Genomic DNA, 72,089 nt, shown 5'->3' on the forward strand with positions numbered 1-72,089 from the left:
TATTAGAGGCGAAACCAGCAGTTGCCTGTTCGCCACTCGCCGACCGTCATCGAGACTTCCCTCGAGCGGATCTGAAAAACGCCACCCGACTGCCAGAGACCGACAACGAAACGTGGATCGGCCACTCGCCCGCTCGCGAGCTTTTGGAGCATGCCCGCTCCCGCAGCCACCGCAGTCCCACGCGGAAGCTCTGCATCAGCGCGGACGGACGGACGGACGGACGGACGGACGATCTGGCGCGGCGTTCGGTCGATCGCCGCAGGACTGCTTATTTCCACCCCCGGCGATCCCTCCCTCCTCCCTTGGGTGGACACGCGCAACGACCAACGCAACAAGCGTTGTTCCACCCGCCCCACCCACCCCCACTCACGGGAGTTTGCATCGGGGTTTTGCCCGTCCCGGGCCATAACGATCCGGTTCAAGTTCGTTAATTTTCTGTCGCTGCGCGCGATCCGCTCGCTCTCTCTCTCTCTCTCCGGTTTGCGCGAGAGCGCACCGCGACGGAGGCTTCGTACGGCGCTCGCCGCTCCACTTTTTTCCTCCGAGTTGGTGAGGGGGTTTCAAACGTCGCCGATCGATTCTCACGGGCGCGTGGGGGTGGGGATACGCCACGAGGGGATATCGCGAGCGGCGCCACTGTAAGCATCGAGTTTTAAATCAAAGAGGCGGCGAGGAAGCCCGCTGCAAGTCTTGCTGGGCCCATCGGGCAGCGAACGAGACGGAGAGAGTGAATGTGTTCTTTTTGAATTGGGCTGGATGAGAACGTGAAAATGCGGAATTGGCCAGAGGCTTTGCCGAAGGCTCGGGGTGGGGGGGGGGGGGAGGGCAAGGCTGTCTTAATGATACGGATTTTCTATTCTCCTCCCCCTTTAATTTAAAACCCAACGGAAATAAATTAAATCGAATTCCAAAGTGTGTTGGCGGGGGAGCTGCGTCTCTCTCCATAAGGCAGTCCTCCTGGGTCACAACTCAAAGAGTCCACAACCCAATATCCTGCACTCCCCCCCCACCCCCGGCACCACCACTGTTGACTTCTCCCAATGACAAGAGGAGCTGCTGCCACCACCAACGCCTGCTGGACACGGAGTTGGATTTGTGCCCGCGATCGTTTTTTCTTGAATCCAGTTCTCACGAGTTAAATGAGATCCCAATTACCCCTCCCCTCACACCTTACACACCCACCCCCCCCTCCACCATCGTGTCCACCCAGAATCACAGAAGCGAGATTCGTGCGAGCTCAAGTGTCCGACAAGTGAAATTCCACTCTGCCATGTCCCCCTCCACGCCGATGACACCTCCATACAGCGATTCCTCCACTTACGAACATTCGACTTACGAACTTTCAACAATACGAACAAACCTGGCCATAGGGTCCAGTTGCCCGTTCGGACCGAGAGTCGCAAGTTCAACTGCCGCGCAATAGATGGCGGTGGTGCCATCTACGTCAGCAGAACGTTAAGAACCAGTGGCATCTACATCTGCACAACGTGAAGAACCAGTGGCATCTACATCTGCAGAACGTGAAGAACCAGTGGCATCTACATCTACAGAACGTGAAGAACCAGTGGCATCTACATCTGCAGAACGTAAAGAACCAGTGGCATCTACATCTGCAGAACGTGAAGAACCAGTGGCATCTACATCTGCAGAACGTGAGGAACCAGTGGCATCTACATCTGCCGAACGTGAAGAACCAGTGGCATCTACATCTGCAGAACGTGAAGAACCAGTGACATCTACATCTGCACAATGTGAAGAACCAGTGGCATCTACATCTGCAGAACGTGAAGAACCAGTGGCATCTACATCTGCACAACGTGAAGAACCAGTGGCATCTACATCTGCAGAACGTGAAGAACCAGTGGCATCTACATCTGCAGAACGTGAAGAACCAGTGGCATCTACATCTGCAGAACGTGAAGAACCAGTGGCATCTACATCTGCAGAACGTGAAGAACCAGTGGCGTCTACATCTGCAGAACGTGAAGAACCAGTGGCATCTACATCTTCAGAACGTGAAGAACCAGTGGCATCTACATCTGCACAACGTGAAGAACCAGTGGCATCTACATCTGCAGAACGTGAAGAACCAGTGGCATCTACATCTGCAGAACGTGAAGAACCAGTGGCATCTACATCTGCAGAACGTGAAGAACCAGTGGCGTCTACATCTGCAGAACGTGAAGAACCAGTGGCATCTACATCTTCAGAACGTGAAGAACCAGTGGCATCTACATCTGCACAACGTGAAGAACCAGTGGCATCTACATCTGCAGAACGTGAAGAACCAGTGGCATCTACATCTGCAGAACGTGAAGAACCAGTGGCGTCTACATCTGCAGAACGTGAAGAACCAGTGGCATCTACATCTGCATAACGTGAAGAACCAGTGGCGTCTACATCTGCAGAACGTGAAGAACCAGTGGCATCTACATCTTCAGAACGTGAAGAACCAGTGGCATCTACACCTGCAGAACGTGAAGAACCAGTGGCATCTACATCTGCAGAATGTGAAGAACCAGTGGCATTTACATCTGCAGAACGTGAAGAACCAGTGGCATCTACATCTACAGAACCTGAAGAACCAGTGGCATCTACATCTGCAGAACGTGAAGAACCAGTGGCATCTACATCTGCAGAACGTGAAGAACCAGTGGCATCTACATCTGCACAACGTGAAGAACCAGCGACATCTACATCTGCAGAACGTGAAGAAGCAGCGACGTATACATCTGCAGAACGTGAAGAACCAGTGGCATCTACATCTGCAGAACGTGAAGAACCAGTGGCGTCTACATCTGCAGAACGTGAAGAACCAGTGGCATCTACATCTGCATAACGTGAAGAACCAGTGGCGTCCACATCTGCAGAACGTGAAGAACCAGTGGCATCTACATCTTCAGAACGTGAAGAAACAGTGGCATCTACACCTGCAGAACGTGAAGAACCAGTGGCATCTACATCTGCAGAACGTGAAGAACCAGTGGCATTTACATCTGCAGAACGTGAAGAACCAGTGGCATCTACTTCTGCAGAACGTGAAGAACCAGTGGCATCTACATCTGCAGAACGTGAAGAACCAGTGGCATCTACATCTGCAGAACATGAAGAACCAGTGGCATCTACATCTGCAGAACGTGAAGAACCAGTGGCATCTACATCTGCAGAACGTGAAGAACCAGTGGCATCTACATCTGCAAAACGTGAAGAACCAATTGCATCTACATCTACAGAACCTGAAGAACCAGTGGCATCTACATCTGCAGAACGTGAAGAACCAGTGGCATCTACATCTGCAGAACGTGAAGAACCAGTGGCATCTACATCTGCAGAACGTGAAGAACCAGTGGCACCTACATCTGCAGAACGTGAAGAACCAGTGGCATCTACATCTGCAGAACGTGAAGAACCAATGGCATCGACATCTACAGAACCTGAAGAACCAGTGGCATCTACATCTGCAGAACGTGAAGAACCAGTGGCATCTACATCTGCAGCATTTGAAGAACCAGTGGCATCTACATCTGCACAACGTGAAGAACCAGTGGCATCTACATCTGCACAACATGAAGAACCAGTGGCATCTACATCTGCACAACGTGAAGAACCAGTGGCATCTACATCTGCACAACGTGAAGAACCAGTGGCATCTACATCTGCACAACGTGAAGAACCAGTGGCATCTACATCTGCACAACGTGAAGAACCAGCGACATCTACATCTGCAGAATGTGAAGAACCAGTTGGGACTTACGAAGAAATCTATTTAAGAACAGACCTCTGGAACCAAACTTGTTCGTCCCTGTATAACGGAGGAATTCGGAGGTTAGGGTTGACAGTTGGAAGCGTGCCCAGGTCATGGCCACGATGCTACTGCTGCTACCTTCCCGCTCGCCCGTCTCTCCTCATCGTACCTCTCGGCCGTCCTCGCTCTCCCCGCTGCGTGTGCGAGAGCGGGCCAATGCTACGTAGTGACGACGCGTCACAAGCCGACATTGATAATCACCGTTATAAAAACACACGCGTCGGCCTCAAGACGAGAGACAGCCGCCGCCATCGCCGCCATCGCCGCCGCCACCAAAGTGAGTTTGATTTTGATTAAAACGGTCCCGAGTTCCACAGAAGCGAACGAAACGCAACTTGGCCGTGCCGCCTCTTACTAAAAAAAAATATTAAAATACTTTGAGGTAAATCAACAGTGGTCGTCCCTAAAAGATTATAAACTGCTTCCCCCCCCCCGCCCCCCCCCCATCATAGCAAAGCGGAATGTCCACATATTGATTGGGGGCTGCCAACCAGATTGAAAAGTCACTGCTTTAAAACTGCTCTATCTTGCGTGTTTGGTTTGTTGTCCTTCCCCGCCCTACGCACCTCCAATTAGCACAGCTGGCGACGTACGGTGCGATAGAAGTTCCAACATACACACAAAAACTCTCATTTCTCTACAACTGCTTGTTGTGTGTTAGTTTGTTTTCTGTCTCCCCCCCCCCCATGCACCTCCGGCGAGCACGGCTGGCTATGTACGGTGCGAAAGAAGCTCCAACTTACACACACAATCTCAATTCTCTACAACTGCTTGTTGTGTGTGTGTGTTAGTCTGTTGTACTACCACCCCCCCCACCGCGCACCACCGATGAGCACGGCCGTGACGGAAGTTCACACGCGCGCACACGAACAGAGATACGACTGCCCGTTCGTTGGCTTTCGGCATCGCCCAGACGTTACCGACGATGCCTCCTTCTCCCCCCCTCTGCCCCACGATGGGACACTCAACAAGCCCCCTGTGGTCGTCTTTTGATCTTCACGGACTTATAAAAACGAAGTGGAGTTGAGTCCTTTTTTTTTTTTTTACACTGTAGACCAAACCCGGATGTATATATAACGTCTCATAGTCGGCACCAGGTGTATTGTCAAAAAAACGTGCACAGGTTTGCCGTAATGAAGTTCAGCACGGCAATATCGCTCGATAGATGTCGGTTACAAATCAATTACTGCCACACAAATCAATGGCATATCTCAGACTGTACCTACGAGGTCAGACACGGACAAGGTGGCAATCCCTAGTTAAGTGGTGGGTGAGCGGGCGAATAAGTGGGTGAATATGTAAGTCCATGAGCCAGTCGGGTGGGTGGGTTGGTAAATGGGTGAGTTAATGAGTGGGTGGGTGAGTTGCTGAATGTTTGAGAAATGGAGTGGGTGGATGGGGTGTTGAATGGGTGAGTGAACTAAATGGGTGGGTGGGTAACGGTTGCCAACCTTCCCAACAAGACAAATCTCCCGGACGTATTTCTCAACCAAGCACTCTGTCCACCATCGAAACCGTGCAGTCTACGACGACACCGTTCGATACAATTCCACCACCGCCAGATCTCGGTACAAATCAATTCCTGCCAAACGAACATCGATGCCCAATGCCTGGACTCTCCCGAGGGTAGGTGAGTAAAAAAAAATACCCCCATGGGTCAAACCCAGACAAAGGTGGCAGCCCCATACACTCGTCAAGTCCCCCAACACACGGCGGCTTTACCCACGATACACTCCTCCACCCGCCCCGACTGCACCACCGCCGTGCGACTTCCTCTGCCGTGTGACCTCCCCCGCCCTTGAACACCGCCACCGCCATCACCACAGCAGCAACAGCAGCGGCGGCGGCGCCGGCTTCACGCGGAAGTCTCCCGACTGCGGGCGCAGCAGAAACTTGTGCAACTTGGGGTCGAGGAAGGAACACCAATGCCAAGCTCCCGGACTCTCCCCAGTGGTGGGGGGAGGGGGCAGGTAAGCAGGCAAGTAGAAAAATACAAACAAACCCTCAGGTCAAACCCTGACAAAGGTGGCAACCGATAAACTTGTCAAGTCCCACACACCGCGGGCCTTACCCATGAGACACTCTCCCCCCCCCCCCGCCCCCCCGCCGTCATGTGACCTCCCCCACCCGTCGTCGGCCACACCTGCCGTGCGCCAGCCACGCCGGCCTCACACGGAGGTCTCCGACTGCAGGCGCAGCACGAACTTGTGCGACTTGGGGTCGAGGAAGGTCTCGGAGAGGGTGAAGCGCGGCGCTCGCGACACCGTCACCACGAGGCAGAGGTCGGCGCGCGCCAGCGAGAAGGCGGTGCCGTCGCGCAGCGCAGACGTCACCGGCTCGGCGCTCAGCAGGCGCCACTGCGAGCTCAGCCACTTGTCCGGCTCGTACTGCACCGTGGGGCCCGGGCTCAGGTACTTCTCCAGGAAGGCCTGCGAAAGATCCGCGCGTCGATTGCCGCCGTCATTTACTGCCATTTGTTATTAGGGTCGGCTCCCGATCGTCCGCGCGTGGAGGGACCGCGATTCCTGAGATTCTGACGCGAGTTGATAACGCGTGGATTTGTCACTATAGCGCACATTTATAATCATTAAACAGTTGCACACCATTGTTATTCTTGGAAATGTTTAGTACAAGTCACGCGGTGATTAAACCGAAATCCACGCGATCGCCTCTACAGTACAGTAGTTGCAATATCTTTACACAACAGTGGGCGCAGTTTGATTGATGTTGATTGGCGTGGCTCTGGGCTGTGCGGGACCAGGAATGTGTCATCACTGAGCACGCGCATCGATCGGTCGACCGTTAGTACACCTGTACGAGTGGGTTTCGGCACAGGTATCCGCGGAAAATGGTTATATTTGTGGATTATCCGCGATTCTCAATTATCCGCAGCAGTCCTCCCCGTGCGCGGATAATTGAGAGTCCTGCTGTCTTTTCATTGTTTTTTTCATTTTCTGAAATATTGCGACGCGGTGATCACGCGGACCCACCCACCTGGTTCCATCTGTGGGATAGAGTGTTGCCCCCTCGCACGCGTGTGTGGGGGTTATCCCCGGCTGCTCCAGTCTCCTCATGAAATCGCCCGAAAACACCTTAAACCCTTTGGATTCCGGGGCGTCCGCAAGTCGCCGAGTGCAGCGTTGGGTCGTACCGTTCAACCGCCGAATCTCGGAACGCACGCGAGCGGCTCAGCGTCAATTTTATTCAGAGAGGTCTAGCAGCGGCAGCAGCGCCATTGTTTTCAAAGACGCTGTTACACTGCGGAGAACCATAGCGGCACGGCCGCCGCCACTCTGCGATAGCCGGCGTCAGACTGGTGCCACGTGCGTCCCTCCCACCGCCGCACGGCCTTGTGGGAGCCTCGGTTACGTCTTCCGACTTGTTATTTTATTTTAGTTATTTTATTTTTCGTTTGTCTTCCGTTCCCGTGACGTACACGTAAGCGGACCATCGGTACGGAATCGTGACGGTAAAGGGTTTTAATGTCGGGGTGTGCATCGACCCCGGCACGCCACTCTACGACAGCTGGCGCCAAAATGGCCCTGTGGGAGCCTCGGTACCAATAAAGTTAACATTTTTCTCCCGATTGCGTTCCGATGATGTACAGACGTACGTCATCGGAACGGGAAAGGGGTTACCGATACCGCCGCCGTTGCACGGCATTCGCTCACTCGCGTAGGCAGAGAGGAGGACAACTCCCCCCCTCGGCCAAGCTCTGCAGTCCTCTGTATAATATGAAGGTGTTATCGAGCAATTCCCGAGTGTTTGCATGTGGGAGGAAACGGGAGCGCTCCGAGAAAACGCACGCGCGTGTGCGAGGAGGGGGAAACCCTCGATCCCATCTCGACGTAGCGGAAAGATGTTAACTGCCTCGCCCGGTATACAGGAGGTCATGGGTTCGATCCCGACCATGACGCCTGCTGTATATTTGGAGTTTGTGTTTCTCTCTCCCTCTCCCTCTCCCCGTGGTCGCGTGGATTTTTCTCCGGGTCCTCCGGTTTTTCCCTGCGCATTTATAATCAACATCAAGCGTTTAGAGCAGTTGGCTGCTATTAAACGTCCACATGATGATAAGCCACTTCATCGTTCAGCTATAATCTGTGGCCAGGTCACTTCTGAAAAAGAGCTACATAGCTCAGTGGGCCTTAACTGGTTGAATACAAATGTAAAACGTTAAAATGGAATATAAACAGAGCTAGAACTGGTGGAGTCCACATTTTTGGCGTACCGCCTCCTCCTGGCGAGCCAGGGTACGGCTCCTCCCCGACGCCCACGGGAAGGGAGTTTCACACCCCGTCCGTGTGTGATCCACCAACCCTTGCTGCTGCTGCCTCCACAGCGCTGGGTTACAGCTGCCACGTGCAGCAGCATAGCCATCACCACCACCACCGCCCGGCTAATAAATATCCCTGTGCATCCCCCCCCCTCCACCTCCCATTGCATCACCGTGACCTCTCACGCACCCCACTGTGCCCTCTCTCAACCCCTCTCCTCCCCCTATCCCTCGCCCCTCCGTGACCCACCACCCCCCACAACGTCTCAGGGGGGCGTACCCGTGCCGTCATGTCGTGCGCGATGCAGTGGGCCAGGTGCTTGAGGATGCCCTCCATGCTGTGGAAGGGCTGCTGCTTGGTGGCGCGGAGATACTTTTGCAGGGCGCGCGCCATCGAGGGGAAGATGGCCTGCGCCGCCTCCTGCGGGTCCATGGTGAGGCCCGTGCCCGCACGCTGCTCCTCCTCCTGCAGGCGCCGCACGTGCGTGAACGCCTCCTCCGCCGCCACCACCAGCCTGGGGGAGGGCGGGTGAGAGGGCGGGTGAGAGGGCGGGTGAGTGGGCGGGTGAGTGGGCGGGTGAGTGGGCGGGTGAGTGGGCGGGTGAGTGGGCTGGTGAGCGGGCTGGTGAGCTGGTGAATAGGTGGACGGGTGAGCAGGTGAGCAGGTGGGCGGGTGAACGGGTGAGTGGGCGGGTGAGAGGGCGGGTGAGTGGGCGGGTGCGTGGGCGGGTAAGCGGGCGAATAGGTGGACGGGTGAGCAGGTGAGCAGGTGGGCGGGTGAACGGGTGAGTGGGCGGGTGAACGGGTGAGTGGGCGGGTAAATAGGTGGACGGGTGAGCAGGTGAGCAGGTGGGCGGGTGAGCAGGTGGGTAGGCGAGTGGGCAAGCGGGAGAGTGAGCGGGCGGGCGAGTGAGCGGGCGGGCGAGTGAGCAGGTGGACGGGCGAGCAGGTGAGCAGGTGGGTGGGTGAATGAACGGGCGGGTGGGCAGGCGGGCGACCGAGCCAGCCAACGGGTGCGAACTTTCCAACGGGGATAAATGGGCGCAGCTCTGCGATTAACCCTCCCCCAATCTCAGAACCCAGCAACCCGAGTTCGATTCCCGCTCATGGCTAAGATCGGTAAAAAAAAAAAAATCTGATCCCGATGCTGGGCCTCCCCCGAAGGTCGAATCAACCTCAAATGGGTACCTGGTGTAGTCTAAACATCAGCCCCGTGGAAACAACATCCAGACATACCTAGAAGTAGGATCTGCGGGACCCATATTGCTAGTATAAAAATGATGAGAAAAAATATCAGAAGAGGCTTTAACCCTTTCTGGCAAGAGAGGTGTTAAGATGTTCAAACACCAAATATATAACTTTTGAAAGCCTCGCATTAATCACGCATACTTGTGGGAAAACATGCAAACAAACATGCTCTCATGATATATGCATTGTCTTTAAAACAGATTGGCCCAACACCTTAGAGATAGCTGCTCAACTCGAGCTTTGTGCTGTTCACCTTTAAGCATTCTCTGGTCTAACACTGGTGAGACAGGCCATAAAGAAGTCTCTGGTGTAGGCCAATACGTTTCAAAGACAATGCATAGCATTATTATTATTATCATCAGAGCCATGTTTGTTTTGCCACACATGTGTAGTTAATGCAGACTTGTTACCTTTCATGAAGGTATTTTAACACCTGGAACACCTTAACACCTATTTTCATTGCCATAAAGGGTAAAATATAGTTATTTTCATACTTTTCAACTGGCAAAAAATGTCCCGTAGATATAACTGTTCACCCTGAGCTGTAAATGCTGATACCTGTTCACCTTTTGGCGTTCTCCGGTCTGACACCGGTGACACTCGGACATAAAAAAGGCTGCCGTCTCTGGTGCAGGCCAATCAGTTTCAAAGACAACGCCATATATCATAACGAGCTTAACTACCCGGCTTAGCCCGAGACTTGGATTCTTGTCTTGGCTTAATACACGGCCTACGCGGAGGGTGGTCGGGTGCGTGACGTCAGCAGGCACACTGCGTGACGCTGCCGCATGCGGGTTACATCGCAGATGTGATGTCACCGCTCACTTGCCGTGCAAAAATATATCCATTATTGCGCACCCCACCCCTTCAAAATACAAAAGTCTATTTTTATGCTTTTTGCATTGTGTACAGTCTGGAAGCTACCCACGTGCCAAATTTCAAGTTTGTTGCATGTCGGGAAGTATGCACATATTCACAAATTTCCCTTTTATATTTATAGATTATTATCAGGGCATGTTTGTTTGCATGTTTTGCCACAAGTGCTGTATGTCGTTAATGCAGACTCGATGCCCTAAAGGAGGAGTGGTGGGGCAGCGGCTGTTGTGGCAAGATGTTAACTACCTCGCCTGGTATGCAGGAGGTCGCGAGTTCGATCCAGACCCCGAAACCTGCTGTAGATTTGGAGTTTTCGTGGCTCTCTCTCATCGTCAAGATGCCGAGATGTTAACCACGTCGTGGTATAATCAACACCTCCGGGCCCTCCGATATTCCCCTCCACATTTACAATCAACCACGCATTTAGAGTATTTGGCTGCTATAAATTTTCACACGACGGCGACGACAATGACGATGATAAGCCCACTTCATTGGCCTATCATTTGCAAACGGCAAGGTTGCTTCTGAAAAAGAGCTATATATGCAGTGACGTAAATGGAGTCACTATGGCGTTTAGCGCCAGCTACTGTCACAAGAGTGGAACTGTGCGTCTTGAGCTTCTCTCTGGCACCAGAGTGGGCATGGCATGGAAGCTGGCCCCTAGGGGGCATGGTTCTGGTGACGGTCAAAGAGAGGGCAAGTAGGGACGCGACGGTCTGGGTGAACTCGAGAGGGCACGTGATCGGGACAGGGTAGCGAGGGGGCCCAAATGGTGGCTTGAGGGACACGTGATGCTCAGTCGAGAACCTTCTGGTGAGATCCAGAAGGGGGTGTGGCCGAAGGTATGGGGTTGACGGGTAAGGGGTTGACGGGTAAGGGGTTGACGGGTAAGGGGTTGACGGGTAAGGGGTTGACGGGTAAGGGGTTGACGGGTATGGGGTTGACAGGTAAGGGGTTGACGGGTAAGGGGTTGACGGGTAAGGGGTTGACGGGTATGGGGTTGACGGGTAAGGGGTTGACGGGTAAGGGGTTGACGGGTAAGGGGTTGACGGGTAAGGGGTTGACGGGTAAGGGGTTGACGGGTATGGGGTTGACGGGTAAGGGGTTGACGGGTAAGGGGTTGACGGGTAAGGGGTTGACGGGTATGGGGTTGACGGGTAAGGGGTTGACGGGTATGGGGTTGACGGGTATGGGGTTGACGGGTAAGGGGTTGACGGGTATGGGGTTGACGGGTATGGGGTTGACGGGTATGGGGTTGACGGGTAAGGGGTTGACGGGTATGGGGTTGACGGGTAAGGGGTTGACGGGTATGGGGTTGACGGGTAAGAGGTTGACAGGTAAGGGGTTGACGGGTAAGGGGATCTATAGTAGCTGCGCGTGGGCCCTACCTGGTAACAATAAAACGTTGAGTGTTGTTGGTGTTGTTGTGATTGTTGTGGTTATTGTAGGTGCGAGCGTACCGCGCGCGCCGCTTGCGCATGCGTCGCTCGTTCTCCATCTCCTCGTAGTAGAGCTCGTTGTGGCCCGAGTCGCGCCTCCTCGCGGCCGCCGCGATCATCGCCCGGGACTGCCCCGCCACGTTGTTGCTCGGGTTGCCTGCGGCGCAGAGGACGACAATGACAGCGACGACGGCGTTGACGACGACGCGTTAGCGCCACAATCACACGAGAAAAAGACACCCCCCCCCAACCCCCAACCACCATGTGTCGCCTGTAACAGACTGTTGGGGCAAGTGCTGCGTGCGAGTCGCACCTATGAAGGCCGGCAAAGGCACACGAGGTGGGGCGGGTGGCCAGCACCATGCCCGGCCGCCTTTGTCTCCGCTAATGGCGGTGTTGACTACACACCGCGCCAGGCACGTATTTGAGGATAAGTCGACCTAGGGGGGGCCCAGGACCGGTCCGGATAATCGTCACCGGTGTTGGACGCGAGCGGGATTCGAACTCGGGTCGCCGGTGTCATAGCGCAGTGCCTTAACCACTACACTACTGCTCCACACACACATAAAGACAAATATACCCTGTATAGCCTGAAAAAACTATTGGGGCAAGTGTGGTTAGGATAGTGGCACCACCTATGAAGGCCGGTACAGCACACGAGGGGGTGAGGTGGCCAGCACCACGCCTGGCCGACTTTGTCTCCCCGACGGCGATGTTTACTACACACCGCACAGGGCACTAATTTGAGGCCGAGTCGACCTAGGGGAGGCCCAGGAACGGTTCGGATAATTGTCACTGGTGTTGGCCGTTAGCGGGATTCGAAATCGGTCCACCGGGTTCGTAGCGCAGCACGCTAATCGCTACACTACCACTCGCGCACACACACACAGACACAGACAGACACACACAGGCACACACAGGCACCCCCGCTTGTCCCCCACCCCCCCACCGTCTCACCGTCCACGTCGTACACCTTGAAGCCTGTGAGGTGCTTGAGGGCGCGCGACTTGGGCACCTTGAGCAACGCGGGGTTGTAGACGGAGAAGTCGCGGTAGTAGCTCTCCAGCACGCACACGCTCGCGCTCTGTATGCTGCGGACGCGGTACATGCACCGTCAGTCCTGCGATAGCGCCCGACTTTCACGACGCAAATCAGGACCGACATACATGTATATAGAACGCGATGAGCGTGTTGGGGAACGCGTTCTTTCGAAGGCGAATTGTGACGCGACGCGACGGAGCGAACAGAACCTCGCCGCGGCGCGAGTAGGAATAAGCGGCGGTCGTAACACGGCTGCCTCCGCGTAGCGTCACCACCGCACAAGGCGTTGGGGATGCTGCTGGATGCTTCTACGCACGGCGGTTCGTAACCTTTACTGCAGCCTTGGCACCCCTTCGGTTCTCAATCGTAACAAAAAAATGTACAATGGTAATAACTACATGGTTGGCTGAACAAAGTTGTTGTTTACGTTGCACGTGGCTTAATTTGTGTTTGATGATTTACTTTCTAAAAAAAAAATCTGGCCGTGTCTCGCACCCCCGGTTAAGAACCACTGGCCTGCGTTACGAATCTAACCTGTTATCGTGGACTGAGCTTTAACCCTACATTATATATTATTATTATTTATTATAACGCGATTTTTGTATCATGCGGTGTCCTTCAGGCTGGATGTTAAAACTAAAACTATTTACAGCATCTGGCCTATTGCACTGCGCACAACATGATGGCACTGGGTACGCCCCTGAGAGGTTGTGGGGGGGGGGGTCTTGGGGGGGGGGGGAGATCACGGGGGAGAGGGAAAGGAGAAGGGCAGGAGTGAGAGAGGTCACAGTGGCGTGCGTGGGAGGTCACGGTGATGCAATGGGAGAAAAGTGGTGTGGAGGTGGAGGGGGATGCACAGGGATATTTATTAGCCGGGCGGTGGTGGCGATGGTGGCTACGCTGCTGCACGTGGCAGCTGTAACCCAGCGCTGTGGAGGCGGCAGCAGCAAGGGTTGGTGGATCACACACGGATGGGGTGTGAAACTTCCTTCCCATGGGCGTCGAGGAGGAGCCGTACCCTGGCTCGCCAGGAGAAGGCGGTACGCCAAAAATGTGGACTCCACCAGTTAGCTCCGGCTCTAATTTTTATTTAACCAGTTAAGGCCCACTGAGCTATGTAACGCTTTTTCAGAAGTGACCTGGCCGCAAATGATAGCTGAGCTGCCCGACGGAAGTGGGCTTATCGTCGTCGTCCCCGCCGCCGCGTGGAAATGTTTGGCGTGACGTCGATTCTGAATGCGGAGGGATGAAAAAGCGGAGGACCCGGAGGGAAAAAATCCACACGACCACGGGGGAGAGAGACACAGATCGAATGAACGGATTGGCGGTACACCGGCAGTGCATGGAAAAAAAATATATATCCATAATAGGTTTTTTTGGGTCAGACCGCATAAATATAAATGTTGTGTCGTTAAGCCCGCCACCACCCGACACGGACAATTAGTAGGGTTTAGTGTCACGTAAACAGAACGTGGCCAAATTCGTTACCAGCGCAGCACTAACCGGTGTGTTGGAGATCAAATCTGAGTATGACATTTCGACAGTAATTACAACTAGCTTCATCAGGCGACAGACAGATTTGTAGGTTTAACGACGCATCTATATTTACGCGATCTAACCCCCAAAAAAAAAATCGATATCATGGATGATATTGGTCGCCAAAGGCTGCGTGCTAAACTATATATACAACATGTATATGTTCGCAATAATGATTTATTTTCCCGCGTTTTGCAATCCCCCGGTCAGAAAATCTTGCGCGGCTGGTGGTGGTGGTGCGTCAAAAATCAGTTTCGCGAGGACCGGCGCGTTACGCTGCACCGGCATGCCGCAAATACCTTCAAATACACAACGGGCATCGTGTCAGGGTTCCGGTGATCGGAACCCACGACCTCCCGCATGCCAGGGGCGAGAGAGGCAGTCAACATCCCCCCCCCCCCCCGGCCACCGCGGCCACCGCCTCCCCCCACCCGCCACCCCGCCACCCGCCACCGGTACCTGAGCTGCCCGAGGCTGTAGACTCGGCTCTCCCCGTCGGTCGCTCGCACCACCTTGACGGCGAACGCGGGCCGCAGCTGGCGCAGCTCGAGCAGCACAAGCGCCAGGTAGTGCAGGAAGAGGAGCGAGTCGGCGAGCGAGAGCGCGTACTGCGCGATGCCCCGGTAGTCGGGGTCGCGGCTCGCCAGGATGCGGGCGCCGAAGAAGAGCCAGAAGGCGAGCAGCAGCAGGAAGCCGAGCGCGAGCACGAGGGCGCGCAGCGCCCGCACGCGGGGCAGCGCGTGCCGGGGCCCGCGGGCGAACAGCGCCCACGTGCCCACGGCGAGCGCCAGCAGCTTGAAGGCGAGCGACAGGAAGAGGCCCTCGCAGGCGGTGCCGCACGGCTGCAGCTCGTCGCGCCACAGCGCGTGCGGGATGGCGAGGAAGGCGACGGGCGACAGCAGGGCCAGGGCCCCCAGGACGGCCGAGGCGGCGCGGCCGGCGTGGCGGCCGGCGCGGCCGCCGCGGCCCTCGGGCGCCGGGGGCTCGCGGAAGAGGGCCGCGAAGTCCTCGCGCGACGTGCTCTGCTCCGACGTGCCCGTCACCACCGTGGTTGTCTCGCCCCAGTTGTCATCCTGGAGAGACGGATGCGTGTGGGGGGGACGGGAGCGAGCGGCGGTTAGCCAACAGCTTCCTCGAGCTCCAGGGCTTCCCCCCTAGGTCGACTCGGCCTCAAATGAGCCACCCACCCCCTCGTGTGACGTGCCGGGCCTTCGTAGGTGCTGCTCGCTAACGGCACTTGCCCCAACAGTCTGTTGAGGCTATACGGGTGATCTTTGTCTGTGTGTGTGGGGGGGGGAGGGGGGGGACAGTAGTGTAGTGGTTAACGTGCTGCGCCACGAACCCGGCAACCCGAGTTCGATTCCCTGGTCACGGTTAACACCGGTGACGATTATCTGGACCTGTCCTGGGGACTCCCCTAGGTCCAGCTGGTTTAACAAGTAGGCTTTATGGATAAATCATGTTGAATTTACAGTTGAGGCCCACACTGAGCTGCTATGTAGCCTTTTTTCAAACGCGACCTGGCCACCGCAAATGAGAGAGCTCAACCAAGTGTATAGCAGCAGCCAAATGCTCTTAAGACGGAAGGACAAAACGGGAGGACCCGGGAGAAAAATCCACGCAACCACGGGGAAAGAGAGAGACACGCACGCAAACTCCAAATATACAGTAGGCGTCAGGGTCGGGATCGAATACACGACCTCCTGCATACCAGGCGAGGTAGTTAACATCTCCTAGTCACCGTGATGATGATCAGGGACACACAAACTCCAAATATATAGCAGCAGGCGCGAGGGTTGGGATGGAATCCCCGACCTCCTGCATACCAGGTGAGGTAGTTAACATCTCAGTCACCGTGATGATGATGACCAGAGACACGGAAACTCCAAATCAATAGCAGCAGGCGTCAGGGTTGTGATGGAATCCCCGACCTCCTGTATACCAGACGAGGTAGTTAACATCTCCTAGCCACGGTGATCATGATGATGAGAGAGAGACGCAAACTCCTAATATATAGCAGCACGCGTCAGGGTTGGGATGGAACTGACGACCTCCTGCATACCAGGTGAGGCAGTTAACATCTCACCACCATGGCGACCAGCCTCAAACGAGTAGAGACCCGGTTTCGATTCGTGCCCATGACTACCAACACCAGTGACGATGATATTAACTGGTACTGGGCCTCCCCCTCGGTCGAATTGGCTGAAAATGAGTACCTGGTGCAGTGTGTAGTAAACATCACCACAAGGCAAACAAAGGTGGCTGCTCGTAGTGCTGGGCACCCACCCCCTCGTGTGCCATGCTGGCCTTCGAAGGTGCTACTCGCTAACAGCCCTTGCCCCAACAGTCCTTTAAAGCTATACGGGATATCTTTGCCTTTGAAGGGGGGGGGGTAAGTGATTGAGGAAAGGGGTAGGCGGGGGGAGGGATAGTGGAGATGAGTGAGGTAGTGGAAGGAGAGGGGGAGTGTGGGGTGAGGAGAGACGGAGGAGAGTTGGCAGAGAGAGGAGAGAGAGATTGGGTAGGTGGTGCCAGTTGGCAAGCAGTGTCTGTGTTGAGGCTACTGCTGAGTGTCTGTGCTAAGGCTGCTACTGCGTCTGTGTTGAGGCTGCTACTGCGTGTCTGTGTTGAGGCTGCAAGCCTGTCTGTGTTGAGGCTACTGAGTGTCTGTGTTGAGGCTGCTGCTGCGTGTCTGTGTTGAGGCTTCTAAAGCGTGTCTGTGTTGAGGCTACTACTGCGTGTCTGTGTTGAGGCTACTACTGAGTGTCTGTGTTGAGGCTACTACTGAGTGTCTGTGTTGAGGCTACTACTGCTGCGTGTCTGTGTTGAGGCTACTACTGCTGTGTCTGTGTTGAGGCTACTACAGCTGTGTGTCTGTGTTGAGGCTACTACTGATGTGTGTCTGTGTTAAGGCTACTACTGCGTGTCTGTGTTGAGGCTACTACTGAGTGTCTGTGTTGAGGCTACTACTGAGTGTCTGTGTTGAGGCTACTACTACTGAGTGTCTGTGTTGAGGCTGCTACTGCGTGTCTGTGTTGAGGCTGCTACTGCGTGTCTGTGTTGAGGCTGACAGCCTGTCTGTGTTGAGGCTACTGAGTGTCTGTGTTGAGGCTGCTGCTGCGTGTCTGTGTTGAGGCTTTTACAGCGTGTCTGTGTTGAGGCTACTACTGCGTGTCTGTGTTGAGGCTACTACTACGTGTCTGTGTTGAGGCTACTACTGAGTGTCTGTGTTGAGGCTACTACTGCTGCGTGTCTGTGTTGAGGCTACTGCTGAGTGTCTGTGTTGAGGCTACTACTGAGTGTCTGTGTTGAGGCTTTTACAGCGTGTCTGCGTTGAGGCTACTACTACGTGTCTGTGTTGAGGCTACTACTGAGTGTCTGTGTTGAGGCTACTACTGAGTGTCTGTGTTGAGGCTACTACTGAGTGTCTGTGTTGAGGCTACAACTACGTGTCTGTGTTGAGGCTACTACTGAGTGTCTGTATTGAGGCTACTACTGAGTGTCTATGTTGAGGCTACTACTGAGTGTCTTGTGTTGAGGCTACTACTGAGTGTCTATGTTGAGGCTACTACTGAGTGTCTGTGTTGAGGCTACTACTGCCTGCCTGTGTTGAGGCTACTACTGAGTGTATGTCTGGAGGCTGCTGCGTGTGCGTGTTGAGGCTACTACTGAGTGTCTGTGTTGAGGCTACTGAGTGTCTGTGTTGAGGCAACTACTGAGTGTCTGTGTTGAGGCTACTACTGAGTGTCTGTGTTGAGGCTACTGAGTGTCTGTGTTGAGGCAACCACTGAGTGTCTGTGTTGAGGCTACTACTGAGTGTCTGTGTTGAGGCTACTGAGTGTCTGTGTTGAGGCTACTACTGAGTGTCTGTGTTGAGGCTACTGAGTGTCTGTGTTGAGGCAACTACTGAGTGTCTGTGTTGAGGCTACTACTGTGTGTCTGTGTTGAGGCTGCTACTGCGTGTCTGTGTTGAGGCTACTACTGCGTGTCTGTATTGAGGCTGCTACTGAGTGTCTGTGTTGAGGCTACTACTGAGTGTCTGTGTTGAGGCTACTACTGCGTGTCTGTATTGAGGCTGCTACTGAGTGTCTGTGTTGAGGCTACTACTGAGTGTCTGTGTTGAGGCTACTACTGCGTGTCTGTGTTGAGGCTACTATTGCCTGCCTGTGTTGAGGCTACTACTGAGTGTCTGTGTTGAGGCTGCTACTGCGTGTCTGTGTTGAGGCTACTACTGTGTGTCTGTGTTGAGGCTACTACTGAGTGTCTGTGTTGAGGCTACTACTGAGTGTCTGTGTTGAGGCAACCACTGAGTGTCTGTGTTGAGGCTACTACTGAGTGTCTGTGTTGAGGCTACTACTGAGTGTATGTCTGGAGGCTGCTGCGTGTGCGTGTTGAGGCTACTACTGCGTGTCTGTGTTGAGGCTGCTACTGCGTGTCTGTGTTGAGGCTACTACTGAGTGTCTGTGTTGAGGCTACTACTGAGTGTCTGTGTTGAGGCTACTACTGAGTGTCTGTGTTGAGGCTGCTACTGCGTGTGCGTGTTGAGGCTACTACTGAGTGTATGTCTGGAGGCTGCTGCGTGTCTGTGTTGAGGCTACTGCATGTCTGTGTTGAGGCTTACTGCGTGTCTGCGTTGAGGCTTACTGCGTGTCTGTGTTGAGGCTACTGCTGAGTGTCTGTGTTGAGGCTACTACTGAGTGTCTGTGTTGAGGCTACTACTGAGTGTCTGTGTTGAGGCTACTACTGAGTGTCTGTGTTGAGGCTACTACTGAGTGTCTGTGTTGAGGCTACTACTGAGTGTCTGTGTTGAGGCTACTACTGAGTGTCTGTGTTGAGGCTACTACTGAGTGTCCGTGTTGAGGCAACCACTGAGTGTCTGTGTCGAGGCTACTTTCAGGCTACTGCGTGTTCAGGCTACTGCACATGTGTGTGTTTCAGGCTACTGCACATGTGTGTGTTTCAGGTTACTGCACGTGTGTGTGTTTCAGGTTACTGCACGTGTGTGTTTCAGGCTACTGCACGTGTGTGTGTTGCAGGCTACTGCACATGTGTGTGTTTCAGGCTACTGCACGTGTGTGTGTTTCAGGCTACTGCACGTGTGTGTGTGTTTCAGGCTACTGCGTGTTCAGGCTACTGCACGTGTGTGTGTTTCAGGCTACTGCACGTGTGTGTGTTTCAGGTTACTGCACGTGTGTGTTTCAGGCTACTGCACGTGTGTGTGTGTGTTTCAGGCTACTGCACTTGTGTGTGTTAAAGGCTACTGCACGTTTGTGTGTTTCGGGTTACTGCACGTGTGTGTGTTTCAGGCTACTGCGTGTTCAGGCTACTGCACGTGTGCGTGTTTCAGGCTACTGCACGTGTGTGTGTCTCAGGCTACTGCACGTGTGTGTGTTTCAGGTTACTGCATGTTCAGGCTACTGCACGTGTGCGTTTCAGGCTACTGCGTGTTCAGGCCGACGCTGTGCGTTGGGCCTTGCTCGTGTGCTCCTCGAGGTGCGTGCAGGACCTGAGGTAAAATCTCGACCTGAATAACATCCTCGGCGGGACGGCTGCTGCCGTCCTTGTCGATTAGCGCCTCGGCGGCCTGGCCCCCGCTAGGCATGTGAATTGTCACAGACTTGTCCCCTCGGCCGCTGCCCTCGCGACCACGGTGCTTGTGCCGGTTCCGGTCACTGGCGGCAGGGAGGAGAGGGGGGAGCGAGGAGGGTAGATGCCACCACCGTCACGACAGCAGCACAACACACACGCAGAGCAACACAGCGACACACACGGCAACTCATCATCCTCCTCCCCATCATCATCCTCGCACCCTCATCATCCTCATCACCCACGGCAACGCTCTCTTATCGCTTGGCGACTAACACCGTGTAACTTGTGCATCTTTCACTCAACCCCTGAATCCCCACTGAATAAATGCTCGTTGTTATAACGCCACTTTCCCCACAGAGCGGCGTCCTTCAGCAACGGCAACTACTGCCGCGCTGCGGGAGAACAGGACCGTCCGTACAAACTCCCCCGGCCGGGAGCCGGCCGCCCACGTCGTTACCGTTGATGCCTGGAGCCCCGCGAGTACCCGGAGCTGTAGGAGTATCCCGAGAACTGCGACTCCGTGTCCATGGCGACCGCGTTGCCCTAGCGACCGGGCTGCCTGGCGATGGTCGCGTCCGTCGCAGGAGACGAGGGAGGCGGCGATGTTCCGACGTCGCTCGCAGCCCTGCGAACGCGGACACAGCCCACCCAACGTGAGTGCGGCTGGTTACGCGGGGCGGGACCGCACGCACGCAGCAGCAGCGGAACATCGCGCAACTCCCCCCCCACCTCCCCCTCCGACGTAAAAAATTTGCCACGACCCTCCTGTAAAAGAAGTCTTAACTCAGCGAGGCTTTCCTGGGAATTATTTTCCAAGTACAACGCGAGTAGAGTCTCGTTCTCCGACAACGCGGCAGGTAGTAGTTGCGTTCTTGAAGGACACAGCGTCATGGGAAAAAAATTGCATTATTAATAATCATTATCTATTTATAGAAAAAATAAAAAAATTGTCCGTTTGTCGCTTTGTGGCTTAAGCCCCGTCGTGAGCAAGCGACATTACTTTTTCACATCCGTAAACTTTTAATAAGTTTCATTAGCGATTTCGCGCTACATCTTTATTTATTTATTCATGACGCGTGCACGACCAACTCACGCACCTTTGGTGGGGGGGACGGCCCATGCCAAGTCGCACGCCTTCGGTGGTGTCCCCCCCACCCCGATGCGTGCAGTTACTAATATATACAGTCGCTAGATGCTACCACTATAGGCCGTAGATATTACTGCAGAGCGGCCTGGGAGATCGTGGCTGGGGGGGGGGGGGGGGGTCAGGGTTAGCAGCCCAGCCCCAGCCTGCCAAGGTGCCACCTCGGCCGGCTGGACAATCTAGGCGAGGCCGGAGGCTCTGCACGGGACTAGGCCTCACCACGCCACTCTGTCAGGTGAGTACTTTGTGCTATAGAGTCGATAAATAACTGCTATAGTCAGCATGTACTACTGTAGTGATAGCAGGTACCACCAGTCGGTATGCACTGCTGTAATCATAGCAGGTACCACCACAGTACGCACTGCTGTATAGATTTTTAAGAGTAGTTTTGAAATATTTTTTTGGCCCGGGCAACGCCGTGTATTATAAGCTAGTTATTTATATGGGGGGGTTAAGCACAGTACAGCTATAACACGCAAAATGGGTAACGCAGGGCCCAAACAAAGACCGAGGCGCATGGGTAGCGTCTAGAGCAGTGTGGTTCTCTTAACCTGGGGTGCATCATGCCAACCCCTGGAGGTGCGAGATGCCCCTTCTGGGGAGTAGCGAGACACGGCCAGATTCATTTAGAAGGTAAATCATCGAAAACACAAATTAAGCCACGCGCAGCAGCGTAAGTTACAACTTACTTTAATTCATCAAGCCCCGATGTATTTATTCACAATATACATCGTTTTAAAGATTGAGAACCAAAGGGCGGTGCAGGCTGCAGCAAAGGTTACGAACCACTGCTCTAGAAGCATCCAGCAGCCTCCCAACGACTCGTGTGGCGATGACGCTACACCGGGGAGGCAGCCGTGCTACGACCGCCGCTTATTCCTGCGGAGTTCCGCTCGCTCGATGGCCGTGTGCATACCCACTTCGCGTCCGCGCTATAAAAACAACACGTCGTCTATAATGCACCCATCCGTCGCGCTGTATCCAACGGGCGTCGTGGAAACACTCGCCGCAGAGGAGGACGGACTGTACGACGACGAAAACAAAAATAATGAACGCCCCCCCCCACCCCACTGAAATTTACATTGGAGAATGGCCCTGCAGACTTTGTGTGAACTAGTCAATTCTCCCCCACCCCCCCAAGTGGAACGTGAGAGGGGGGGGGGAGGTGGATGGGTGGGCTCTGGTTGTTTGTTGTTAAGGTTACAGGGCAGGCGAGCTCGCTGGCCCCGGGGTGGCACAAAGTTCACAGCCGCTGAATCGGCACCACCGGCTGGGATCCTGGGTTCGAGTCCAGGTGTCAACCACCGCATGGGTGCTGCGGTTGCGAGATGTTAACTACCTCGCCCGGTGTACAAGAGGTCGTGGGTTCCATCCAGACCCTGACGCCTGCTGTATGTTCAGAGTTTGCGTGTCTCTCTCCAGGTTCTTAGAATCAACAACATGCGTTTTAGAGTGTTTGACCGCTATAAATTCCCACGTGATGATGACGATGAGCCACTTCGTTGAGCTGTCATTTGTGATCGCCAGGTCGGCTCTGAAATTAAGCTACATAGCTCAGCAGGACTTACCTGGTAAAATAAACAGTAACGTGATTAAATCACCGGGATCTCAGGTGTAGCGAGTTCATTACAAAAGGCGAACAACAAAGCTCGGGGTGAGCAGCTCCATCATGGGGCCTTTTCTTGCCATTATCAAAATACAGGAATAGGTTTTACCCTTTCTGGCAATAAAACCAGAGGACGCCAAAAGGTCGAACACTGTTTGAGACTAGGCTCTAAAGAAAGCCGTCTCTGGTCTGGACTGATCCGTTTCAAAGACAATGCATCATATACTACGAGAGCATGTTTTTGTTTGCATGTTCACCACAAGCATGCGTGTTTAATGCAGACATGATTCCTTGCAAAAAGGTTTCCGTTTGGTGTTTTAACATCGTAAAGCCTCCTCTTTTAGCGCCACAAAGGCAAAAACCTATTCATACAAATACATCCAGTCTGTTCTCCTGCAACGTGGCGGTGGTAGTAGCTGCGTTCCTGAAGGACAACGAGATGCATAGCGCAGGGCCTGATCAAAGACAGAGATGCCATGTGGGTAGCGTCTAGACCAGTGTGGTTCTTCTTAATTTGGGCTGCACACAACCCCTGGGGGCACGTCCAGATTTATTTTTGAAGGTCATAGAAAAACACAAATTAAGCTACGGGCAACGTAAGGCAACAACTTACTTTGTTTCATCAAAAAACCTATGTCGTTATTAACATTGTACATTTTTTTTTGTAACGACTGAGGACCCAAGGTTGTGGGCAAGGCTGCAGTAAAGGTCACGAACCACCAGCGGAGAAGCATCCAGCAGCATCCCAACGCCTTGTGCGGTGGTGACGCTACGCCGAGGCAGCCGTGTTACGACCGTCGCCTATTCCTGCTCGCACCGCGGCGGAGTTCCGTTCGCACCGTTGCGCCGCATCACAATTCGTAATCCGCGTCATTAACAAAAAATGCGCTCCCCCACGATACGTTCACGGCGTTGTGTCCAATCCGCGTTGTGAAAACCACACGCGGCGCTATGGGAGAACACGACCGCGCGTACATCGGTGGCCGCCATCTTATGACGGAAGAAGCGGTAAAAAAAACAAAAGAAAAAAATATACAAAATCGGAAATCAAGCAGGAGATACGCTCTCACCACGGCTACTCACGGCACCCACAGAGTAATAATAACAATGGCAGCTTGTAACGCGACACCGCAGGGAAGTCGCTCACTCTCACACATGCAGAGAGAGAGAGAGAAAACGCCTCTCTAGAGATGCGAGGAGGAACCAAAGACCAGCGGGGGAAAGGCAGCCCCCAGCAGGGAGCCGGTGCCAGCAACTGCCCAAGCTCCGCAGTCCTCTACGTACCAAGGCGTTTTCGGCCAGAGCAGCCCGGACAGAAAAACCTACACGTGCGAAGAGGGAGAAACGCTATATCCCAGACAAGACGGAACGGGCACATTTTATCTATGACCGCCTTCTGGCGAGGCCAGGATTACAGATCTTCCCCGACGCCCACTGCTGGACATCTGTGGAAAAAAAAACATCTCTATAGCACGAGAGATTCTAGCGCTATAGAGATGATAGTGCTATAGAGATGCTAGTGCTATAGAGATGATAGTGCTATAGAGATGCTAGTGCTATAGAGATGCTAGTGCTATGTCCTCTTCTTCTCCCCGTGTGCAGATAATACTGACTATTAAATGTAGGGTATGGAGTAGACACTACCGACTATTATACGTAGGGTGTGTAGTAGATACTACAAACTCCATTGTATGTAGGGTGTGTAGTAGATACTGACTCTATTGTATGTAGGGTGTGTAGGTATATATGCCTACATAAGAAAAAAAATGTGGGGGGTGGTAGTGAAATTTTTGGAACCCTGTTGGATCAACTTTTTACCCCCACATCTGGGGCAGGAGCCCTCTTCCTGTAACTTAAATCTTGACTTAAAGCTTTCGTGACTGCAGGAATTCATATTCTTTGGGTCTTTCGGTAAAGCCACGTAGATAGAGAAAAAATAATCAGAGTAATAACAATATCACCCAAAGAATATGAATTGCTGTAACTTGTTGATTCAGGCCTTTTAAAAGGCTCTCTTATAATTTACTTGACGGACACGCTGGGCTTCAAAAACCCGATTACTCGAGAATAATAATCATAATGATTATGACGTTTACAATGCGCCAGATTCTACAGACGAGAGGTGTGGAGCCAAGCTCGGGGGCTGCTCGAGAGCCCTGAGACCCAGACACAGATTTGAGAGAGGCCTTCAGACGTTCCTTGAAAGCTCCAAGTGCATTCGACAGTGCGGATGTGCAGAGGGGATATGGAGAGAGAGTTACAACACCGAGGGGCCGATGGCGGTGGAGAACCGAAGTGAAGCTGCAACAGTGCAGTGTATAGTGTAGTGTACAGTATAGTGTAGTGTGTAGTGTAGTGTGTAGTTTTGTGTGTAGTGTAGTGTATAGTGTACAGTGTGGTGTAGTGTACTAGTACAGCACTAGTGTATAGTGTACAGTATAGTGTAGTGTGTAGTGTAGTGTGTAGTGTAGTGTATAGTGTACAGTGTAGTGTGTAGTGTACTACTACAGCCTAGTGTATAGTGTAGTGTAAAGTGTAGTGTATAGTGTAGTGTATAGTAGTGGCCTAGTCTCCCCCCCCCACCCCCCAAGTGGCAGACATTAGCACCTGGTCTGCAATTGGATGCGAGGCTGCCCAGTAAGCGGGGCTGGGACGATGATCTCTTCTGCTGTGCCATCTCCACCTGTGTAATCTGCGGTGACATTTTGACAATAAACCCACTAATTACAGGTATCCATTACCCTTCATACGACTACATTAACCACCCCCCACCCCACCTGGTCTTCGCACCTGATAGGCTCATAAGTGACAACATCACCACCCTCCTCTACTTAAGACCGAAACAGGAGGGGAAGATTTCTCCACGACAACTCTGACCGTCGCCTGCATGAAGCCGGTTGATGTTCTTGTTGTAATTACCGGCGAAACTTCACGGCCACCCGAATTGAAAACGGCCGTAGTGGGCTTAACTCTCCAACGCACACAACCGGTTGGTGCTGAACCAGTAACCAATTGCGACGTTTTGTTCACGTGACAAACCCTGCATTCCCAGGTCGAGGCTTCGGTCTCATGGGTGACTGAGATTTCTCCCTGTGTCGCCCCCCAGGCGACGAAACGCTCTTCCACGAGACATCAGGATGTCCGAGTCCGTGGGATCAATTTTTCAAATGCATCTAAAAAAAACGACTTATATACGCTCCGCTTATTAAACTTTTAGTTCATTCAGTAAACGGATTCTTTCAAATGTATTTATTATATAATTATTTTCATGCAGAGTGTCTGCTGCTGCTGCTGCTGCGTCCTGAACATCGCTTTGAGATCCTTGATGCACAGCCGCTATATAGATGGAATTATTATTATCATTACTAACCACGCATTTTTATATTTGTGTGATCTAACTCAAGAAAAAATCCATCTACGATGGATGATATTGGTGGCGAAAGCCTCCTCCCTCCTACTAAACTTCCACAACGTGTTAAACCGTGAATTTATATAATTTGGAAGATTTGGAGCCCCTCTCCCCACCCCGGCGACACCGGCACACAAACTGCCGACTCGCTTCTCACGGCTTCGTAGGGAATCTGTAACAACCCCGCCGTGAAGCAGATGGGCGCGTGGTATTTCTATGGTTTATACGCCACGGTGACGAGATGTTAACTACCTCGCCCGGGACACAGGAGGTCGTGGGTTCGATCCTAACTATGGCAATGCTTCTATAGTTGGAGGTGGCATCTCTCTCTCTCTCCTACCCATGGTCGCGTGGTTTGTTTTTTCTCCGGGTTCTCCCATTTTTCCCTGCACATTTAGAATCAACGTCACCGCGTTTTAGAGTAATTGGCTGCTATAAATTTCCACGTGATGACGATAAGCCACTTCGCAGAGCTATAATTTGTGGCCAGGCCGCTTCTGCAAAAGAGCTACAAAGCTCATTAGGGCCTCATCTGGTAAAATTGGTTAGTTTATCCACAAAGACAAAGTTCTCCCATATAGCTTTAAGAGGCTATTTGGGCAAGTTTCCTTAGCGAGCGCCCATATGAACGCCAGCATGGTAAATGATACAGAGGGGTAAAAGTCAGCACCACACCCGGCTGCCTTTTTCTCCCCAGTGGCGATGTTTACCACATAGCACCAGGTACTGATTTGAGGCAGAGTCGACCTAGGGGAGGACCCAGGACCAGGTCAGATAATCGTCACCGTTATTGGCCGCGAACGGGAATTCAACTCGGTTCTCGGTTCGCCAGGTTCGTACCGCAACGCGCCAACCACGACACTGCCGCTCCTCAGTTCAACCATAAGCAACAAAGCCCCACCCCCCCCCACCCCCCCCCGTGCCTAAACAGACTGTTGGGGCAAGTGCTGTTCGCGAGCAGCACCTACGAAGTCCGGAACCGCACACGAGGGGGTGGGTGGCCAGCACCACGTCCGGCAGCCTTTGTCTTAGCAGTGGCGATGCTTACGACACACACCGCACCCGGCGCTCACTTGAGGTCGAGTCGACCGGGCGGGAACCGAACCTCGGGTCGCCGGGCTCGTAGCGAAGCACGCCAACCGCCAACGCTACGGCTCCCCGGTTCATCCGCAGCACCGCCACACGATGGGTATCAAGTGGATGGGCCAAGTGAGAATTTAGGATGCCAAGGAGGCAGTTGCCCTCTGGATGAAACCGAGCCCATGGAGCTGCCCAAACAATGAAAGAACAGAAGAAAGAACAAAAAAAACGGGCAGCCCGAACGTGCGAAGGGGGGGGGAAGAGAGGCGAGGGCCACGGGGGCTCCCCGCCAGCGCTGGCACCGCGACCACTGCCCCCATTGTGAAGGCGACGGTGATTTACCTCTCTTCTTCCCGCCCAGCACCCGCAAACGCGCCATTGTCAGCAGGCCCCAAGTGGCTCGTAAGCCAAGGCGGGTGGGTGGGGGGAGGGTTGGCGATTTGGTCAGTACCACCTGGGGTATTCTAGTGTCCACCATCACGGGCAGTGTCCACCACCATGGGCAGTGTCCACCATAGGAAGTCTACATCATGGGCAGTGTCCACCATCATGGGAAGTGTCCACCATGGGAAGTCGACACCATAGGAAGTCTACACCATGGCCAATGCCCACCATGATGAGCAGTCCAATCCAGCCAGTGTCCACCACTAAATGGAAACAAGTGCTTGTACTACGAACAGACTGGGCCACTGCCACAGCAATGTGGAATTTCCACCACTGACCGAGGAGGGGGGGGGGGGCAGTTAATCGATGAAGCCAAGACGTCTGCAAGTCGCAGGGTGTGGTGTGGGCCGTCCCATTCACCGCCAAACTTCAGAACGTGCAAGCCGGTTTGCCATAAATTTTATTTAGAGAGGGGTGTAGTAGCAGCGGCGGCGGCAGCGCCGCGGTTTTTAAAAAACGCCGCGGAGAACCGGAGCGGGACGGCCGCCGCCACTGTACGGTAGCGGGCGCCAGACTGGTGCCACACGCCCCCTCCCACCACCGCTAAGCCTTGTGGGAGCCTCGGTACCTCTTCCGAATTGGAAACGTACCGGTGTAGTTCTTTTATTTCAGTTTTTCTCCCGCTCCCGTGATGCAACACGTACACACGCGGACCACTGGCATGGAACTGTACGTGTACGTACACAAAAACGGAATGGTCGGCGGGAAAGGTTTAAATACCGCGGTGTGCATCGACCGTGGCAAGCCACTCAACGACAGCTGGTTCCAGACTGGTCCCACACACGGGCGCCCTCCCACCGCCACGTGGCCTTGTGGAAGCGTCGGGGTTACGTCTCTCCGACTTAGAAGGCATTCGACTTGACAACGTACCGTTGTAGTTATTTTAATTTTTTAATTTTTTCTCCCGACTCCGTTCCGTCATCGATGACGTACGCTGCGAGCAGTGTCGCACGCAGCGCCCCGCCATCGGAACGGAAACCGACGGACAGTGCACGTACATCGGAGTGGGTCAAAATAGCGCTGGAGCGTGTTCAATAACAATTCTAAGTCTTCTCGCCGTCCGCTTTCACGGTGGACACTGAAGAGGATTCCGTGGTACGGGGAGGGAGGGAGGCAGGGAGGGAGGCGGGGAGGGAGGGAGGGAGGCGGGGAGGGAGGGAGGAAGGGAGGGGCGTGCGCTAAGATCCCGGTCAAAATTGAAAAAAATTTTAATCGTACCCGCAAATTACTCAATAACCGGGAAAACGCGCAGCAACGTCAACCCTCCCCCCCCCGCCCACCCCACATACTGCGAGAATACCGCAGGCTGTAATTTGCCTCTGAAACAGGAGCACCACCTTCCAGCCATCCTTGGCGCTATGACAAGGGATCGTGCGCAACCACAATCACAAAGGAGAGCCATTTGGTATTTTTTTTTACCTCCTCCAATGAATTCGGTACACAACAAAAAAAGAGACTCGAAGACTCGACCGTTCAGGAGCAAACGCGGCGTCAACAACGCCCGCACCGCGCAGCCAGCTTTGCCGAAAGCCTGCGCCGGACAGCTTCGGGGCGGCGTACGGGAGATCGAAACCGAGCTCGCGCTTTCCGGAGCGGCCGTCGCGTTGCGGCTCCTTGCCGCCGCGGTTTCACCCCGGACCGGCGGGCTCCGTTGGGGCGACGTTGCGGCGACGTTGCGGCGACGTTGCGGCGACGTTGCTCGCGATGCCGAGTGCAGAAATGCGCGGGGGGGGCTGCTGGCCGCAACGACGGCGAGGGGGCTATGGGGGGGGAGAGCGCTCGCCTGGTTTTGTCATTCCCCTCCGCTGCAAGAGCGCATGACTAGTGCGGCGTTTGTACGTTGAACTTCTTTCGCGCCGCACGTAGCCGACCATGTGTGTATGAATGTTCAACTTCTTTCGCTGTAGCCCGATGATGCTCGTTGTAATTGCTGGCGAAACGATTTGCTCTCCAACACACCGGTGTGCTGTACTCGTAACGAATCGGCACGTCCTGTTTACATGACAAACCTTAAAAATTTGGTGGCGGTTTGCGCGACACAATTATATTTATGCGATCTAAGCCAAACAACCTATATTATTGATGACATTGGTCGAAAACCTACATGTTAGAAACCGATCAAAAACAATAAACTATTTTTTTTATTTTACCAGATAAGGCTATGTAACGCTTTTTCATAAGCAACTTGGCCAAATATGATAGCTCAACCAAGTGGCTTATCATCGTGTGGACATTTATGGCAGCCAAATAATCTAAACGAACGTTTCTAAACGTGTTTAGTTTGCCGTCCTTCCTCCCGCACCTCCGATTAGCACGGTTGGCTACGTACGGTGCGAAAGAAGTTGAACATACGTACATGCTGGGTTCAATTGCAGGTTTTATCCACGTGCGATTAAACCGGGTTCTCAAGAGTAGCAAATTAACTACCTATACTAACAACAACTAAAGATTGTTTTTTGTAACACCAGGTAAGGCCCACAGCCGAGCGATACAGCTATTTTTCAGAAGCGACCCGGCCATCACAGATGATAGCTCATCGAAGTGGCTTAACGAGTGGAAATTTATAGCAGAAGCCAAACTAGTCTAAAACGCGTAATGTTGATTCTGAATGTGGAGGGGGGGGGGGGGGAAAATCCAAGGACCCGGATAAAAATCCACGCGACCACAGGGAGAGAGGCAAACTCCAAATATACAGCAGGCGTCAGGGTTGGGGTCGAACCCATGACCTCCTGCATACCAGGCGAGGTAGCCTGGATTAGACGTCATTTCTGTAAGCGTAGTTGCTGGACAGAGAGACACACTCTCCGGATTTGACTTTAGAACCCCGTGATGACGTTGACGCTCCGTGACTTTTTAAAAAGCATGACAAATTGGCGATCCGTTACAAATCGAATCGTCCTGCCAGCAGCCCGTCTTGTGCAAACACAACTTGTGACGTGCGTGTGCTATTAAACTGATATTCCGGTGAATGTTTCACTAATGCACATAAAGGGGTCCCATTCGTGTTGGCTGAGTCACGCGCAAAAATACAAACAGTGACAAAGATCCCCCGTGTAGCCCTTAGACTGTTGGGACAAGTGCTGTTAAGCGAGCACCGATGAAGAGCGGAACGGCACACGAGGGGGGGTGTGGGTGGCCAGCACCACGACCGGCCGCCTTTGTCTTCCCAGTGGCGTGTTCCATAGCGCAGTGTGCCAACCGTTGCACTACCGCTTCCAAGTTCATCCACAGCAACAGAGACAAAGTCCCACCCCCCGTGTAGCCAAACACAGTCCACAAGAGAGACACAATCCAATACAGCTAACTAAGACATACCATCACACATTCACTCAACACACACACACAGAAGCCAACACACACACACTCCACACAACACACACAATCCAATACAGCTAACTAAGACAAACCATCCCACGTAACCCTCCAGACACACGCAGAAGCCAACAACACCCATGCAAAAAAATTACACACACACAGTCACCCAAAAGACACAGTGCACAGTCCAAAACAGGCAGATAACCACGGCGAGGACACAGGCACAAGCGGGAACCCACACCCAGGTTGTAGTGGGGGGGGGGGGCGTCTAAAGAGGCCTCGAGAGAACGCGGCTGAGCCGAGGAGGAGTGTGTGGGGAACCGAACCCCACGTGCATTATGCGCTCGCACAATGCCGAGCCGCCTGGGCGTTAAGGAAACCTCCCTTTTATTTGCGCGGTGAAAGGGCCCCGGGGCCGACGGATGGGCTGCCTTACCCCCCCCCCATCCTGCCACCCCATCCCCCCCCCATCACCCCCCTCCATCACCTCTCCATCGGCTCGAAGCTACCCCGTGCGAGTGGGAGGTCTGGGAGCATCGCGCTTTGTTAAGCTCTCCCCGCCCTGCAACCCACCCCCCAGTCTCCCACCCGGCCACACCGCCCCCAACACTCCTATCACACCGCACCAACCCCACGCCCCACACCACACCATCCCCAGACCACACCATCCCCACCAACCACACACACCATCCCCACTAACCACCCCACACCACACCAACTCCACGCCACGTCCCACACCAACCCCACAACCCCACACCAACCCCACTCCAACCCCACACCAACCCCACTCCCCACACCAACCCCACGTCCCCCACTCCCCACACCAACCCCACTCCCCACACGAACCCCACTCCAACCCCACTCCCCACACGAACCCCACTCCAACCCCACACCAACCCCACGTTCCACACCAACCCCACGTCCCACTCCAACCCCACGTTCCACACCAACCCCACGTCCCACTCCAACCCCACACCAACCCCACGTTCCACACCAACCCCACGTTCCACACCAACCCCACGTCGCACACCAACCCCACGTCCCACACAACCCCCACACAAAACACCGAGAGAAGAGCGATTGTGTCCGGGCGACACGCACACAATGACCCACACAGGGGGCGGGGGACGACAATGACGGGAGCCAACCTCACGCACACACACCACGCAGGCACAAACGTTGGAGCATAAGCATGCATGAGCGTAGAGCCAGAGTTCTAGAGGACAACAAAGACAAAGATCCCCCGTATAGCCTTGAACAAACTGCTTAGCGAGCAGCGGCGATGAAAGCTCGCACTGCGGCGCACGAGGGGGCGGGTGGCCAGCACCAACCCCCGGCAGCCTTCGTCTCCCCAGTGGCGATGGTTTTAACAAAACCGCACCAGGTACTCATTTGAGGGCGAGTCGACCGGTGTTGGACGCGAGCGGGAATCGAACCCGGGTCGCCGGGTTTTTGGCGCAGCGGATCGCTGACCCCGTGTGGAGTACAGACAAACGCAGATTGATGTACCAGCACGCACGTGTAGGAATATGCAGGCAGGCAGGCATACACACACACACACACGCGCGCGCGCGAACAAATGCATAGGCATAGAGGAACACATGTGAGCATGCATTAAGCACACGCCGGCAGATGCCACCAAAAGCATAGAGGAACACGGAGGTGCTCACTCGCACACACGCACAGAGCCATGCATAATAATCAGTGGCTAGCATGGAGGACAACAGAAACAAAGAAAGGCACACACACACGCGCATGCACAAGCAAAAGAGGAAGAGACGAACAACAACGGCGAACACGATGATGCATGCTGGGGCATAAATATACACGCGTACAACGACCACGCGCGCACACGCACAGATGCATGCATAAGCATCGAGGAACATATGACGGTGACGATGAATGATGATAATGATTAAGATGCAAGTCATGATGATGACGATAGTGACGATGGCCAGAACTTAAAAACTCAGAGCCTTGCGACCGTGTGGACGAGTGCTCTGCACAGTGTCTGTGCCACCACAGCCGGATTTCGGCGCAACGCCCGTCAATGATGAATCAACACTCATTCCGGCAGGGAGAGAGAGGCCACCGAGGTCTGTCCGCCTTGTTACAGAGAACACCACACAGATGATGCACGCTGGAGCATAAAATAACGCGCATACAAAGAACACACACACAGATGCATGAGCATCGATGAACACATGATGGTGAGGTTGAATGATGACAATGATGACGACGACGATGATGATGACGACGATGACCAGGACTTTAAACTCGATCTGCCTTGTTACAGAGAAGCACGCGACGCCCATTCTATAGAAACACCGCAAGCGAGGCCCAAGGCCACACACCAATGCACGTCTCTCCCCCTTCGCGAATACGATTTGATTATTCGCGATTTCATTCACCGGCGTGAGGCCCGCCGACCGTGGCCACGCCACCAAAACTACGATGGGCCGTGTTGGTGAACCACCGTCGTCTGCGCCCCTCCAAAGGGAGGAAGAGCAAAGCGGTAAGAGACTCCGGAATTCCTTCTCGGTCGCGGCCCACGGAGCTCGGCGCTGGCACCTAGCTTCTGAACACTGCCCACGTGCAAGATGGTAAGGGCTACGGAGATATAGGGAGGCCCAGAGAGACCCAAGAAAAACGCATGCAGGTGAACCCCTCTTGTTAACGACCACGCCTGTTAACGACTAATCGCTTAACGACGGTCCTCCATAGAGCCCAATTTGTAGTGTAGTGTATATAGTAGTGTAGTGTATATAGTATTGTAGTGTAGTCTATATAGCAGTGCATTGTAGTCTATATAACAGTGCATTGTAGTGTATATAGCAGTGCATTGTAGTGTATAGTAGTGTAGTGTAATCTATAAAGTAGTGTAGTCTATATAGTAGTGTAGTGTAGTCTATATAGTAGTGTATTGTAGTGTAAATAGCAGCGTATTGTAGTGTATATAGTAGTGTATTGTAGTGTATATAGTATTGTAGTGTATATAGTATTGTAGTGTATATAGTATTGTAGTGTATATAGTATTGTAGTTTATATAGTAGTGTACTGTAGTCTATATAGTATTGTAGTGTATATAGCAGTGTATTGTTGTGTATATAGTAGTGTATTGTAGTGTATTGCAGTGTGTATAGTAGTGTATTGTAGTGTATTGCAGTGTGTATAGTAGTGTAGTGTATATAGGAGCCTTTAACGTGTATTTCCTATACTCGCTTAACGACCAGTTCCGTGGAACCAATTACCCTCGTTAAGAGGAGGGGGTTCTCTACTGTGTACACACTCATGACAACTATTTAAAACTATTGTTATTTTACCAGGTAAGGCCCACCGAGCGACGCAACGCTTTTTCAGAAGCGACCTGGCCACAAATGATAGCTCAACGAAGTGGCTTATCATCACGTGGACATTTATAGCAGCCAAACACCCTAAAACGCGTGACACTGATTCTAAATGTGGAGGGAAAAACCTGGAAGAAAACCCACACGACCACGGGCAGAGACATGCAAACTCCAACGATACAGCAGGCGTCAGGGTCGGGATCGAATCCACGACCTCCTGCATACCAGGCGAGGTAGTTAACATCTAGCCAGGGAGAAATAGAGACACATAGCGATACAAAATTACGTGAAATACAAGCCAAGCGTGGACAAGAAACCCAAACGGTGGACCATATCGTAAACCACTGTTCCTTCTACCGGGGAATACTCTCTGGCTAGCACACCTCAAAACACGTTGTCATGTAGCTTTTGAACATGTCGCCAGACGCAAAGGACAGAGAACCACGCAGCGCCGAATGCCGGCGGTGGGCAACCGTTGCGCACAATGCCATCGTCGCGAATCAAGACCCTCCAAAATCGAGGATCCAACCAAATGCAGCCCGCAGGGAAGCTCCCCATGCCTCCCATTCCATCCGACCTGGCCATGGCAGGCGCAATCACCCGTCCCACAAATCATCGTCGGTCGTCATCACCACGATCCGTGGGGGTAGACAGCCCCGTAGTAGCAGTCAGTGGCGTCCACTGCAACATTTTGTCATTTGTTTGTTTCCACTTTCCTCTCACTCTGTCTTGTAGTGGCAGTGTGCTCAAGCAGTGGCATCACCACGGCACCTCTGCCTGGCTGTGTGCATGTCAAGGCCACGCGGACGTGTCGAGCGGTGCCGTAGGGTTGACCGAGCGAGATGACCTCTCCCCACAACACGCTGTTATTAAGACAGTGTTCGTTCAAAGAGCTTACGACGTGTGTGTGTGTGTGATCAGTGCAGTGCTTTTGTGGTGGAATGGACCCCGGGACTTCCGATTAGGAAGGTTGGCTATGTACGGTGCAAAAGATATTCAACGTACATAAGAGGGCACGGTAAAACTCACTCGACTATACACTCATGGCTGTAAGTAACGAGGACTCGCCATTTTCGTAGGAATGGATTCCAAAGTGAGTTTAATGTACGTACGTTTAATTTATTTCGCACCATACGTAGCCAACTGTGCTAATCGGAGGTGCGGGGGGAAGGCCAACAAACTCGCACAAAGTCGTTCTAAATAAATTCGTTTTAAATCTATAAGATCTAAAAGTGCATAGTTCTAGTGACTTCCGATTATATAGGAAGAACGTTCCAGACGGCTGCAGAAGTGGATCCGAAAGAGCCGCACAATGATGCGTTTTTATTTGATGGCCAGCCAAACGCCGCCACTGCGAGGGTGACCGGAGTTCGCGTGGCCGAGGGTTTACGCTCCTTAACGAGATCGGCAAGCGAGGTATCGTGGTTCATTTGTGGCGAGCGCTTTGCGTGTGACGAGATGGAACGGCAATACCGCATGCTCAGGAAGTGGATGTCAATGTCGAGGTCCGTTAGCCACGAGGAGGGCTTCAGGCAAGAGTGGCGGCTATTCCTCCATCTCAAGGGGCGCAGGCCACAGCGAGCGATTTACCCTGTGAACCATAGTTTTGGTTGCACGGTGACAGTCTCACCGTGGATCGTCTGAAATTTCCCATTTATTAAGGAGATATGCGCATCGGCCTGCTGATCCATAATAAAGGGGTTTTTTTGGGTTAGATCGCGGAAATATATAAATGTGTCGTTAAACCCGCCACCAGCCGACAGACAATTATTAAAGTTTTGTCACGTAAACAAAACATGCCAATTAATTACCGTACTTGTACGGCACACCGGTGTGTTGGAGAGCAAATTCACAACATTAACAATCCGAGTACGACCTTCCGCCAGTAATTACGACCGGCATCATCATGCGGACAGCTGCCAGATTTGTGGAGAAATCCTCCTCCTGTTTCGTTCCTTAAATAGAGGGGATAGATGTGATCACGTCACTCGTGAGCCCTTCACGTGCGAAGGGGGGGCGGGATTCATGAATGAATTAAAATAACAATGGGCATCCATTACCGTTGATGTTCCGATGCGGTTGATGGTTACGCGCCAGTGCCATCGAGGAGGACGAGTGTCGAAGGCAGGTGGTGTGTGTGTAATGTGTTTGGATCTAGACCAAGGTGTTTTTATTCTGGATGTCCACGATGAGCCACTGTGTTCGCCAGCGTTCTTATTCTGGATCTGGGTGACATTATAAGGCGATGGTGCTTGCCAGGCAGAATGACCAGGAAACAGCGAGTCAGGCCGACTTGTCAGGAAAACAAAACAAAGTCTATCGGGGAAAACAAAGAGTTCAAGACACTTTTATTTGTATCTCTCCCCCTATGAACGCGTTCAGGGTTTTTCTGTTTCATTTGGGAGACTATATGGAGATGCTCGTTGCAAATGTAAACGATCGCCCTACTCAACGGGGCTCTCAGATGTTTACAAGCAATCTATTTTATGTGCCGCGTGTACATTTGGAATCTTGTCGAAAGACGGGAAGGGGTGGGGAGATGCTTGGCAACGTAGAGCGCACGCAAGCCGATGACATCGTACAGACTAAACAAGAACGTGTAAGCGAGCTATAGGCATGACACATCACAGCTCTGAGAGATGATGGCTGATGGGCAAGAGTAACACTGGACTGGCATGCCAAATAATATTTGGAGTTTGTGCGTCTCTCTCTCTCTCTCCCCGTGATCGCATGGATTTTTATCTGGGTCCTCCGCATTTTTTCCCGCCACGTTTAGAAACGGTCACGTGTTTGATAGTGATTGACTACAATACATTTTCACTTGATAAGCCACTTTGTTGCGCTATCATTTGTGGCCAGGTCGCTTCTGAAAAAAGGGGCTAGAGAGCTCAGTGGGCTTTACATGGCAAAATAAAAAAGTTCGTAAAAAATAATGCAAAGTTGATGATGGAATGTATGTTTAATTCCTTTAGAGCCGCAAACAGTGTCGTATGCAAATGTCGTCTCTGCTATTTGATTAAAGGATTGGTGAACGTTAACATTTTCAAAAGGGCACCACACCACTAGCCTGCTCCCCCATCACCCCCCTTCCCAAAACTCAGAAAAATAATCAATCACAACGTCCATTCTCAGCCTGATTTTTTCCAATGTATTACTGGTCTCTTAGTGCTTAGAGAAAGGCAGACTGCACGATGTACGTACGTATGCATGTTGAAATTCTTTCACACCGTACGTAGCCAACCGTGCTAATCGGAGGTGCGGGAAATAACAAATCACACAACAATAACGCAACTAAAAAACAAAGCCAAAGATAAACCATGTAGCCTTTAACAGGCTGTCGAGGCAAGTGTTATTACCGAGCACCTACGATGGCCGGCACGTACGCATATAGAACGTCTTTCGCACCGTACGGAGGCAACCGTGCTCATCGGAGGCGCAGAGCTCAGATAATACGCCACTGTTATTGGTCACGAGTGGGAATGGAACTTGGGTAAGCCGGGTTCATAGCGCAATGCACTGACCACTGCTCTACTGCTGCCCACGACAGATAATACAGCGGGGGGGAGGGGGGCATATGCGTCTAATAATCCTAAGAATACAGTGCTTGTAAACAAAGGTGATGACAATTTCAGTGTCCATATGAAATCAAATGCACCACTTGCCTAACATTCATTCGTAAGAACAAGGTCTGATTAAAAGTTAACTATTTTTTTTATTTTACCAGGTGAGGCCCGCTGAGCTGTATAGTTTTTTCATAAGCGACCTGGCTATCACAAATGACAGCTCAACGAAGTGGCCTATCACGTGGAAATGTATAGTAGCAGCCAAATAACTCTGAGTGCACGTCCCTTACGAATGTGGAGGGAAAAACCGCAGGACCCGGAGAAAAATCCACGCGATCACGGGGATAGAGAGAACAGGAAAACTCCAAATATACAGCAGGCATCTGGGCTGGGATCGAACCCACGACCTCCTGCATACCAGATGAGGTAGTTAACATCTCGTCACTGTGATGATGAGAAAGACACGCAAACTCTAAATATACAACAGGCGTCCGGGCCGGGATCGAACCCACGACCTCCTGCATACCAGACGAGGTAGTTAACATCTCCTCGCCACCGCGGTGGTATTTTAATTTTGCACACCGAACACTTACGGTTCGTCATAACTCCAGGCTAAACTGAAGAGGCCCTGAGTCAGCGGTGGAAATTACACGGTCCTTGCGACAGTCGCTCCGAACAAACGGCCCGTGGCGTCCCACTAACCGCAAAGCGGCAGCGCAGTTTATCGACCTTCTTGGGGGGATGATCACCCAAGTGGACCCCACACCCAGGTTTGAACTCTTGACCTTTTGACTTGGGAGTCAAGCACTCTGCGCGTGGGACCACAGATGCTCCCCGCACGCGCGGGCAATTGTACCGCGTTATATTCACCAACAACAGCGCGCGCATCGATTCCTCCTCTCATGTTGGGGATAAACCGCCAAGCAGGGGACGGGCCGTCTCGTCTCATCCACGCCGTTCAAACACCGCGCATGCTGCGGCGTCACGGCAAACTCACCAATTAAAAATTAGTTATCGTTTTTACTTTACCAGTTTGCACATCCCGATTGGCACGGTTGGCTATGTATGGTGCGAAAGAAGTTCAGCCCAAATGATAGCTCAAATGAAGCGGCTTAAATTATGTGGAAATTTAAAGCGGTCAAATATTCTAAAACGCACGTCGATTCTAAATGTGCAGGAAAAAAATTGGAAAACCCAGGGAAAAATCCACTCGACCACGGGGAGAAAGACGCGCAAACTCGAAACATACGGCAGGCGTCTGGTCCGGGATCGAACAAACGGCCTCCTGTATACCAGGCGAGGAAGTTAACATCTCCTAGCCACCCACCCTAGGTCACAACACCACTTCTCGTTGCGCTTTGCCCCCCCCATACACTCGTCCACTTTGGAAATCCCTCCCACAGCCTCCTTCCCACCTCCAAGTTCTTTAAATAATAACAACCTTACTCAATTCAAGCGATCTATCAACTCTTACCCATTACACCTACAACAGCAGCCGCTGTTTGTTTCTGGACGTTTGGCGTTTTGGGTCTCGCGGCTTGAACTCAACAATCACAATTTATTTAAATAAATACAAAATTCAGAATCCAAACGATTATCTTTCTTTTGTAAATCAAGCTTACAATCATTGTCACGTCCAACAATTTACGTCCAACAATTACAGCCCTGACTTTACCCCCCAAAAAAGCCTGGCAGAGTCTCAAGATTCCTTCTCTGGACGCTTCTGCATTGCCATACTGGGCCGCTTAGTTGTATTTTAAATAACGAGCATATTGGCATTGGGATAAAACGGGAGGCCACAGAGGCATCCCCACCATGCATGTGAGGGGAATCACACTACCGACATCCGCAGAGACAGGTCAGCGACCCAGGTTAAGTGATTAAATCAATAATTACAGTTCCACCGTGAAGCATTTGAGCCTAGAAAACTTCAAACGCGCTGCATATAAACAACGTCAAGAGGACTTCTGTAAATGTAGACGGATTTTAATTTAGGCAGCGGGGCGATTTGCGTGCACCCGTCCTGTGAGCCCGGCGACCCGAGTTCGATCACGAGCCACGGGCAACATCGGTGGCGAGTGAAACACGGGGCGGTCCGCGTTCCTCCTCTGCCCTCGCAACTGTGCAAAAAAAATGCACCCGCATTGACCAACGTGATGAAGTATGCTCGCGCGGTCACACAACCCCCCAGGAGCTTCATCAAGAACTGGACTGACAAAAGGATCCGGATCATTCATTAGGACAGACACAGCAATTAAGCCGTTTCAATCAAACTCTTTCCGCAACATCACGTCCCTGCGAGACACGAGGCGGGTATTGAGGGGGTCGTGGGGAACGAGGGGGGGGGGAGAGAGGGGAAGGTGGGGAGGCTTGGTTTGGTCCCTCTAATTTTTTTTTGGGGGGGGGGACGGAGCGTGGGGGGGTTGGGAGAGAACAGGGGATGGGTTGCGTTCGGGGGTGAAACTAAAGACATTTTTTATTTGACCAGGTAAGGGCCCCACTGAGCTACGTATCACTTTTTCAGAAGCGACCTGACCACAAATAATAGCTCAACGAAGTGGCCTTATCGTAACGTGGACATTTATAGCAGCAGCCAAATACTCTAAACGCGTGACGTTGTTTCTAAACGTGGAGGGGAAAACAACGGAAGACCGGGAGAAAAATCCACGCGACCGCGGGAAGAGAGAGAGAGACACGCAAACTCCAAATATACAGTAGCATGCGTCAGGGTCGGGATCGAACCCACGGCCTCCTGCGTGCCTGGCGAGGTAGTTAACATCTCCTAGCCACCGTGGCTAATGGATGGGTCCCGGTGGAAGTGGGGAGGGTGTTACGTTGGGGAGGAGGGTCCAGGAGTCTCGCGGGAGTGGGGAGGGGGGAGAAGCTTTTTATATCGCAGTTGCCGAGCGCAGAGCCAAAAGGGAACCAAAAATGCCAAGCGGCCAGCAACAAACGGTCGCGTTGAAGTTGTAAAGAGAATACGCTCAACGTATATATTATCAGAGCGCGTTGGTTTGCATGTTCACCACACGAACCGCGTGTGGTTATTGCAAGTACTTGATTCCTTGCAAAAAAGTTTCCATTTGGTGTTTGAACATCGTAACACCACCTGTTTAATTGGCACAAAGGGTACAACACCCATTATTATTATTTCATGCTTGTAACGCTCGCTCACGCGGAGAGAGAGCGAACGACTCGAGAGGCACCAATGAGTCAAGAGTCGGAAGGCGTTAAGGAAATTAAACAAAGTTGCGAGGGACTTCGATACGATGGAAGAAAATGCGAAAGTGGAGGAGTGCCAGGAGGTAGACATAAGCACAAATGGCAGCGTTTGAGTGTGTGGTGACTGTGCGAGTGGGGTGGGTGGGCGAGTGGTTAATAAGTGGATGGGTGCGCGTGGGTGAATGGGCGAAAGTCATGCCCTGAAATAAAGAGGTTGGGGTAAAGAAACGCTGGAAAAGGAATTCCAAAGTCTGGAGGAGTGCGAGGGAAGATGCAGAAAGAGAAGTGTAGGGACCTGCGGAGTGGTGGGCGAGTGTGTTGAGTCTGCTCTGTATGTGTTGTGGGCTGGAGTGTGGTGAGTGGGGGAGTGTGGTGGGTGAATGTGGTGGGTGAGTGTGGTGAGTGGCTAAGTGTGTGTATGTTGTGGCCTTAAGTGTGGTGGGTGAGTGTGGTGGGTGAGTGTGGTGGGTGAGTGTGGTGGGTGAGTGTGGTGGGTGAGTGTGGTGGGTGAGTGTGGTGGGTGAATGTGGTGGGCGAGTGTGTTGAGTCTGCTCTGTATGTGTTGTGGGCTGGAGTGTGATGAGTGAGTGTGGTGGGTGAATGTGGTGGGTGAGTGTGTTGAGTCTGCTCTGTATGTGTTGTGGGCTGGAGTGTGGTGAGTGGGTGAGTGTAGTGGGTGAATGTGGTGGGCGAGTGTGTTGAGTTTGCTCTGTATGTGTTGTGGGCTGGAGTGTGGTGAGTGGGTGAGTGTGGTGGGTGAATGTGGTGGGCGAGTGTGTTGAGTTTGCTCTGTATGTGTTGTGGGCTGGAGTGTGGCGAGTGGGTGAGTGTGGTGGGTGAGTGTGGTGGGCGAGTGTGGTGGGCGAGTGTGGCTCAGTGTGTGTGTATGTTGTGGCCTGGAGTGTGGTGGGTGAGTTTGGTGGGTGAGTGTGGTGGGTGAGTGTGGTGGATGAGTGTGGTGGATGAGTGTGGTGGATGAGTGTGGTGGGTGAGTGTGGTGGGTGAGTGTGGTGGGTGAGTGTGGTGGGTGAGTGTGGTGGGTGAGTGTGGCGAGTGGCTCAGTGTGTGTGTATGTTGTGGCCTGAAATGTGGCGAGGAGGTGAGTGTGGTGGGTGAGTGTGGTGGGTGAGTGAGTGAGTGTGGCGAGTGGCTCAGTGTGTGTGGGTGTGTTGTTGCCTGGAGTGTGGCGAGTGGGTGAGTGTAGTGGGTGAGTGTGGTGGGCGAGTGTGGTGGGCGAGTGTGGTGGGCGAGTGTGGTGGGCGAGTGTGGTGGGCGAGTGTGGTGGGCGAGTGTGGCGAGTGGCTCAGTGTGTGTGTATGTTGTGGCCTGGAGTATGGCGAGTGGCTGAGTGTGGTGGCTGAGTTTGGTGGCTGAGTGTGGTGCCTGAGTGTGGTGCCTGAGTGTGGTGCCTGAGTGTGGTGGCTGAGTGTGGTGGCTGAGTGTGGTGGCTGAGTGTCGTGGCTGAGTGTCGTGGCTGAGTGTGGTGCCTGAGTGTGGTGCCTGAGTGTGGTGCCTGAGTGTGGTGGCTGAGGGCTGAGTGTGGTGGTTGAGTGTGGTGCATGAGTGTGGTGCATGAGTGTGGTGCATGAGTGTGGTGCATGAGTGTGGTGCATGAGTGTGGTGCATGAGTGTGGTGCATGAGTGTGGTGCATGAGTGTGGTGCATGAGTGTGGTGCATGAGTGTGGTGCATGAGTGTGGTGCATGAGTGTGGTGCATGAGTGTGGTGCATGAGTGTGGTGCATGAGTGTGGTGCATGAGTGTGGTGCATGAGTGTGGTGCATGAGTGTGGTGCATGAGTGTGGTGCATGAGTGTGGTGCATGAGTGTGGCGAGTGGATGAGCGTGGTCGTTGTGTTGTGCTAGAAAGTGTGGTGAATGACTGAATGTAGTGTGGTGTGTTGAGTGGGTCTTTGTGTGGGTGTGTTGTGTAGCGAGTGTGTTGAGTGTAGTCGGGTAGTATGGTCAGTGGTGTGGTATGGTTTGTGTGGCGTGGCGAGTGTTGCGTGGTGAGTGTTGTGTGTGTAGTGTGGTGTCGTGTGGTGAGTGTCGTGTGGTGAGTATGGTGTGGTGTGTGTAGTGTGGTGAGTGTAGTGTGTGTAGTGGGGTGAGTCTAGTGTGGTGAGTGTGGTGAGTGTAGTGTGGTGAGTGTGGTGTCGTGTGATGAGTATGGCGAGTGTAGTGTGGCGAGTGTAGTGTGGTGAGTATGGTGAGTGTAGTGTGGCGAGTATGGCGAGTGTAGTGTGGTGAGTATGGTGAGTGTAGTGTGATGAGTATGGTATGGTGAGTGTAGTGTGGTGAGTATGGTGTGGTGAGTGTAGTGTGGTGAGTGTGGTGAGTGTAATGTGGTGAGTATGGTGTGGTGAGTGTAGTGTGGTGAGTGTAGTGTGGTGAGTGTAGTGTGGTGAGTATGGTGAGTGTAGTGTCGTGAGTATGGTGAGTGTAGTGTGGTGAGTATGGTGGGTGTAGTGTGGTGAGTATGGTGAGTGTAGTGTGGTGAGTATGGTGAGTGTAGTGTGGTGAGTATGGTGAGTGTAGTGTGGTGAGTATGGTGAGTGTAGTGTGGTGAGTATGGTGAGTATGGTGTGGTGAGTGTAGTGTGGTGAGCGTGGTGTGGTGAGTGTGATGTGGTGTAAGTTGTAACCTGCCCGTGTGGTGGTCGAACAGCGTGTCCCAGTCCGCTAGACCCGACCCGAGTCCTCAACGTGAGCGGATAAATAAAGGTGGCACAAGAACGGTGAACCGTGTGACGGGAGCGATACAATGAAGCACAAATTGTTTGAAAGAATGGGAGAGAGGGACACGGAGAGTTTGTTCGGAGGCCTCTCGCTCCCTCGACTGGGAGGGAGGGAGGGAGGAGGAACTCCCTCGCCTTGCCTCGGCAGGGCGGCCTAGGCAAGACCGAGGCTTCTCGCACAACCCCGACAACGACGGAGGGCCCGAGCGCTACCCCAACAGCCGCCGCCGCCGCTTGCTTTAAACTTTCTCGAGCATCCTCGACGAGGCGTCTCTCGCGTTTAAAACAAAACAAATGAAACTCCGACGGTTGCTCCAGCGTGATGATGATGATGAAAGGGAAAAAAGAGACATTGAAACAACGTTAGGGAACGGACAACGCTTGAGCGTGCGGCCCGCTGCCGCAGGCTTCAAGGCCTTGTGCGCTCCCTCAGCGCGGCCTCTCGCTCGCCTCTCACCGCTACATGGCGCGTCTTTATTCTCCTCCTCCTCGTCGTCGTCTTCTTCTTCTTGTCTTCGTCTACCTCCTTCGTCTCCTCGTCGCTAGAAGCTCAGGGGGGGGGATGGGGAGGGGGACTAAGGGTCGGAGGTGTCGGGGCCGCGGGGAGTTTGGGGGGCGCTGTGGGGGGTGAGGGGGGAGCTGAGGGGGGGTGAGGGGGGAGCTGAGGGGGGTGAGCTGAGGGGGGAGCTGAGGGGGGCGCTGTGGGGTGAAGGGGGAGCTGAGGGGGGCGCTGTGGGGGGTGAGCTGAGGGGGGCGCTGTGAGGGGGGAGCTGAGGGGGGCGCTGTGGGGGGTGAGCTGAGGGGTGAGCTGAGGGGGGCGCTGTGGGGGGTGAGCTGAGGGGTGAGCTGAGGGGGGCGCTGTGGGGGGAGCTGAGGGGGGCGCTGTGGGGGGTGAGGGGGGAGCTGTGGGGGGAGCTGAGGGTGGAGATCACCGAGCCCAGCAGTGGTGGCGTCCCATCGCGCGCCAGATACTCGCCTCGAACAACTTTATTGACAACCACCCACGGGGCGGTGTAACACAGAAACTTTATTGACAACAACCACCCTCACCCACCACACCACTCACGTTGCGATGGAATAAAGAAACTTTATCGACAACAACCACCCCCATCCACCACACCACTCACGCAGCTGTGTAACACAGAAACTTTATTGACAACAACCACCCCCACCCAACACACACCACTCACGTTGCGATGTAACAAAGAAACTTTATCGACAACAACCACCCCGACCACCACACCACTCACGTAGCGGTGTTACAAAGAAACTTTATTGACAACAACCAATACCCCCCACACCCCCACGACGGTCTAAAAAAACTTTATTGACACCACCCATTACCCCCCGCCCCCCACCATTCACGCCACACAGATAGGGAAGGGTTAAACCTTCTCCTCCTCTAGCTCGAAAATTACCTTGGGGGGCCGTCCTTAAATGACGTCACGCACCTGGGGGGGGGGGGGTCAGACAATTGTGACGATGTGTGACGAGGGGGGGGGGGTTGAGAAATGTGACGTCACATCAAATGCGCAACTTTAAATAAATATAGACAACACGTTCTATTTAATTAAATATACTTTTTTTTAAAATAAATGTTTTCTCCGACATCAGAGTACAGCGCCACATTATATACGCACTACAATGACAATAGTTTTAAGCGATTTAAGGCATGTTTTATTTGGGGGGGGGGCAGAGCTTTGTGACGTCAAAATTGAGTGGGGGGGTCTGACTTTTTGTGTCCACATCACAAGGGAGAAACACAAACACAAATAGACACAACCATAATAGAGGTTTTTGTTGGGTTAGATCACGATCTAACGGTCTAACCCAAAAAAAACTATATTATAGATTCTACAGGGGTCGGGAACCTTTTTGACTAAGAGAGCCATGAAAGCAAAAAATTTGGAAATTTATTTCAGTGAGAGCCATATAATATATTTTAAAAGTGAATTCAACTAAATGTCAGTATAATAAGCCTCTGAATTTATTCTTTTAAATAATGTTGTTATAACACTCACCATTAATGCGACTTCTGGTGCTGCATGGATTTGCTGATGTCTTTGTAGTCGGGTTGGTACTTGGTGAGGTTAAGCTTCATGCAAGCGTTGAGGCTTTCATCCGTTAAACGTGATCGTAGGTTGGACTTGATGTTTTTAAGATGTGAGAATGACTGCTCACATGCATACGTAGATCCAAACATGGTCAATACAGCAATACTCACACGCTGCAGTGTGTGGTATGTGACAGGAAGCGCGTTCCAAGTTTTGAGAATCAGCTGGTCTTCGGGTTGGAGTTTTTTCATTTCTGTCCACATGTGCTTGCTCGCCAACTCCGCTTTCTGTCGTGTGATTCTTTCCAAATCTTCATTCAGTGACTTGAACTTATTCACCCACATGTCTGAGGCCTTCAGGTCAGCCACTTCTGCTTCAAAATCTCTGACGGAGACACCAGGGATGTAATTCAGGTCGGCTGTGTTCAGTGAACACTCGTTTGGATGGGTGATGAACTTAAAAAGACGAGTGTGCTCACGAAATTCTCCAAAGCGTGCTTTGAAGGACTGTAGGAGACTGGATGTGCAGCCAGCTAGCTGGTGGAGATCAAGGTTTTGAATGGGCTCACTTGCTGTGCATGCATCTTTAAATTGGCTCAGTTTTTCAAAATGTAGTAAACGACCTGTTTCAAGATCCGTGATGAAAAGCTCCAGCTTGTTTTCAAAAGCAAATACAGCTTGTTGAAGGGATAACACTGTATTTCCAATGCCTTGCATTTTCACGTTGAGCTGGTTCAGATGTTCAGTCAGATCTACGAGATAGTAAAACTTGAGCCACTCGGTGTCGGCTAGCTCAGGATGCCCGACGCCTTTCATTTCAAGGAAAGTCCGGATTTCGTTCAGGCAAGCCGCAAAACGGCTAAGCACCTTCCCTCTTGACAACCAACGCACATTGCTGTGCAAAAGCAGACCAGGATAGTTATTTACAACTTCATCCAGCAGTGTTTTAAACTGGCGATCATTTAAGGCTCGGGCAACAATAAAGTTGATCACACGAATGACCAGCGACATCACTTCGCCAAACTGCCTGTCACACATCTGAGCACAAAGTGCCTCCTGGTGTATAATGCAATGGAAACTTAGGATGGGTCTATTTTCATGTTCACGGAGAAGCGCCACAAATCCTTTGTTTTTCCCCACCATACACGGAGCACCATCAGTACACACTGAGAGAAGTTTATCCATAGGTAGACTTTTTTCTTGAGCAAACTCCATTAAAGACTTGAATAAATCCTCACCTCTTGTGGACCCTTTTAATGGCAGAACAGCAAGACTTTCTTCGCGCAGTGTGTCACCAACAGCATATCTTGCAATCACGCTGAACTGCGACAAGTGGCTCACGTCTGTTGACTCATCCAAAGCCAGAGAAAAGAACGGCGCTGCATTTATGTCCTTCACTTGCGTTTCCTCCACTTTGTTTGCCATCACGATGGTACGATCATGAACAGTTCTTGCCGACAGAGGCATGTCTTGTATCCGTTTGATTATCTTGTCTTTGTTCGGAAGATCATCAAAAAGTTCATTGGCTACATCCAGCATGAACGTTTTAGCATACTCGCCATCTGTGAATGGTTTTCCGTTCCTCACTATTGCTAAAGAACCAGCAAAGCTAGCCGAATTATAGTCACCTTGCCGGGTCCATACGCGGAGTTGCTGCTGGCTAGCTTGCACCCTGCTCAGAAGCTCTTGGCACGCTTTCTTTCTGCTGTCTCCCGCAGGGTATTTTGATGCAAAGGTAGCGTGGCGCGTGTCGAAGTGCCGCTTTACATTCGACCGTTTCAACGGTGTAATTTTGTCATTGCAAATTAGACACACCGCAGAACCCGCTCTCTCCACAAAGGCGAATTCTTCGGTCCATTCGTCCTGAAATGTACGATACTCGTCGTCTTTTTTTCTTTTCGCCATCTTCTTCGTCGAAGGGTTAGCTTTGAGCTAATGACCGAGCAGACGCAGTCTCAGACTGATTCAAAAGGGGGCATTTACCTGTTTTACCCAGCAACGGTAAACGTAGGCCAGTATCATCCAATTAAAATAATGGACAATTGCTCCTGCAGCCCTGAACAGGACATGCGCAGTGAAAAATCGATGGATGGATTAAAACAAGTGAGAATATTTTGTTTTATCTGCGAGCCATATGCAATCATCAAAAGAGCCACATCTGGCTCGCGAGCCATAGGTTCCCGACCCCTGTTATAGATGATACTAGCTTTACTACCCGGCATTGCCAGGGACTTGGATAATTGTTTTGGTTTAATTTCAAAATCCCTTATATTTCACTGAAAAACCCTGAAAAAAAAATGTGACGCTTGCAAGAAAGAAAAAAAAATCTAAAACAAATCAATTTATCTAAATCGGATAAGTTTTTCACTCAAGGAAATTCAACCTCAACCCACTTGTACGTGAGGTCGATTTCGACAACTCAGGAAGGGGAAATGACGTGCGAGCTGAAAATCGTCGCGTTCCCTTGGAGAGATTCCAGGACAGCGTCAGCTGTGAAACTTTCATGACGTCACAGCTCAGCGTTGGAGAGTTATTGCTGCTTCACACAAACAGATGAATTTTCTGCTTTATATTTAAGGGCGAGCTGAAAATTGTCGCGTTGACTACGCGGAGGGCTGGTGGTGGTGGTGGGGGGATGGGTGACGTCAGCAGGCACACTGCGTGACGCTACCGCGTGCGGGTGACATCACAGATGTGACGTGTAGTAGCGGCTACTACACGTGTAGTAGCGGCTACTACACGTGTAGTAGCGGCTACTACACGTGTAGTAGCGGCTACTACACGTGTAGTAGCAGCTACTACTACCTTTTGCTACTAGGATAATCCGGCGATGCATTAACACACAATAGGGGTCGTCCAAAAATGACGTCACGCTATTTTGGACGATTTTGGACCCCCCCCCCCCTTCGTCACACGACGTCACAAAAAGTCAGACCCCCCCTCAAATGACGTCACAAAACTCTGCTCCCCCCTCCCCCCCCCCAAAATTAAACATGCCTCAAATCGCTTTAAACTATTGTCATTGTAGTGCGTATTTAATGTGGCGCTGCACTCTGATGTTGTAGGAGAAAACATTTATTAAAAAGTCTATTTAATTAAGTAGAAAGTGTTGTCTATATTTATTTAAAGTTGCGAATTTTGATGTGACGTCACATTTCTCAACCCCCCCCCCCCTCGTCACACATCGTCACAAATGTCTGACCCCCCCCCTCCTAGGTGCGTGACGTCATTTATGGACGGCCCCCATAGGCGTGCAAAGTGCAAGACAGTTAAGCAAATCATTATTATTAAAATAAACTATCTATATATATTTTTTTAACCAGGTAAGGCCTACTGAACTATTAGCTTATTTGTAGAAGCGACCCGCCTATCACAAATGATAGCTCACCCAAGTGGATTATCGTCACGTTTGAGATGTATGGCAGCAGTCAAATAAACTGAATATTCTAAACGCATGTTTACTCTTGATTTAAAGTTTTCGTGATGGCAGGGATCCATCTTCTTTGGTTCTTTCGGTAAAGTCACGTAGTAGGTAGAAAATAAAATACATCACGACGTTTCGATCGCATGTTTACTATGAATGTGTACAGGGAAAAACCGGAGGGCCCGGAGGAAAAAATCCACGCGACCACGCAAACAAATATACTGCAGCAGGCGTCAGGGGTGGGGATCGAACCCACGACCTCCTGTATACCTCGCGAGGTAGTTAACATCTCACCAAAGGGAGAGAGAAACACGCAAACTCCAAATATACAGCAGCAGGCGTCAGGGGTCGGGATCGAACCCACGACCTCCTGTATACCTGGCGAGGTAGTTAACATCTCACCAAAGGGAGAGAGAGACACGCAAACTCCAAATATACAGCAGCAGGCGTCAGAGGTCGGGATGGAACCCCCGACCTCCTGTATACCAGGCGAGGTAGTTAACGTCTCACAACAGAGACACGCAAATTCCAGATATACAGCAGCAGGCGTCAGAGGTCGGGATCGAACCCACGACCTCCTGTATACCTGGCGAGGTAGTTAACATCTCATCAAAGGGAGAGAGAAACACGCAAACTTCCAAATATACAGCAGGCGTTAGGGGTCGGGATCGAACCCACGACCTCCTGTATACCTGGCGAGGTAGTTAACATCTCACCAAAGGGAGAGAGAGACACGCAAACTCCAAATATACAGCAGCAGGCGTCAGGGGTCGGGATTGAACCCACGACCTCCTGTATACCTGGCGAGGTAGTTAACATCTCGACCACGTCCACCGTTCCGTGTCTGAGACTTGAACAACTTTATTGCGACCGTTAAATAATCGCAACAACTTTATTGGCACCGCAAAGTAAAGACAGCCACTTGATTGATGCCGTAAAATTTAACAGGTCAATAACACCTGTGTGTGGGTGCGTGTGGCCATGAATAGGTAGAAAAGGGATATATGATAGCTGACGTTTCGGGCACCGACCCTTCTCCATAGCACACGGAGGCCAAGAGTGGACAATACGAGTTGTAGACTACACTTTGCTTCCACCGTGGGGCCTGATAACAACACAGCTGTCAACCCCTTATCAGTGCGATTTTGGACGTTTTTTGACCCCCCCCCCCCCACCATCGTCACACGGCGTCACAAAAAGTCAGACCCCCCCCTCAAATATGACGTCACAAAGCTCTGCCCCCCCCCCCCAAAAAAAACATGCTTCAAATCGCTTTAAACTATTATCATTGTAGTGCGTATTTAATGTGGTGCTGCACTCTGATGTTGTAGGAGAAAGCATTTATCAAAAAATGTGTTTAATTAAGTAGAACGTGTTGTCTATATTAAATTAAAATTGCGCATTTTACGTGACGTCACATTTCTCAACCCCCCCCCTCCTCCCCTCGTCACACATCGTCACAAATGTCTGACCCCCCCCCCCAGGTGCGTGACGTCATTTATGGACGGCCCCTAACAGACAGACCCTTCAAGAGTCAAAACCTACAAATGTATTTATATTCAGAGTCACATTGCGAAATGTTGTTGGCACATTCCACCGTGGTTATTTCATCACACACAAAAATAGATAATATCTAAAACGAGGGTGATTGGTTCCACGGAACCGGTCGTTAAGCGAATTGGTCGTTAAGCGAGTATAGGTAAATTATACGTTAAAGCAGGGGTCCCCGCGGACCGGTACCGGTCCGTGGCCTGTTAGGAACCGGGCCGCACAGCAGCAGCAGGAGGTGAGAGCGGTGAGTCCGCACGTGGCCCGCCCCCATTATTTTATTATTCACCACTTCCGCCCACGCCTCTTTCCCGCACTGCGCACTCAGTCTCAGTTCCGATAGCATCGAAAGTTACCCCTTTTTCACCCGAAATAACGCACTTAATCCTATTAAAACAATGGATATTAATACACAAAGATACTGATAAGATTATAAACACATAATATTAAAAGAAACGTGGTTAATCAATGCATTCATTAATATTTACCGTACCTATGACAGCTCGTCGTTAACAGGGGAATGGTCGGTAAGCGAAGACATTGGTCTCTATGGAGGCACTACACTATACACTACTATACACTACACTATACACTACTATACACTACACTATACACTCCACTACTGGACACTACACTACTATACACTACACTTCTATACACTACTATACACTACACTATTATACACTGCACTACTATACACTGCACTACTATACACTGCACTACTATACACTACACTATACACTACTATACACTACACTATTATACACTGCACTACTATACATTACTATACACTACACTACTATACACCACTATACACTACACTACTATACACTACACTATTATACACTGCACTACTATACACTGCACTACTATACACTACACTATACACTACTCTATACTACACTACTATACACTGCAATGCTATACACTACTATACACTGCACTACTATACACTGCAATACTATACACTACATTATACACTACACTACTATACACTACACATCGGGTTCTATGGAGGTCCATCGTGAAACGATCACTCGATAACAGGGGTGGTTGTTAAGAGGGGTACTAGTGGAATGGAGTTTGTTACTCTATCCAGAATATATATTTTTTAAATATATTTTTGTATGTAAGCGTGTAACATTCGTGAAACGTTAACATTCAAATCGAGCACCGGGTTTTATTTTTTCTTTTGAACGTCGTTTTTATCGTTGTTTAAACGTCGGTAAAAAAAAACCCCGTTGATTTCAATAAATGTGGGGAAACTTGACGCGCCCGCTTCACGACGGTGCGATTCGCGAGACACGCATCGACGACGTCTCGGGCAAGGACACTGCGGGTCGATTTACCACGCAGAATCTTCACTTCGGACCCCCCGTATCTACCCCAACGCGACTCTGAACACATCTCAACTGCGATGTTTCCACCGCCAATTGATTTACGATGGAGAATCTTCACTTATGACCCCCCGCATCGATCCCCAACGCGACTCCGAACACATCTAAACGGCGACGTAATTAACTTAGTTTAGTTTTAAGAGTAGTTGTGGCTATGCAATCCCAGCTATGGACCATATAGTAAACTCATAGACTCATAGAGATACAAAAAAGCATAATAAAAAAATATGTATTGCTACTGCAGGAGGAATTCGATGAGCTATAAAGCTATTTTCAAACAGATGTGCAGTTTAATATGTTATAGCATGTAGAAAGGCTATTATGTTATCTTTTTTCAATGAATAAATAATACTCCTGAATGCTATTGTCCACGTATTACTTACGGTATTTTAGATTTTACTATTGAATACCTTAGCTTAGGCTTCATGGGTTAGAATCAAAACTATTAACATTAAACAGTTTTTTTTCTATTTTCACCAGCTAAGGCCCCACTAAGCTATGTAGCTCTTTTTTCAGAAGCGACCTGGCCATCAGAAATGATAGCTCAACGAAGTGGCTTAACATCACGTGGACATTCATAGCAGCCAAATACTCCAAACTGCTTTTTTGTATATCAGTTTGTTGTCCTTCCGCCACACCTCCAATTAGCACGGTTGGCTACGGGCGGTGCGAAAGAAGTTCAACGTACGTACGTGCGTACAAACGCATGTTTCGAAATGTGCATGGTAAAACTGGACGACCCGGAGAATAATCCACGCGACCACAGAGAGATAGAGAGACGCAAACTCAAAATATACAGCAGGTGTCGGGGTCGGGATCGAACCTACAACCTCCTGTATACCAGGCGAGGTAGTTTACATCTCCTAGCCACCATGGCAAGCCCGAAGGCTCCCAAGCCCTCCACAAGACCCAGGAGATGACGCTCCGACATATTCTGGTAATGCGAAGTGCACTTAGTGACTCGTTCCTAGGCCTGATAATTATCATTCCGATACCTCAGTTTCACCCCAGGTCCAGAACGGAGCAAGGACAACGTAGACGCTCAGAATACGAACACGACCTCGTTCAAGATCCCAACATCGTGCACCTCCTGGTTTTCACATTCCTCCTCATCGAAGACACCGGCGGTGTGACCATCAACCGCATTGGAACATCAACAGCATGCCAAATGCGGAAACACGATCTCCATCATGAATTATAAATTAAAGACACAAGCCACAGTTGTGAGACTGTGGCCATGCAACACAAGCTATGGACCATAATTAAAGGGAAATTTGTGAATACGTGTCTTTTCGAAATGTTTAGCATACTTCTCAACATGCAACAAACTTGAAATTTGGCATGTGGGTAGCTTCCAGAATGTACACAATGCAAAAGTATCAAAATCGACCTTTGAATTTTGGGGGGGGGGGGGGGGCAGGCGCAAAAATTGATATATTTTGCATGGCAAGTGAGCGGTGATGTCACATCTGTGATGTCACCCGCATGCGGCAGCATTACGCAGTGTGCTTGCTGACGTCACGCATCCCCCCCCCCAACCCTCCGCGTAGGCCGTGTATTAATCCAAGACAAGAATCCAAGTCTTGGGCGAAGCCGGGTAGTAAAGCTAGTGGACAATATAGTAAACCTATAGACTCATAGATATGTAGTGTGACTCACGAGACACACACAGAGATCTGGAGGCACCACGATTTATTAACAACTAACAGGGCTACGGGTTAACTACACTTTGGGTTATCCTAGACCCTGCTGAGTCTCTATGTAGTGGGTTCCGGAGACACTTCGGATAGATAACTTCTTTATTACAATACAGCACTCCAACAGTCCTTATACACTGTTAGAGCCTAGGGACACAGTCTACTCCTCGCGTGCCATGACACTGGCAACGCTCTCGGGTCCTCCACTATAACTACCCTAGGGGAGACTACCCTGACCCGACCCAGCCAAGGTGTGGCTTCCTCGGACCTCGCCCTCAAAAGGGCGCGGGGCCGGGAGTCCGAGAGTCCCACCAATGGCCCAGAGTCCCACCACTGGCCCAGAGTCCCACCACTGGCCCAGAGTCCCACCACTGGCCCAGAGTCCCACCACTGGCCCAGAGTCCCACCACTGGCCGCACAACGTCCCGGTCCTGACAAGGACAGCGGGTCGAGGGGTCTAGGGTCCTCTCTAGCTGCTGGTCTTCGGCTTCGGTCTTCAACTGGTCCCAGATCGGCTGGGGAGGTCCCCTTTTATGCCCCTTGCCTATTGAGGGGTGGGGCTGCGAGGGATCCTAGAACCCCCGCAGCCCCCCCCCCCCCGTTGGGGGCGCCAAGGGGCTTAGCTGTCTGGGGATCCTTGAACCCCCAGCAGCCCCTCCCCTCTCGGGCTGGTGCTGCAGCCCCTCCCCTGACGGTACGAGGTACCGTTCCATCTATGGTGCTACATCTATGTAACATAACTCCCCAACGACCGACGGCCCAAGACCCAAACGAAGCAACATCGTACGGTGAGTTTCCCTTTCCCAGACAACCACGATTGCTCCGCCCCATCCCTCGTCCTCTTGAGCGTGGCCTCGCTCCGCCTCCGGCCACGCCACCCTGCTCGGTCTCTCCCAACGGAACTGGGGCCAGCGTCACGTGTCCTTCCAGCCCCCTTTTCCAGGACCCCTTCACTACCCCGTGTCGGCACGTCCCCTCTCTCTTTCTGCGGCGAGACCCTGCTCTCTAGGGCCCGCTTCTCCGCCATGTCTCCACCGGCACCAGAGAATGGTACGTACATACACATTTACAAGTTATGGGTGTAGCCAGCATACACGCCATAGAGACTTTATTTACGTCTCTACATCACCCCCCCCCCTCCTTTATAAAACTCAGCCGTCCTGGCTGACCAATATATAAAACCATCGCGTGGGCCTCCAACTATTAAACGCAACAAGAAGAAATCCCGAACGAGCAATAAAACGATATTTACAATGGCCAACCCACCCTCCGGACAAGCACACCTCTACACCCCACATGTGTAATACCGCACACAAGCACAAGATGAGCCCGGGTCAGCCATTAACCCATCTGGCTCGAGCGGCGACCACCAACCACTATTGTAGGTGCACTTTGACGCCGGAGGAGGGTCATTTAAATCGAGCTGTCTTTGACCGTGTCTTTGATGCCGGGCCGTCAAGCGAGGTGGGTGTGGGCTCCCTGGAGGCTCTAGGAACAGCCGGAAGATGACCCGATGAGCACGGCACCTCCCAAGGCGAAGAATCGCCATGCGGTGGGGGGTCGGGCGATGGCAGTCCCGGACTCCCGCGTCCACCTTGGGCCGATACGACCGGTGACGTTGAGGGCGTTAGGCGCTTGGACCCTGTGGGTGGAATAATAGAACTGTCCTGAGGAAGGACCTCAGCCGACGCGTGCCCCAGCTAATCGGACTGACCAGACACCCGGCCCTCTGGAAGTTGAGATGAAAGACCAACGGCAGGTGGAAGTTAACGTTTTAGCCGCGACGGGTACACAAACCAGCGCCTGCGACCACACTGAATCCGCACGCACTACAATCTTGCAGCGGCTTGAGCTGCACATCAATTGGTGGGTCACGTTCCCTTTCTATACATTAAAAAGAACGGGGAGAACCCAGTAGAAGCATGCGGGGCGGAACTATATTCAGCAAGCATGCCCGGAACAGGTAAGTCCCTGTCAGACTGAGCTTCATTGACACATTGGCATAACATCGAAGTCAGGGTCCTGTGTAACCTCTCCACCATACCATCCATCTGGGGGTGAGAAGGCGAAGTGCGCACCTTTTTGGTACCCAATTGCTCGCACACTTCCTTGAACAGTTTGGATGAAAATGTTTTGCCCTGGTCTGTCAGGAGACGTTCAGGGGCGCCTTTGTCCAATACGTAGCCATGAAGGAATACGTCCGTGATGGTGTCAGCCGATTGGTTTGGTTGTGGCCAGGCCATTGGCCAACGCGACAAATACTCCACCCCACCAATAAAATATTTATTCCCCCGCGGAGTGGTGGGGACCGGATCGAGAACATCGAGCGCGACGAGTTCGTTCACGCAGATGGATTTCAGTGGTGGGCGATCCGTTCTCATCGGAGGTGTGCGGCGAGCGCATTCTGTGGAACCTTGCAGCACGTTATAAACGTTGTCGGCCATGCCGGGCCAGAAAAAGTGAAATTTTAGAGTAGCCAATGTTTTTTGGACACCAAGGTGCATTAACCGCTAGTGCTCCACGCGTAAAACCTTCCCCCGCAAAACGACTGGCACCACAATGGCGTATCGATGGGATTCCTCGTCCCATCTCATCACCAAGCCCCCACCAAGGATCACCGGCGACACCCCCCGCCTGTTCCCTCTGACCCTCTGCCTTGCCGACACGGCGCCACAGTTTGAGCAGGGAGGCGTTCTCCATCTGGAGGCGCCCCCATTCATCATGCGTGAGGCCGAGTGTCCTGTCACATATCTGAACTGTGTCCGGCGGAGGAACGTCCGCAGACGCTGCCATAGCCTGAGGCAACTCCACAGCACGGGGTTTGCAGCGTTCCACACCTGTGAGGCACGCACATGAGTCTCGAGGCGCCAGTCTCGAGAGTGTGTCCGCATTACTATGGTGAATGCCCTTTCTGTAGGATACCTTAAAGGCATAGTCCTGAAGGACCTTTAGCCACCGCGAGAGCTGCCCGGACGGTTGTTCGACCCGCAGCGCGTAATGAAGGGCCGCGTAATCCAACAGTACCTCAAACTTCCTCCCATAGAGATACGGACGGTACAATTGGATAAAATAGACAATGGCAAAAAATTATCGTCGCGTTACGCAATACCGCTGTTCCGCAGGGGATAACACCCGACTCCCATAAGCCACGACCTTTTCAACCACGAGGAGAAAAGGTCAGGAGAAATTATGGTATCGAAGAGGTGCTTTGACCAAACCCTCCCGCAGTGCAACAAACAATGCCTCCTCTTCCGTCCCCCATTGAATTTTCTGGCCTTTGGCAGTGACGACATGCAGAGGTTTTGCAATCGTCGCGAAGCCGGGCTCGAATCGATGGTAATGGGAGGCAAACCCGACTAAACTTTGCACTTCACCTACCGTCTTGGGGGTCGGCCACGTACGCACACACACCGTTTTGTCAGGGGTCCGTCGCTATTCCGGATTCACTGACAATGTGCTCCAGATATCGGACCAACCTCTGCAGGAAATGGCATTTTTGCTGCTTGAATTTTAAATTGGCTGCACGCATTTTGAGAAAAACAGCCCACAACCATTGTAGGTGCTCCTCGAATGTCTGTGCAAAGACAATGACGTCATCGAGATAGATGAGGCACGAGTCCCACTGGAGCCCTGCTAAAACCAATTCCATAAGCCGTTGAGTCCCATGGGAACGCGATTAAACTCAAACAAGCCTTGGGGAGTTCGAAATGCCGTTTTTTGGCTTTGAACTATCGTCTGAGGGCAACTACCAAAAGCCAGAAAGTAAGTCAAGGGTTGAAAAGAACCGTGCCCCCGACAGGGCATCCATGGAATCATCCATCTGTGAAAGCGGGTATGCATCAGCAACAGATACCTTATTTAACTTTCGGAATCCACGCAAAACCTCAAGGTGCCATACTGCTTTTTGACAAGAACAATTGGAGCCTCCCACAGACTGTTGGAAGGGGCGATAATATCCGTGGCCAGCATCTCCCCGACTGCATAGCGAACATGCTCCTTCTCAGTCGGGCTCAGCCTGTACGGGTTCTGACGAATGGGGGCCACATTGTCTGTGTCGATAAGATGGTGCACCAATGACGTACGGCCAATTTCGTATTTGCTGAAGATGTCCGAAAATTCCTTAATGAGCGCACGCAATGCGGATCTCTGCGCACTTCCGACAAGTCAGGGCTCTCAGCGCAGAGTGGGTCCAACCACGAGTCGTCGCAACTCTCACTCCGCTCAGCAGCCGCGACCATCTTGGCGGGGTTCGTCATTACTACATCGCCATCTGCTGGCGATGCGCGAGCTCGGACCGTGCCCGCCTGTATGACAGTGGGCCCCAGTCCAGCATTCAAAATTTGAATAAAAGGCTGCTGGTCATGTCTGATGATAGTTTGGTGCCCCTACCAACGTAAGGCCATGGCTCAATTTGTTGGTTGGTGTTAGAAGAACACCTCCTTTGGTGGCATCCTGATCGAGCTGCCTCCTGAGGCGCAAAGGAACCAGCATTTGCCCCTGTCCGTCGATCTCGGTCATCCCTCCGCCCCATCTCTGGCTTACTCCACCTGCTGGTGTTGAGCAACGTGAAGGCCTGAGAGGACTCGACCTCGTCGGGTGCTGCTGCATCTTCGGCAGGACCAGTGCACGCCGCCACCTTTGAGCGGCGCTTGATGTTGAGGTGGGCCTGGAGGCACCTCCCGACTTTCAGCGACGTCAAGTCGTCTTCGTCAGAGGCTGGCAGCACAATGTTGAGCTCCTGGTGCCAACCCCAACATGCGCTCCAGGACCAGTGCGTCAAGGCCGTCTTTGTCTATTTTTGGGTACGCCGCCTGGGCCAGCGAGATAAGCGCACTGCGGAGGACAAGAGGCGTCTTTGCCTCCTCTTGTCTCCGCGCACAAAACTTATGGCGCATGTTCAATGGCGGGTCAAAAATCCCCGCCATCTGTGGAAGAGCTTGCGCCAACGTCACCCGATCCTTGGCTGGAATGGAGTAGAATGCTCCCAAGGCGGCGTCATCCAACACAATCGGGTGCGCGCATAGCGCTTCCCACTCCATCCATCCCACAAGGTCGCATGTAGCAGGAAAGCGGCGGCTGAAGGCCACCCAATCTCCTCCTGCCGCGACGAATTCCTTTACAAAGGGAAGGTGCCTCTTCAGAGCAGGCTCCTCCGTTTGCATTTTTGGTGGGACGTTCGTGATGGCGGGAACCCTGTCCCGCGCACCGCTCAAAATGGCGGCCGCGTGCGCGGGCTGCATTTCCCGCACTTCCCGCGTTCCCCATTTGCGGGAAGTAGCAGTGGCGGAGTCTTTGCCCCGCGGCTCCGGTCCTCTGACTCGTTCAGCCATCTCGTCCAGGTCCATCTTCGCGGCGAGTACTGCCGCAGCAGACAGTAGGTCGGCCAGGCGCTGGCTACGTGCCGGCCTGTTTCTCCCCGCTGCGGGTGGCGTGGCGCGGTCGCGTTCCTGGTGCTGCTCTGCAGGCTCGGAACCCTCGCGGTCCATCTCCGGGGCCGCCTCTCCTGGGGCTGTCTGGGGGATCACCCCCTCTTCATCCTCTTCATCCTCTTCCTCCGAAGAAGCCCTGGTAGGTTGTCTTCTTCTCGTGTACATTTTAAGCCTGCGCTATCACCGAGCTATAAAGTGTTTTCACTTCTGGCACCAGATGTAGTGTGACTCACGAGACACACACAGAGATCTGGAGGCACCACGATTTATTAACAACTAACAGGGCTACGGGTTAACTACACTCTGGGTTATCCTAGACCCCGCCGGGTCTCTATGTAACATAACTCCCCGACGACCGACAACCCAAGACCCAATTCGAAGCGATGTCACATGGTGAGTTCCCTCTCCCAGACAACCACGATCGCTCCACCCCCGTCCCTCTTATCCTCTTGAGCGTGGCCTCGCTCCGCCCTGTGTCAGCATGTCCCCTCTCTCTCTCTGCGACGAGACCCTGCTCTCTAGGGCCCGCTTTTCCATCATGTCTCCACCGTCACCAGAGATAGGTACGTACGTATACATTTACAATTTGTTGGTGTAGCCGGTGTACACGCCATAGAGACGCTATTTACGTCTCTACAGATATACAAAGAGACTCGGAGAGATAGATGCATGCATTAAAGACAAGCCACATTTGTGAGACTGGCCATGCAACCCAAGCTATGGACCATATAGTAAAGCTATCTTCTTTTATATAAAAATAAAAAAAAATGTCTGTGGGTTTCTGGCGGGGTTTGTGTGTGGGTTTGTTTGTGTTCCTGCGCTTGCGAAAGATTTGGCTCTCCAAAGGTGGGGTTTGCGTTAAATAAAAATAGCCACGTACCACGCTGTAAGCCCCGCCTTGAGCAAGCGTTATTCCTTTTTCACATCCGTCAACTTTTAATTAGTTTAATTAGCGATTTAGTACAATTTTTGCGTGCTTTCTTTTTAGGTTTTTTTTATTCATGACTAGTGCGCGACCGTACCAACTCACGCACCTTTGGTGGGGGGGACGGCCCATGCAAAGTCGCACGCCTTCGGTGGGACTGAGGGGGACATTATATTTCGCGTTAAAAAAGCTATTAAAATACACTAAACGCTCAGATAAATTCTTCACTGTGTGATGTCCCCCCCACCCTGATGCGTGCAGTTACTAATATACAGTTGGTAGATGCTACCACTATAGGCTGTAGATATTACTGCAGAGCAGCCTGGGAGATCGTGGCTGGAGGGGGGGTTCAGGGCTAGCATCCCAGCCCTAGCCTGCCAAGGTGCCACCTCGGCCGGCTGGACAATCTAGGCGAGGCCGGAGGCTCTGCAAGGGACTAGGCCGCACCACGCCACTCTGTCTTGTCTAGTGAGTACTTTGTGATAGAGTCGATAAATACTGATATAGAGTCAGTACGTACTAATGTAGTGATAGCAGGTACCACCACAGTCGGTATGCACTGCTGTTAGATTTTTAAGAGTAGGTTTGAAATATTTCTTTGACCCAGGCAATGCCGGGTACTTCCCGCCAGTAGACTCATAGAGACACAAAGAGACTCGTAGAGACACAGGGATAAATGAAAGACAAGCCACAGTTGTGAGACTTGTGGCCATGCAACCCAAGCTATGGACCATATAGTAAACCTATAGACTCATAGAAATGCGAGGAGACTTGTAGAGAACATGTTGCCATATGCAAGAAGAGAATGATAATTTCGAGAAATAAAATTAGGGAGGCTAAATTTTGATTTAAAGCTTTCGTGACTGCAGTAATTCATATTCTTAGCTCTTTCGGTAAAGTGACTTTACCGAAAGAGCTAAGAATATGAGGGAGGCTGTCAGGATATCGTGAGGATCAGGTTTGGGGTAATTTATAACACAAACCTTGCAAGCGACGGGAGTGAAAAATATGGGGGTATAAAATGTCCTCAAACTACTTTTTATTTCATTGCCTCTTCAGGCGGCACCGTCCAATTTTAAGTGGGGACTCAAACGTGGTGCATGAACAAAGCTGCGTGCCTTCCAACAGGAGGGTCGCGGCATGCGTCGTGAGCCTATGCAAGCGTGAGGTTCTGAGGTTTTTTGATCTGGCGCTGAATAACAGAGAACTGTGTTCTAAGTGGAGGTGGGGCGTTAGTTCGGTCCTGCCAGAGGGCACTCCGGCACTCCCTGAGTACACTCCGGCATTCCCTCGCTATTTGCGGGGGAAATGCCAAAGTGCACTACGGCATTCACTGAGTACACTCCGGCATTCCCTCGCTATTCGCAGGGAGGGGGTTGCCGGAGTGCACTACGGCATTCCCCGAGTACACTACGACATTCCCTCCCTACTCACGCGGAGGGGGGGGGGGCCGGAGTGCGCTACGATATTCCCTGAGTACACTCGGAATTCCCTTGCTATTCGCGGGGGAATGCCAGAGTGCATTACGGCGTTCCCTCGCTATTTTCAGGGGGAATTACCTTAAATATACTTAAATTAGATATTAAATACATGAACCATATCTCATCACTTCATCTCACGTCACTTTATCTTTCTCGACGCAGCAGTTGTGCAGAATGCCAGATGCGATTTGCTGATAGCCAAAATCGCGGACTGAAACTTCGTGAGGAGCAAACTCACTCACCATGTTCGCTCGCTCACTCACCACGCTCGCTCGCTCGCCACGCTCACTCGCTCGCTCACTCACTCGCTCACCTCGCTCGCTCGCTCAATCACTCACCACACTCGCTCACTCAATCACCACACTCATGCTCGCTCGCTCACCAGGCTCACTCGCTCACCACGCTCGCTGGCTCACCACGCTCGCTGGCTCACTCATTCACCACGCTCACCACGCTCGCTGGCTCGCTCTCACTCGCTCACCCACCACGCTCACTCACTCACTCACCACGTTCGCGTGTTGAATAACCTCATCGAAACAATCGCGAACGAATCACCGACTTGGCCAAGAGATGGCAGTGCGTACACAGCAAGTGGTTTGCTGAAACGTCCGTAACACGCTATGACCAAGAACTGTAAATTCTACCGAGGACAAAAGCACTTTGGAAGGCGTTTACGGAATCGATGGATGAGCGCGATTTGTGTTCCTCGTTTCTGAGGAGCCCCATCAACCCTCATTCACTTTCCAATGGACCTCTCTCATCGGTTCCTCCTCCCCTATTGAAGAGTCGGTCTGCACCAGACTGGATGATTGGCCGCATCCACAACCGGCATAACCGCCTCGCCCACGCGCCTCGCCCACGCGCCTCGCCCACGCGCCTCGCCCACGCGCCTCGCCCACGCGCCTCGCCCACGCGCCTCGCCCACGCGCCTCGCCCACGCGCCTCGCCCACGCGCCTCGCCCACGCGCCTCGCCCACGCGCCTCGCCCACGCGCCTCGCCCACGCGCCTCGCCCACGCGCCTCGCCCACGCGCCTCGCCCACGCGCCTCGCCCACGCGCCTCGCCCACGCGCCTCGCCCACGCGCCTCGCCCACGCGCCTCGCCCACGCGCCTCGCCCACGCGCCTCGCCCACGCGCCTCGCCCACGCGCCTCGCCCACGCGCCTCGCCCACGCGCCTCGCCCACGCGCCTCGCCCACGCGCCTCGCCCACGCGCCTCGCCCACGCGCCTCGCCCACGCGCCTCGCCCACGCGCCTCGCCCACGCGCCTCGCCCACGCGCCTCGCCCACGCGCCTCGCCCACGCGCCTCGCCCACGCGCCTCGCCCACGCGCCTCGCCCACGCGCCTCGCCCACGCGCCTCGCCCACGCGCCTCGCCCACGCGCCTCGCCCACGCGCCTCGCCCACGCGCCTCGCCCACGCGCCTCGCCCACGCGCCTCGCCCACGCGCCTCGCCCACGCGCCTCGCCCACGCGCCTCGCCCACGCGCCTCGCCCACGCGCCTCGCCCACGCGCCTCGCCCACGCGCCTCGCCCACGCGCCTCGCCCACGCGCCTCGCCCACGCGCCTCGCCCACGCGCCTCGCCCACGCGCCTCGCCCACGCGCCTCGCCCACGCGCCTCGCCCACGCGCCTCGCCCACGCGCCTCGCCCACGCGCCTCGCCCACGCGCCTCGCCCACGCGCCTCGCCCACGCGCCTCGCCCACGCGCCTCGCCCACGCGCCTCGCCCACGCGCCTCGCCCACGCGCCTCGCCCACGCGCCTCGCCCACGCGCCTCGCCCACGCGCCTCGCCCACGCGCCTCGCCCACGCGCCTCGCCCACGCGCCTCGCCCACGCGCCTCGCCCACGCGCCTCGCCCACGCGCCTCGCCCACGCGCCTCGCCCACGCGCCTCGCCCACGCGCCTCGCCCACGCGCCTCGCCCACGCGCCTCGCCCACGCGCCTCGCCCACGCGCCTCGCCCACGCGCCTCGCCCACGCGCCTCGCCCACGCGCCTCGCCCACGCGCCTCGCCCACGCGCCTCGCCCACGCGCCTCGCCCACGCGCCTCGCCCACGCGCCTCGCCCACGCGCCTCGCCCACGCGCCTCGCCCACGCGCCTCGCCCACGCGCCTCGCCCACGCGCCTCGCCCACGCGCCTCGCCCACGCGCCTCGCCCACGCGCCTCGCCCACGCGCCTCGCCCACGCGCCTCGCCCACGCGCCTCGCCCACGCGCCTCGCCCACGCGCCTCGCCCACGCGCCTCGCCCACGCGCCTCGCCCACGCGCCTCGCCCACGCGCCTCGCCCACGCGCCTCGCCCACGCGCCTCGCCCACGCGCCTCGCCCACGCGCCTCGCCCACGCGCCTCGCCCACGCGCCTCGCCCACGCGCCTCGCCCACGCGCCTCGCCCACGCGCCTCGCCCACGCGCCTCGCCCACGCGCCTCGCCCACGCGCCTCGCCCACCACACTGCACTCACCAACATTTCTTTCGCAGCTTCTTCCCTCGCACTGGTCCACTTTGGAATTCACTCCCAGCACCGTTGTCATCGATCCCGAAGTCTCAGCCCAACAATAACAACCTCGCTCTCTCTGCAAGAAACGTGTTAACTCGTATCTTTTGCTCAACTATCAACTAAACTATTTGTATTTTACCAGGTAAAGCCCCACTGAGCTGCTACGTAGCTCTTTTTGAGAAGCGACCTCCTGACCATCACAGCCCAACGAAGTGGATCACCATCATCATCACGTGGGGATTCATAGCGGCGAAATACTCCAAACGCGCGATGTCGATTATAACTGTGGACGAGGACCCGGGGGAAAATCCACGCAACCACGAGCAGAGAGAGATGCAAACTCCAAATATACAGCAGCAGGCGAGATCTCCTGAAGGAGCTTGAAGCAGCCCAGGCTGACCACTACTTACCAGGTCTCATTTTCCTGAATACCTACCATAGAGTGAACCCCATCGTAGAGATATTGCCATTCGACGTGCAGGTAAAATGGAGAACAGAGGGTTCAAGATACACATCAGAGCATCAGGTTGCATTCCCCCCTATTCTCTTTTTTCTCAAAGTTTATCCGCAGCCAGGCTAGGACCAGAAATGACCCGAGTTTCATGTTTGGCACCACGGAGCTCTCCAGTCAAGATCTCCCAAAAATCGAAAGAGCAACGGCGAGATGAGGAACAGCGAGAGTGCCAACAAGACTGAGGTTTCTCCTATGATATTCGCAAACTCCGTCCAGGCAACCACCACAAAGAAGAAAAAGTATCCAGAAAGGCAATGCCCATTGCATGATAAACCTCACTCTCTCCAGAAATGCTTTGGGATCAGGAGGAAGCCACTGGAAGAGCAGAAGAATATGCCGAAAGAATTTGGAGTGTTCTTCAAATGCTATCCTTCTACAAACCACCTTGCAAGGAATTGCAAGGCAGATATCAAGTGCGAGGAATGTGGCAGCGAGAAACACACAACTGCTCTGCACACATTTTACTCCAAACCCAGTGGCACTAAGGCTTCCGATCCCGAAGCAGAGCACGGCAGGGCGCAAGGTGAGACCGCCGCACCCACTTTGTCAGTTACAACTAAATGCACAGAAGTCTGTGGAGAAGGCTTCAAAGGAAAATCTTGCTCAAAGATATGCCTCGTCCGAGTGTATCCCAAAGGACATCCTGAGAAGGCAGTAAGGATAGTACGCCATAATGGCAGATCAGAGCAACAAGTCTTTGGCAAGGTCAGAGTTCTTTGATCAGCTTAGCGTATGTGGGAATTCCTTTCCATACACGCTCAGAACATGCTCAGGACTGATGGAGACAGTGGGAAGAAGAGCGAGTGGCCTCATGGTGGAAATCATCTGTCGCACCATGAAGCGAGCCCTTCCTACGGTGATAGAGTGCAATGAGATACCGGATGACAGAAGCGAGATTCCCATGCCCAAAGTCGCACATCACCACCCACACTTGAAGCCCATAGCAGAGTTCATCCTGCCATTGGATCACGCGGCACATATTTTACTTCTGCTTGGCAGGGACATGGTGAGGGTCCACAAGGTTCGCGATCAACGCAACGGACCTCACGATGCTCCCTATGCCCAGAGACTTGACCTAGGATGGGTCATCGTAGGTGATGTCTGTCTCGATGGAACACACAAACCAGACCGTATTAGCACATTCAGAACGAGTGTGCTCACGAATGGACGCACGTCGCCCTTCAAGCCGTGCCCCAACCACCTCACAATGAAAGAGAAACTCGAAGAGAGAAGTCAAGTCAAGGCTGTACCATGCAGACTAACGAAGAGACCTCCATGCTGAAAGATGATGTTGGACATACGGTGTTCGTGACAATGAAGGACGACGACAAACCTGCTCCATCGCTAGAGGATAAAGAATCCTAGAACATAATGGACAGAGAGTTCTTCCAAGATGAGTCAAACAGCTGGGTTGCCCCTCTGCCATTTCGTAATCCCAGATGCCGTTTACCCAACAATAGAGAGCAAGCCCTCTCACGGCTCAACTCATTGTCGCCGTACCTTGGACAAGAAACTAGACGAGAAAACTAATTTTGTATCATTCATGAAAAACATATTTGACAGTGGTCACGCTGAAGCAGCCCCTCCTCTAGAAGAAGGACAGGAATGCTGGTACTTACCAATCTTTGGTGTTTATCACCTGAAGAAGCCGGATCAGATCAGAGTGGTATTCGATTCCAGTCCTCAATTTAAGGGCATTTCTTTGAACGATGTAATGCTCACCGGGCCAGACTTGACCAACAGTCTCCGAGGATTACTCATCCGTTTCAGAAAGGAGTCAATCGCTGTAACAGCCGACATTCTACAAACGTTCCACTGCTTCATTGTCTGAGAAGACAACAGAAATTATTTCAGATTTCTGTGGTACCGCAATAACAACGTTAATGATCGAATTGTTGAATACAGATTGAAGGTGCATGTCTTTGGCAACAGCCCATCCCCAGTTGTAGCCATTTATGGACTTAGGAGGACAGCGCAAGTAGGAGAACGGACATTTGGGGAAGACGCCAAGCGATTTGTAGAGCGAGATGTCTACGTTGACGATGCACTTAAATCAATGCACACGGCCTCAGAAACAATCGATCTGCTCCAAAGGATGCAAGGAATTTTAGCTACTGCTAACCTGAGACTTCACAAGATAGCATCCAGCAGCGCAGAAGTGATAAAAGCGTTACCTTCAGACGATCATTCAAAAGACTTGAAAGACTTGGACCTTAACGTCGACACACCACCAATCCATGTTAGGATTGACGTCATAATGATGTAAATGCCTTTATGATGCTGTTAAATTGTTGTGATGAATATGAGGCCTAGTTAACAACGAAGCCTGCCACTTGCATTATTGTGAATGTTATTTGTAGTTGGATAAGTCGAGCCAGACGTGTGCCCATCTAACTTTAATGCGATATTGAGAACAAGGATGAAGAAGTATCTCATCCACAGTTCAGTGTTGTATGCAGCACTGTACATTTAGGCTGCAGTATGGTGATTACACAAAGTGACCTTATTTAACACAGCAGCTTATTCTATTGTTGTATAGCTATTCAGTGCTAATGTAGGTACCTGGTCCATCCAGGACCTATTGTTGAGATTCGTGTTATCTAAGACAATGTTATGATGCTGCAGTGTTCACTCATTGTATGGATATTGCAAGTGTAGTGACGTTGGGGATGTCACTGTGCGGTGCCGGCCCTGGAGGGCCATGGCGTGCGATGTACTTACATCGCGGACAGCATCGTGTGTGTTGCAGAGTGAGGCCGGCTCTAGCAGAGCACGGCGTGCGATGCACCGTCATCGCGTACACCCCGAAGGTGGGTGTAGTACCAGCCCTAGTGGGGCTTGGTGAGCGCTGGGATAGCGAGAGCACCTCGCACGGCGTGCAGTGCGGGCTCCCACAGGAGGGAGCGGAGAGTGTCAGCCCAGGGACAGGGTTGCCCCGGGCCATGGCACTCTGGTTGACCCCGTAGGCACGTGATCCGGAGTGTCGATAGAGAGGCCCCCAGGTGGGGGGGGGGGGGGCTAGGGGGTGATCACGTGTCTGGGGAGAACTCTCGAGAGGGATCGAGAGAGAGCTGGAATGCTCGCGAAGGTGGGCGGGGCCGAGGGCGGAGCCAGCCCCGACCTTGGAGTATATAAGGTGGGTCCCTAGGAGGGACCGGAGTCGCTTCGTTCTGCAAGCTGGAAGCTCCACGTTGTACGTCTGAAGAGGCACCAACACGTGGCCTGGAACCCGAGTGCAGGTCCGGTCCGTTGTAGCCATACCTTCTGTATGGTAGTGTAGTTAGCTCGGTGGTCACCACCCTAGGCTGTGTCTAGTAAAGGGGCAGCTATCCCTTTTGTATATACATGTTGTGTAATAAATGTGTTGCCTCTGAAGTAGAACGTCTGCGACTCAGTTGGTCTCACTACACGTTGCAGACCACGTACCAGAACGTCGGACAGCGAGGAAGAGGACCTCGTACTGCCTACAGCTCCGGAGGATGGAACGGAGACACTGCCAGCGGAGCAGAGTACCGTCTGGGCACGCGACGCCTCGCCGTCGGCGGAGGCGACCCTCCAGGAAGCGCACTCTCACCTCGCGGAGCTCCTCCATGCTGCGGCTTCGATCCTCACGGAGCTCCGTCCCACGGTCTCGCCGTTGAAGGAGGGAGCGGCGGTGCCGCTTGTGGACGACGACTCCGCCGCCATTTTGCAGTGGGCGGGAATTTTGGTGGCGCAGCCCTTGTCCTCGGCCGCCATTTCATCGCCGGCGTGGAGCGTGCAGCCCGCCAAAATTGAAGATGCACTGTCAGTGCCGATGGACATCCCAGCTTTCCGCCGTCTGCTTTCTTTTAACAAAGAATTTGTGGCTACCAGTGGTGACTGGATGGCTTTCACGTGGTGGTTCCTCACGAATGCCGACTTGGCTCAATGGACAGAGGTGGAGGCGCTGTGGGCGTTGCCTGCCGCCCCTGATAACGACGCCCTTGCGGCGTTTCTCACCATGCCGCCGCTGGAGAGGTCCACCCTTACTCAGGCTTTTGACCAGATGGTGTCAATCTACGAGCCTCCGTCGAATATGTGCTACAAGTTCGCCACATGACGGAAGGGTGAATCCGAGTCAGCCCTCGCCTTCCGTAGCACGCTTTTGGCACTGGCAAAAGCCACCTCCCTGAAAACGGACCACGATGGTATCGATGCGTTGGTCCTCGAGAAACTGCACACCATTCTTCCAGCCGAAGACGATGACATTTCGTCTCTCAAGAATGCTAAATGCATCCAGGCCCAGCAACTTCGACAACGGGACAGGGCACAGGTGACGTGTGCCGCGTCCTGTACCGAGCTGGGGGCACCTGATGAAGCGCAGCCCGTTCCGGCATGCGCGTCGAGCCGGGGTGGATGCGACCGACATGACGGTGTGGTACGACGGACGGACGAACAGTGGCGGCCAAGGTCATTGTCTCGTTCCAGAGGCGGGAGTGTCATTTGCTTGAATTGCGGCCTGCCGGGGCACGTGTCATCGGGCTGCCGCGTACCACGACGGCACCTCCTAGCACCACCGCCATTGTACGCTTCCCTACTACACGCTAAGGCGAGTCGTGACGCACTCCACACTCGACCCCTGGTTTCACCTCACCCATCTAGGCGGTTCAGTTCGCGTACCGGTCACACGTCGGTACGGGGCGGGTCCTATACATGATCGTGATATTCGTCCCACTCCGACCGGATCAGTGATCGGAGCTGGCCCATCAAGTGGTGGCTGCGACTGCGGGTTCGTCTGCCGTGCTTGGGTTTATGGAGCGGGTAGAAATAAGGATGCTAGTCGACACCGGTGCATCGGCGACCATCATTTCGGAAATAATCTACAATATTTTGCAGCCCTAAGTGATGGCCCTAGACCCCATTTATGCACCATGTTTCATCGCCAACGGTGGCTCGTTGGGTATTATTGGTCGGATAATGACCGAGGTGCGCATTGCTGATGTTAAATTGTCAGGACATATTCTTGTTTCTACGTCCCGGGCTGTTCCCTGTTCACTTGGAACCGATTTCCTGGGAAGGATGCCCTTAAAAATCCGTATTGACCGTGGCTGCTTGGAATTGCCATCCGGCCGTCATATGGTATTCTTGCCTTCCCCCACCCGTTTGTGCACGGCCTACATTACAGTGCAAGCGCTCGCGTGCCGAACGGTGAGAATCCCTCTCGGGGCACAGATGTTAGTTCCCCTCCACTTGCAGAAGCCACTCAATTTGGGGGCTACAAAGGACAGAATTGTTTTGGGACCTTCTAATAAGGTCAGTCGTGGACTGACTTTGGTAGTGGCTCAGATGTTAGTATCCAAAGACCAGGAACCTTTTATTCAGGTTCTTAACGCTGGGATGGACACAGCGTTCATCCAGGAGGGTACTGTGTTGGCTCATGCGTCGCCAGCGCATCCGGAAGGGGGTGTCGTCGGGAATGTGAGTGCTGCGTCTTACTCCGAGATGTGGATGAAGGATGGAAAGACAAACTACGCACTGAGAGTGGCGCTTTATCTGCGGACCAGATGGGGAAGCTACGAGAGCTCTTGAGGCTATCCACATGCATATCTTTTACTCCACTACATCACCCCCCCCCCCCCCCCCCGTGATGAAAGAACCTAGCCGTCCCCGGCTACGCTATATTCGAATTGGGGTAGTGGAGTGAAGCAGACGGAACGATGATAACATATATACAGAACGCAATCGCAACACATAACCATTTTGTACAACCACCCGATACGCACCACACAACGACACTCACACAACACCTTTATACAGAATTCCCAAACCCCCCCAAAGTCAACGTATTGTATTCCTCCTGGAACGGGTTCCCGCTGCCGGCCCATCTCCCCTGCATGGGACACCCTGCGGTAAGGGAGGGCCTCGCTCGTCTCGCCAACGAGGGGCGCTCCTGGGCTCCACCCTGCGCCCATCCCTGTCCCAGCGACACTCCGCTGGCGGGGCTGTCCGTCGTTCATGGTCGGAACGGGCGTTGGTCCGGATCTGTGGCCGTTCAATCGGCATCCGGTCAGCAACCCTGCCCAAAGGGGCGATCCTGCAGTCACACGGGGGGCAGATCTCTGGGACATGCGCACTTGTGACCTCCCCACAGGTTCGTCGGACACATCCAATACAGGCCGCTCTTGGATGGGGGATGACGCGTCATATGGTAACACAAATTTCTTCAGGCGCGACGGGTGAACAAACCATGACCGACGACCGAATTTTATTCGCACACTCTGATCCCGTAAAACCTCCACAATATCAACGGGCCCCTGCCAGGGGCGGTGAAACTTCGGGGATGTTCCCACCGGCACCATGGGGCAGTGCAACCAGGCTTTATCTCCAACACTCCACGGCTCTTCGTGGCCGCTGCCTGCCGTACAATCTTTCGTTAGCGGCTTGTCGTCGTGCCGTATTTTTTAATGCAGCCTCCCGGGCTTCCCTCAGACGGTCTAAAGCCACCTGCATCGGGGCAGGCACCGTCGTAGATTTCTCCCGTTTTCGAATCCCCAATTTAACAATAGCCGGCGCTTCTGGTTCCTGTCCATACATTAGAAAAAATGGCGAGTACCTCGTTAAGGCATGCGGGGCCAATCTATACGCGGCCAGCGTCGCTGCAACATGCAGGTCCCAATCATCTTGAGCGGTGTTTACTTGGTGACAAAGCATGGACGTCAGCGTCCTATGCAGCCGCTCGACCATCCCATCAGTCTGCGGGTGGTACGGGGACGTCCGGATCTTTTTGGTCCCCAGCGAGTCACACACGTCTTTAATCAATTTCGATGAAAAATTTCTGCCTTGGTCAGTAGCAATTGTTCCGGGGCCCCCTTATCTAAGACGTATCCTTTCAAGAAAGCCTCAGCAATCGACGTCGCTGACTGGTCTACTAGCGGCCATGCCATCGGCCAACGAGTTAAGTATTCCACCCTGACGAGCAAATATTTGTGCCCTCGGGGGGTGACGGGGAACGGACCCAAAATATATAGTGCCACAATTTCGTTCACTCTCGAAACTTGAATCGATTGCAATGGGACACGATATGGCCGTGCCGGCGCTTTCCTCCGTGCACATTCCTGGCACGCTTTTACATGCTGTTTCACATCGTTAAACATTCCCGGCCAGTAAAATTCATTCCCCACTGTCAACGCGGTCTTCTTCTCCCCCAAATGCATCAATTTCTCATGTATCTCGTTAATCAGTTTCCCCCGCAACACCCTCGGGACAACAATACAAAATTTTTGTGCTTCCACATCCCAGCGAACAAGCAACCCCTCCGTCAACATCAAAAATGGGCGATCCTCCGATCCCCTTGAACGAGAGGCACGCAGCCTCATCCTGGTCAGCGAGGAATCTTCTACCTGCAGTTGCTTCCACTGTTTCAATGACAACCCCAACAATCTAATTTCTGCTCCAGGGATTATCCCTGGCACCCCCGAACCCGCTGCAGCGAC

The 72,089-nt window shown here is 52.9% G+C and overlaps 1 protein-coding gene across 4 annotated transcripts; it reads right to left on the reverse strand.

The window, feature by feature from the left end:
• Positions 1-5,353: 5,353 nt before the first annotated feature.
• On the reverse strand, positions 5,354-44,739 carry LOC116955925 (vang-like protein 1). Of its 4 annotated transcripts, XM_076053721.1 has the most exons (9): positions 44,129-44,736; positions 20,592-20,678; positions 20,265-20,432; positions 19,725-19,890; positions 14,678-15,291; positions 12,599-12,732; positions 11,663-11,798; positions 8,359-8,593; positions 5,354-6,234 (listed from the first exon to the last, which is right to left on the reverse strand). In XM_076053721.1, the coding sequence occupies exons 3-9, from the start codon at positions 20,333-20,335 to the stop codon at positions 5,974-5,976; spliced, it is 1,617 nt and encodes a 538-aa protein (XP_075909836.1). In that variant the 5' UTR covers positions 20,336-20,432; positions 20,592-20,678; positions 44,129-44,736; the 3' UTR covers positions 5,354-5,973. The 4 variants fall into 4 exon arrangements, with proteins under 4 accessions (XP_075909836.1, XP_075909838.1, XP_075909835.1 ...); XM_076053723.1 differs by lacking the exon at positions 20,592-20,678 and having other exon boundaries at positions 20,292-20,432; positions 44,129-44,739; XM_076053720.1 differs by lacking the exon at positions 20,592-20,678 and having other exon boundaries at positions 44,129-44,735.
• Positions 44,740-72,089: the final 27,350 nt, after the last annotated feature.

This window comes from Petromyzon marinus, chromosome 62 (genome assembly GCF_048934315.1).
Source record: "Petromyzon marinus isolate PM22_M1 ecotype Great Lakes invasive population chromosome 62, UKy_Petmar_22M1.pri1.0, whole genome shotgun sequence".
In the NCBI taxonomy this organism is placed as follows: domain Eukaryota; kingdom Metazoa; phylum Chordata; class Hyperoartia; order Petromyzontiformes; family Petromyzontidae; genus Petromyzon; species Petromyzon marinus.

Bases quoted from the DNA above. Each gene is read 5' to 3' on its own strand.
- LOC116955925 (XM_076053721.1), bottom strand. From the start codon at position 20,335: ATGGACACGGAGTCGCAGTTCTCGGGATACTCCTACAGCTCCGGGTAC. The intron at 19,891-20,264 runs GTAACGACGTGG...CCCTGCCGCCAG, and splicing joins CGGGGCTCCAGGCATCAACG to TGACCGGAACCGGCACAAGC. The intron at 8,594-11,662 runs GTACGCTCGCAC...GCCCTCCCCCAG, and splicing joins ATGCGCAAGCGGCGCGCGCG to GCTGGTGGTGGCGGCGGAGG.